Source organism: Nicotiana tabacum, chromosome 18 (genome assembly GCF_000715075.1).
Source record: "Nicotiana tabacum cultivar K326 chromosome 18, ASM71507v2, whole genome shotgun sequence".
In the NCBI taxonomy this organism is placed as follows: Eukaryota; Viridiplantae; Streptophyta; class Magnoliopsida; order Solanales; family Solanaceae; genus Nicotiana; species Nicotiana tabacum.
The window spans coordinates 93,049,260-93,121,348 of record NC_134097.1 but is presented as its reverse complement, the minus strand read 5'-3'; the positions used below and the strand labels follow the sequence as shown (position 1 = coordinate 93,121,348).

The following is a 72,089-nucleotide window of genomic DNA, read 5'->3' as shown; positions in this document are numbered from 1 at the left end:
TAAAGAGCAGACTTTAGAAGTCAAACTTGGGTCTGGATGGTGATTAGGACACCACCAGACCTAAGTTAAGGCTCAGCACATAAGGGGTAAAGGGAATGGGGAACTGACTTGAGTAGAGGTTCAAGAGAACCTGATTCTAAGTCATGAGTGGCAATAATAGAATACCAACATGACTCAAAATTACTCACACATAAGGGGGGCTAGAGGTAAAGGGACTTACATAGAAAAGCATATACAGAACCATCAGGGAATGACAAGAGAGCATAACAGACTGAAGATGCAAGGACATAAAAGAAAGAGTAGAACATGCTATGATACAGTTACAGAACATAAACACATAGTGAAGGATGTGTAGAAGAGGAGAATTAAACACATAGTTGGAGGGTATTATTTAAACCAGAAGGACATACCAGTTGCAACCTCAGTACAGCAAAACAAACAACAACAAGTAAACATCCAGAAAGTTAACAGGAGCAGTTCAAAACTTCAGCAAGCACTTGAGAATTCAAAGGAACTCAAGAATGTTTTCGCAGTAATGAGAAGAGGAGCAGGGTGCTCAGTAGAGAAAGCAGTAGTAGAGAAAGTAGTATTTTTTTTAAGACAGAGGTGTTTGTGTGTGTTGAGTGAGAAAGGAAGAGCAGTACTTATAGCTTTTGAAAATATTAGAGAACAAGGTATAATTATAGAAACAGTACCAAATTGAATCAATCATAGGTCCTGATTCAATTAAATCAGGGACTCATGATTTGAATAGGAGTACAGACTATCCGGTAAGGAAAGAATCAGTCAGATGACTGATTATACCATAACAAGAGCAGTAAGCATGTTGTACGCAATAAAGGCTAGGAACATGATGCTTAAAATAAGGAAAATATATTCTGAATACTTAAAAAATATGTTAAAGTGCACAAATATGGTAAAAATATAAGCTAACTCTGAAAAATCAATCAAAGAATCACGGACAAGACCAAAATTAGAGGGAATCAGTATCAAATATAGAAAGCGACTCACAAGTAAGGAAATATTTTGAAAAATTAGTGTAAGAACCTTTAAGGCAAACACATGCAAATCAGGGATTCAAAGAGATGCTCGGAATTAACAGCATATTCAGTAAAAAGGAATATTCAAACGTATTTATACACAATAATCTCAGAATTAAGAACCCTAGGTAAGAAATCACATAAAACAGTAGGAAATCGGAACCTTAGAAAAGATCTAAGACATGGAACTCAGAAACAAGAGGTTTCAAACAAATAACATAGGAGTAATCACATAATACCCAAAAGAAACTAAAGCATAGTGATTTAAAAAGGGGTCGGAAACCCTAGTTTTGAAAAAGGAACAAGAACATTTTAAAACTTGAGCTAATCGAAGATATCGAGTGACAAGTAGTGTAGAACACCAAGATTAAACCAAAAAATTGTTTAAAAATACATAGATTAAGAGATTTAGGCAAAAAATTAGGGTTTGCAATAAAATTAGTGAGATGAGAAACCTGGCCGTGAAACTCGCTAACAACGATATTTAAAGCATCATCAGACAAAAACCCACCGGAGAAAGGCCGAAAACGGACCCAGGCGAGGCTTCAATGACCATCTTGCGTGATGGAGACTCCTGGAGTTCCAAAGATGAAGGGAACCGGTGAGATAAGGTTTCACGGCGGCTGGTGGTCGAAAGAGGCGAGGTTGGAGTTGGCCGGAGAGGCGATGAAAGCCATCGGAGAAGGTGAACTAGAAGGTTCTAGAGAGAAGGGGGAGGTGAAGAGTTTTAGAGAGAGACCGGTCTCTTTGCAAATGAGGGTAAAGGGAATGGGGTCGTTTGATTTATTTTAGGCAAATTAATTTGGGTCGTTGATCTCGTTTGATCAACGGCTCAGATCAAAACAAAGTTGGATCGGGTATTCAAATGGGGTGTGGGTCGGGTCTCAATTGAAATTGGATTGGGTTAAAAATGTGGTCAAAATCGGGTGCAATTGGGGCTATATTTGTGATGAAATCTGGCTAGCATTTGAATAGCCAATTTCTCTATTTTATTTTATAAAAATAGCTAAAATGATCTGAAAAGCAAATTGAAAACATAGTACTAATTAATAACACATAAATAATAATCTAAAAATATCATAAATAATTTTATAGTTATAAAACATAGCTAATTGCAAAATAGGCTATAATTGCAATTTCGTGCAATTAGCTTTAAAATGCCAAATAAATTCTTAAAAATATGGAAAAATTATATTAATTAAATTTTAATGTAAATGTGAGGATACAATAAGTTATTCACCAAAATATAATTTTTTGGGAATAATTTTGATAATTTGTGATATAAAAATAGGCGATAATTTGGTTTAAAAATCATTAAAATACCAAAACTCATGAGTGTGCTCATATATGCACATACACATTATTTGGGAAGTATTTTTGGTATATATAAAATATATATAGGGAAAAATTGGATATCAACACAATACAGAACTTGTTAAATCAATGAAGTTTTGATATCTTCAAACTGAATACCAAACCAAACACGTAACAATGGTGAAGTTTTTATATACTTCAAACCCGTACATTTATTATTCCGGCAAAATTTTTATGTACTTTAAACCGGACAGAAACAATTATAGGAGTAGAAAGCAACAAGGCTTTAGTCTCCAACAAAGTATATAGAAAACAGTTTAATAATCAACACAGAAACGTTAGTAATTTAAAATTCCTTAAGCTTGTAAGCGTTACTGTGTTAAAATAAAAATCAGAAAACAAAACTGTTAGAAGAATAAAGAAATCTAGAAAACAATAAAGAATCAGAAATATTCCGAGTCCACAATTTTCTTGTGCGTCCTTAAGGAATTTTAATCCCCTCACAAGTTGCCAAGGTAATGGATTAAATCCTCTTAGGATAAAACGGAATAAACCTTCCTGCAACAGTGGCAATACAAACTGCAGGATACCAACGAACTCAAAGAACGGAGCAAAATCACACTTACGAATCTGAGAGAGAGAGACTGGGAATTAGGATGCAGTGTATTCAGAAAGAAAGAAGTTCTGGAGTGTTTTTTTCGTGTCTAGTAAATGGAGCCTTACATCAGAATTTATAGGCAATTATCAGAAGAGGTGTCTGGAAATGTGCTTTTTCAGAAGAATACGCTGCCTGCCGCGGTTCTACCGTGACCGCGGCATAACCGCAGTCAGATAGACTCTCTGAATTTGCCTGTCGCGGTTCCACCGCGACCGCGGCAGAATCGCGGCCAGATAGGCTCTCTGAATCTTCAGCAAGATTCTGGCATATTTTCAGCAGTGACTTGGCATATAATTAATTATTAAATAATTAAATAAATTTTGTCCAAAAAATAATCTTATCAATCATTTGACAAATCCAAATCCAAAGCCGAGCGAGCGAGCGACGACGATGGCGCGAGGGTTCATTCTCTTCAACTCCTTTTAAGAGCTTTAAGAAGTGATTATATATATAAGCACACAAATGTGGTTGTCCCTCACCAATGAGGGAGAAAGTGCAAGACAAAAGTTCACTTCTTCAAATTTTTCATTTTCCCTTCATTTTATTTACCTCCATTTCCAATTCACACTTCTTCTACTTTAAATCCCAATGGCTTAAAGTCCAACAGTCAATTGATAAAGGCTGTAATTTTTGGTATCCAAACTTACTGGGCACATATATTCTTACTTCCAAAGAAGGTCATGAAGTTGATTAAGGCAATATGTAGGACTTTTTTTGTGGACTGGTGCTGCTACTATCTCAATGAAAGCACTAGTGGCCTGAGAGATGGTATGCAGCCCAGCAACAGCTGCAGGTTTAAATATTTTGGACATAAAACTATGGGACAAAGTAGCAATTATAAAGCATTTATGGGATATAGCAAGAAAAAATGATTGTTTATGGATACTGTAGGTGCATAGCTTTTAAATAAGAAAAAATAGGGACTTGGAAATAATTCCAACCCCTAAGAATGCTTCTTGGGTGGTGAGGAAGATATTGGATAACAAGAGCCTGATTATGGAGCACCAACAACTTTAAGGAGGCATTCACAACAGACTGCAAGCAATGAGTACTGGTACAAAGTTGCAGATAAAATAGATGTATCTGAAGCTAATACTAACATATCTTAGAGCTAAATGGAAAAGTTTATTGTTGCACTCAAACATCCATCCTAGATATAAATTTACTTTATGGCTTCTAGCACAGAATAGACTAGCCACAGTACTGGAAAGATTGTTGAAAATTGGCATCCAAGTTCCTTCAGCATGTGCATTTCGTGGACACAGTCCTGAATCCTTTAGCCATTTATTCTTTGACTGTATCATTACAATACAACTATGGTGCAGACTATGTTTATGGATGGGGTATAACCGGAATGTTGGTGATTGGAATGCAGAATTACAATGGGCGTGCAAGAAAGCTAAGAGCAAATCAGGAACAAATGTCATTGCTAACTGTGTTTTTGCCATGGCTGTTGCATTGATTTGGAGGGAAAGAAACAAAGTCAAATTCGAGCACACTAATTTTGATGCTTCTAGTATATGCATGGAGATAGTACTGCACTGATAAGAGGCGAAATCTAGGTGATTTAGCTATTGTTTATGCTTCCGCTTGATTATATTCCGATGTCATAATTGATGAAAAATAGGCTCTAATTGTGATATGTATACATTGTAGGATGAGGAGCCTAAATGATGCTTTCAAGAGGAGATTGGAATGAGTTATGAGCAAGAACAACCCCTAAGAGTCGAGTGTGCGCAAGGACGAGACGGAAAAATGGACAAAATCGAGCTACTGAAGCGCGTGAACTACTGCGCGAAGTTCCAAACTTCTCACAATAGTTCGCGAGTGTTTCTGCCTGGAAGCCAAGAGAAGCGCGCGAACTATCGCGCGAACTCCATACTTCGCGCGATAGTTCGCGCGTGTCCTATCCGGAGAGACTTTATTTAGGGGTAAAATTGGAATTCCTTATTAATCCCACTCAATTTACATAAAGCAAAAACTCCATTATTGGATAGATCAGATTTTTAGAAGAAGAAATAATTTTAGAGAGAGAAAGTGAAGAGAAGACTCAATCTTGAAGTGAAGAAAAGAAGAGGATTACAATCTTGAAGCAAGAACTAAAAGAGTTTTTCTAAACTTTCTTCTTGTATTTACTTATATTATGTTTAAGACTTTTATTGTTGATATTTGTATAATTATGAGTAGCTAAAAACCCAAGTATTCTGGGGTTATGGGTGTTAGATGATTATGTTGTTTGAAGCTTAAATTGATGATCTTGAATTTATCATTATGGGTTGTTTATTTGATTCTGCTGTTAATTATTTTACTGCGTAGCTAACAGTAAAATACTATTTACGAATCTTGAGTTAAACTTGAAAAAGAAAATTCTTGATTGCATATAGAATCAAATAGAGCAAGATCCGGATCCTGGGCATCGGGTGAAAGATTCGCAATTAAGATAGAACTATACTTAATTGCCTTGCTTGGTTGAGAAATAAGATTTGTAAATGCATTTGAGTTAATATTAATACCATAGAAGTATGTGTATTAATTTAACTTGAATAGGCGCATAAGAAATTGACAGATTCTTATGGGTATTATTAACCCTATAATCAATAACCTAGATAATTCAATAAATTATCGTTAAGCTAAAAGCGTAGAATGATCTCTAGCAAGCCCATGACCCCGAAATATCTCTCTTATTTATTGTTAAAAGAAAAAGTGTATAAGTGGTGTAGTAATTTTGTGTAGTATTATTGTTAAATTACCAGTCAAGTTTTAAGTTGGTTATTTATGTATTTTGTAATGAATTAGCTTAAATTGATAATTGTTTGAGTTTGCATCAGTTGATAAGTTAATCACAAGTCCTCGTGGGAACGATACTTTACTTGTTACTATATTACTTGTCGATCGCGTACACTTGCATGAGTGTTTAGGTCGCAACAAGTTTTTGGCGCTGTTGCCGGGGATCGAAGCTGCAAGGCCAAATCTTGCTAATATGACTCAGGCAATTGTGAAACCTGATATCACTGGTCACTTTGAGCTTAAAGAGTACATGGTACAGCTGATTCAGTCCATCGGGCAATATGTAGGTCTATCTCATGAAGACCCGCAAAGGCACATTCAGAATTTTTTGGAAATCACTGATACTTACAACTATCCAAATGTTTCCAAGGACTATGTCAGGCTGACCTTGTTTACGTTTTCATTGCTGGGGGAAGCTAAAGAATGGTAGCAGAAGGAGCCTGCTAATTCAATCCATACTTGGGATGATTTAGCAAAGAAATTCTTAATCAAGTTTTTCCCCACTAAAAAGACAAAGTCTTTGCGGAGTCAGATTCTTGGGTTCCAACAACGGGATGGTAAAACTCTTCGCCAAGCTTGGGAAAGATACAAGAAATTACTTCGAGACTGCCCACATCATTGTCAAACTGATGAGGTATTGGGCCATACTTTTGTTGATGGATTAGATGAGACTTCAAAAATGAATCTTGATTCAGCTTGTGGAGGTAGTTGCATGGCGAGGCCATATAGTGAAATACAACTTCTGCTAAACAACTTCACTGCTAATGATCATAATTGGCAAGGTAAGGGAGAACCAAGAAGAGCAATGAAACAAAAAACAGCATGGGTACTTGAACTTGATGACTTTTCCGCCATGAGAGCAGATATAGCAAAATTGGCGAATCAAATGAATAGAATGACAATGAACCAAACACAAAAAATGCAACATGTTCAACAAATGTCGATTTGTTGTGAAATGTGTGGCGATAATCACACAAGTGACATGTGCCCAACGAATCCTGAATCTATTTATTATGTGGGGCAACAAAGCAGAGGGTCGATGAACCAACAGGCACAATATGGGAACACTTACAATGCAAATTGGAGGAATCATCCTAATTTCTCTTGGGATGGAAATCAATCAAATCAGAATCCATATAGACCCCAAGGAAATTTTAATCAACCACAAAGGCCACCCCAGCAGGTAGAAGAAAATACAAATGATTTGTTGAAGAAATTGTTGCAAGACAACCAATAACTCAGAACTGATTTTAGAAATCTTGAAAGACAATTGGGACAACTAGCTGCAAATCAAAATACTAGGCCTGCAGGTGCTCTTCCAAGTGATACAGAGAAAAATCCGCAAGTTAGTGCAATTACACTTAGAACTGGAAGGGAATTAGAAGAAGTTCCAAAGAAGAGAAAAGACAAGCTTGTACCTGAGGGTGAATTGATTCCCAAAGCAACACAGGAAGTAAGGAAAGATGATACAATTTCAGCACCTGTGAATGTTCCAAGGCCACCACCACCTTTTCCACAAAGATTGCAGAAAAAGAATGACGATCGCATGTTCAACAAATTTCTCTCTATGTTGAGTCAGATTCAATTGAATATTCCGTTGGTAGATGCGATTCGTGATATTCCAAAATATGGCAAATACATAAAAGACATTGTGGCTAACAAGAGGAGACTGACTGAATTTGAAACAGTTACACTTACTGAGGAGTGCACTTCAAGGGTCCAAAATAAGCTTCCTTAAAAGCTTAAGGACCCTGGTAGCTTTATTATCCCTGTGAGAATAGGCAATGTTGATGTAGGCCATGCACTTTGTGATTTGGGAACAAGCATAAATTTGATGTCATTGTCTTTATACAAACAATTGGGTTTGGGGGCTCCAAAACCCACCACGGTGATGTTGCAACAAGCAGACAGGTCCATAGCTTACCCGGAGGGGGTGATTGAAGATGTGCTACTGAAAATTGGGAAATTTATTTTCCCGGCTGATTTCATTATCTTGGATTTTCAGGCCGATGAAAAAGTTCCTATTATATTGGGAAGACCTCTCTTGGCTACAGGTGATGCTATAATTAAAGTAAGAAAAGGAAAAATGATCATGAGAGTTGACAACGAGGAAGCTGTTTTTAATGTATATAAAGCAATTCAACTTCCTCGACATTACGAAGAATTGTCTATGATATCTGTCATGGAGATTGATGAACAACTTATTACCCCAAGTGTATATTTGCAGGATTCTTTAGAAAAAGCAATTGTGTTGTTTGAGAGTTTGGAGATTAATGATGAGGTTGAGGAGATGAAACATACTTTGAATACAACATGTGAATATATAAAAGGTTTAAATCCCTTTGAACCTTTGAACATGCCAGATGGTCCTCCTCTGAAGCCCTCAGTTGAAGAAGCTCCCAAATTGGAATTAAAGCCTTTACCTTCTCACCTTCATTATGCTTATTTGAGTAGTTCTGAAACGTTACCTGTTATTATTTCTGCTGACTTGTCTGAATTGCAGGAGGAGAAATTGTTAAGAGTACTACGTGAGCATAAAAGAGCAATTGGGTGGACAATGTCTGATATAAGAGGTATTAGTCCAGCTTTTTGCATGCATAAAATTCTCATGGAGGAAGGGCACAAGCCAAGCATAGAATAACAACGCCGCCTAAATCCGAACATGAAAGAGATGGTAAGAAAAGAAGTGATTAAATGGCTTGATGCAGGTATTGTATTTCCAATATCTGATAGCAAATGGGTAAGTCCAGTCCAATGTGTTCCAAAGAAAGGAGGAATGACCGTAGTGACAAATGAAAATAATGATTTGATTCCCATTAGAACTGTTACTGGGTGGAGGATTTGCATAGATTATAGAAAATTGAATAATGCCACCCGAAAAGACCATTTTCCCTTCCCTTTATTGACCAAATGCTTGATAGATTAGCCGGGCAAGAATATTACTATTTTTTAGATGGCTACTCGGGATATAATCAAATTGTTATAGCCCCAGAAGACCAAGAGAAGACCACATTTACATGTCCGTATGGGACATATGCATTTAAAAGAATGTCATTTGGTCTTTGCAATGCACCTACGACTTTTCAAAGGTGTATGATGGCTATTTTCACTGATATGGTTGAAAGATTTATGGAAGTATTTATGGATGATTTTTCTGTATTTGGATGTTCTTTTGGTGAATGTTTAATGAATCTTGATAAGGTTCTTGCTAGGTGTGAAGAAACAAATTTGGTACTCAATTGGGAAAAATGCCATTTCATGGTACGAGAAGGCATAGTCCTAGGGCATAAAGTGTCCAAGAATGGATTGCAGGTGGATAAAACAAAGGTGGAAGTAATTGAAAAATTACCTCCACCAACACCAGTTAGAGGCATTCGCAGTTTCTTAGGCCATGCGGGTTTTTACCGTCATTTCATTAAGGATTTTTCAAAAATCTCATCTCCTTTGTGCAGGCTTCTTGAGAAAGATACATCTTTCAAGTTTGATGATGCTTGTCTGAAAGCATTTGATGAGCTGAAACAAAGATTAGTTACTGCACCGATTATCATTTCTCCAGATTGGAAACTTCCATTTGAATTGATGTGTGATGCAAGTGATATAGCCATTGGAGCTGTTTTGGGGCGGCGAAAAGAGAAAATATTTTATTCCATTCACTATGCGAGTAGAACTCTTAATCCAGCTCAAATGAATTACACTGTTACTGAAAAAGAGTTGCTCGCAGTAGTATGGGCATTTGATAAGTTTAGGTCCTATCTAGTGGGGACCAAAGTCATAGTTTACACAGATCACTCAGCTATAAGGTATTTATTTGCCAAGAAAGATGCCAAGCCAAGGTTAATTCGATGGGTTCTTCTTTTGCAGGAATTTGATGTGGAGATTCGAGATCGAAAGGGAACAGAGAATCAGGTTGCAGATCATTTATCCAGGCTGGAAAATAGAGGCCATGTCACTTAAGGAGAATCAATCAAAGAAACATTCCCTGACGAACATTTGCTAGCCATCACTTCGGATGAAACCCCGTGGTATGCTGATTATGGGAATTTCATTGCAAGTGGGGTGACTCCACCAGAATTCACAGCTGACCATAGAAGAAGGTTCTTACATGATATGAGATTTTACATGTGGGACGAGCCTTTTCTATACAAGCAATGCGCAGATCAATTGGTAAGAAGGTGTGTCCCTGAGGAGAAGATGAATGCAATATTGCATGACTGTCATTCTTCTCTTTATGGAGGTCATCATGGTGGAGACAGAACTGCACAAAAGGTTTAGCAATCAGGTTTTTACTGGCCAAAATTATTTAAAGATGCACATGTTTTTGTTAAAAATTGTGACAGGTGCCAAAGAACCGGAACGATCACGAAGAAGCACGAGATGCCTTTACAAAATATTTTGGCAGTAGAGCTCTTTGATGTCTGGGAAATAGATTTCATGGGACCATTTCCGTATTCTAATGGGCACATATATATTTTGGTTGCAGTGGATTATGTCTCTAAGTGGGTTGAGGCCATTGCTCTTCCTACTAATGATGCGAAGGTAGTGGTAAGTTTTGTGAAGAAGCACATTTTCACACGCTTTGGAACTCCAAGGGTGTTGATAAGTGATGGAGGAACACACTTTTACAACAAATTGTTGAAAAATATTCTAGCAAAATATGGTGTAAGACACAAGGTTGCTACTGCATATCACCCTCAAACGAGTGGTCAAGTTGAAGTGTCAAACAGGGAGGTAAAACAGATTTTGGAGAAAATTGTGAGCGCAAATAGGAAAGATTGGTCCGGTAAGTTAGAAGATGCATTGTGGGCTTACCGAACTGCATACAAGACTCCAATAGGTACTTCTCCATACAAGTTGGTTTATGGAAAAGCATGTCATTTGCCTGTTGAGATAGAACATAAAGCTTATTGGGCAATCAAAAAGCTAAATATGAATATGGACTTAGCTGGAGAAAAAAGACTGCTACAACTCAATGAACTTGATGAGTTTCGGTTGCATGCTTATGAAAATGCCAAGTTATCTAAAGAAAAGACCAAGAAGTGGCACGACAAACACATCCAACATCGTGAGTTTGAGCCGGGTCAAGAAGTTCTCTTGTACAACTCAAGGCTAAAGCTTTTTCCTGGAAAGCTTAAGTCCCGTTGGGCAGGCCCTTTTGTTGTAGTAAGTGTAACTCCTCATGGAACAGTTGAATTGCGAAACATTAGTTCAACAAGCACGTTCTTGGTAAATGGTCAACGAATTAAACACTATTGGGGTGGGGACATTCAACGTCACAAAGCCTTAGTAGATTTAATTGATGTATAATGCAATATGGCGTCGTGCCGCGACGTAAAATAAGGCGCTGGTTGGGAGGCAACCCAACGATTGTGGTATTTGTGAATATACAATTTTTTTTTGTTATTTTTATGTACTAATAAATGCAGGTGAACAAGGGTGGATGCTAAGGTAAGAATAAAAAATAATAATAAAAAAAATTCTTCGCGAACTATCGCGCGAACTATATAATTCACGCGAAAGTTCGCGCACCATTCTGCCTGGGGTCACCATACGCGCGAAGTATCGCGGGAACTACATACATCGAGCACTTGTTCGCGCGCCTGGACGAGCCTCTCAGCCTGGAACTTTTCAGACGTGTTATTTTCTTTTTGTTTTTTGTTTTTCTTTTTGTTTCTTTTATTTTTGTAATTTAAATAGGCTATTGGTTCATACCCCTTCCCCTTTTATTAAACCAAACCCAATACCCCCAAAACACAATCATCTCTTCCAAACCAACAAAACCCCCTAACTTTCATAACTTCCAGCACTCATCTCATATCTCACGGGCTCCTTCCCTAAAATCATTAGCAGTTTCACCCCACCTCACGAATTCTAACAAGGTATGGGCCCTAGTTTTAGTTTTCTTTAGTTTTATATTCTTTTTCTCTTGCTATTTTCAGATTTTAAGTTTCTTGTTGAATTTTAAGCCATTAATATAGTTGTATTTAGTGATTTGGGTTTCAAACTTGGTAAAATATATTGTGGGGTTAGTTTGTTGTAAGTGTGGGGTGCGTAGTACTTGAATTGGGTTATGGATGAACTTTTGTGGGAAGCCATTGTTGCAAGACCCTTAGAAAAAAGCTGTGAGCGCCTACTGCCCACAAGGTGTTTGTGGAAAGGCCTCAATGAGCATGATTATTTAGTTATGACCAATTTTACGTGTGAAGTCTGAGTAACCGCAACAAGTCACACTACTTTTGTTGGGCTGAGCTAATGTGTCCACATTTTGCAGGTATTATGGCACCAACGAAAAAGCGCCAAGCCACAGGTCCATCATCAAGCCGCCAAAGGGCAGCTCCAGCGCGCTCCTATGACAACACCAAATTTGTCTCCCTTGAGGCTCATAACCGTTTTACAGAGAAGGCGGCTAAGAAGGCAATTGCGGAAAGGGGCATCAACATCAAAAAAGTCAAGGAACGATGCCCCCACATGTTCAATGAATTGATAGAGCGGAGGTTGCAAGCTTTCATTGACGAGCCAGGGGAGGCTAATGAAATGGTGGTACGAGAATTCTATGCCAATCTACCCGAGCATGTCAACCATGTGGTCACAGTGCGCTGTAAGGCGGTAGATACCTCCATTGAGGCGATACGCACAGCTTATCAACTGCCCGGCCCTCTGCCTGAGAACGCGGACTTTTATTAATATAGGCGCATCCAACCGATGCAAAGTGGGAGCACTTATTTGATGAAATTTGCGAACCAGAAAAAATGGTAGAGTGGCTAGATCACGGAGAGAAGTTCTATTCATCCGTCTTAATTCAAGAAGCGAAGAGCTGGCTGTATGTAATCAACAGTCGCCTTATCCCCTCCACAAATACTACGGAGGTGAATGGACCCCGGACGACGTTGATTTGGTGTTTCATCAAAGGTCTTCCCTTTGACATGGCCAAAGTGATCCACGACGAAATGTTTATCCGATGCCCCCAACGCCAGTGTAGTTTTTAAAAACTACGATGCGACCTAAACACTCACGCAAGTGTACGCGATCGACAAGTAATATAGTAACAAGTAAAGTATCGTTCCTACGAGGACTTGTGATTAACTTATCAACTGATGCAAACTCAAATAATTATCGATTTAAGCTAATTCATTACAAAATACATAAATAACCAACTTAAAACTTGATTGGTAATTTAACAATAATACTACACAAAATTACTACACCACTTATACACTTTTTCTTTTAACAATAAATAAGAGAGATATTTCGGGGTCATGAGCGTGCTAGAGATCATGCTACGCTTTTAGCTTAACGATAATTTATTGAATTATCTAGGTTATTGATTATATGGTTAATAATACCCATAAGAATCTGTCAATTTCTTATGCGCCTATTCAAGTTAAATTAATACCTATATTTCTATGGTATTAATATTAACTCAAATGCATTTACAAACCCTATTTCTCAACCAAACAAGGCAATTAAGTATAGTTCTATCTTAATTGCGAATCTTTCACCCGATGCCCAGGTTCGGATCTTGCTCTATTTGATTCTATATGCAATCAAGAATTTCCCTTTTCAAGTTTAACTCAAGATTCGTAAATAATATTTTACTGTTAGCTACGCAGTAAAATAATTAACAGCAGAATCAAATAAACAACCCATAATGATAAATTCAAGATCATCAATTTAAGCTTCAAACAACATAATCATCTAACACCCATAACCCCAGAATACTTGGGTTTTTAGCTACTCATAATTATACAAATATCAACAATAAAAGTCTTAAACATAATATAAGTAAATACAAGAAGAAAGTTTAGAAAAACCCTTTTAGTTCTTGCTTCAAGATTGTAATCCTCTTCTTTTCTTCACTTCAAGATTGAGTCTTCTCTTCACTTTCTCTCTCTAAAATTATTTCTTCCTCTAAAATCTGATCTCTCCAATAATGGAGTTTTTGCTTTATGTAAATTGAGTGAGATTAAGAAGGAATTCCAATTTTACCCCTAAATAAAGTCTCTCCGGATAGGACACGCGCGAACTAATTTTGATGCTTCTAGTATATGCATGGAGATAGTACTGCACTGACATTAGAGGAAGGGACATAGCCAAGTGGAATAGAGCACTGCAGCAGTTGAGTTATTTTCCATAATAGGTGATCCTTGATGTAATGATCGAATAATACTGTGTCTGGCAATAATGAATAGAGGCTAGATAGACATAGGAGATTGTAATAGTGTCTGATTGTATATGTAGAGTAGCTAGTAAAATCTACTCCTCGAACTTCATTGTACGTACTTTTTTTGGTATCAATAGAATATAATGTTTAACAAAAAAAGAATAGCAAAAGAACAACCATGCCATTTATCGGACACGTAATTTGCATGTAATTCAATCTATTTATATAAATGATTAATCTTGTCAGGTTAGATTGTATATTCACTTCAAAAGAAAAAAAATTATATATTTCTTTACCTTATATAATAGCCTTCATTTTTAAAACTATTTCAGTGTTTTCTCAAACTTATTGTGGGAGGATATTTCTAACACCAACGAGCTACAAAATATGAGTAAATTTCATGGGTGGTTATTCGGCTTTGTGTTCATTACCCAAAAGTTACTTTTTTTTATTTCGTAAAAATCATTCAACTTTGTGTTCATTACCCAAAAGAAACTTTTTTCTTTTATTATACAAAAACTATTTTACTTTGCTCTAGTTATCATAATAGTCACATTAGCCAGATTTTATAATACTTTTGCTTGAAAGGACTATTATGCCCTTGACATTATAGTTATTACGTTTATGCAATACCTTCTATATTATATACTATATAATATCTTTTTACCTAGGTATTTTACTTATAATTAAAACAACTTTATATTATTTTTATAAATATTTGTACATTTAATTTTCCCACGACACTTAATTTTTTTAATCATATTCAAACATGAACATATATTGAAATATACAAACGACAAAAAATATTTATTTTTTAATATTTATTTGAAATAATAAAAATAGATTTGTTTAACAAATAAGCTTTTGTAGTCGGTAAAACTTAAAAAAGTTCAAAAATATTTGTGTTGAATATTAAGTATTTAAAGCTTTGTCTCTTAATATTATTTATTTGAAGTATTAATCTGATTTGTCAGTGTTCTAAATGTGAGTATTTTATTTATTAGATTAATGAATGTGGCTTGGCTGATAAATTTGAGAGCTTTGATTTTATAATTTTCGTTAACAATATTTCATTAGGTATGTTTAGGATCGTTAACTTGAGATTTGTTCATAGTGCTGTTACTGACAAATTTAATAACGCTACCTATATATTTTGAAAATTAATATTAAAAAAAATTAAATGTGCGGATATATTATAAAAATAATAAGTAAAATAATATAAAAAATTATTTTAATTATAAGCAAAATACTAGGTAAAAATATATTATGTATATAATATAGAAGGTATTATATAAATGGAAAAATTTATAATGTCAAGAGCATAATAGATTTTTCAAGTGAAAGTTTTATAAAATTTGGTCAAAGTAACAATTGTGATAACAAGAGCATAGTAAAATTATTTTTGTGTAATAAAATAAAGAAAAATGACTTTTGAGTAATGACCACAAAGTTGAATGGCTTTCACATAACCAAAAAAAAGAAAAGTAATTTTTGGATAATGAACATAAAATTAAATATACATCTATAAAATTTACTCTACACAACAGAGATACAAGACATAAATTCTATCGTCAAGCCTTATAATCCAGTGATATCGATAAAAAATTTCACAAAAGTATTTCACTATAGGTGCAAGTTCTATTCATACTTTTTTTCATTGACTACTCGTTCCCAAATCCCCTATGTAATGGAAAAAGTAAAAACTAAAAAGCAAAAACAAAAACCACAATAAAAGAGAGAAAAAAACCACATACGAAACCAAATACCAGAAAACACGACGTCGTGCGTCATAATATAAACCAGGGGTGTAAATGGTTCGGTTCGGGCATTTTATAAAATTTGTACCATACCATTGTTTTGGTTATTTTATTATATATAATCAAAATTAGACTTTTCAAAATCGTCCCAATCATGTCGGTTTCTCTTCGGTATCAGTACAGTTCGGTAAATATTCGATAATTTTTTTTAAATGTCATATAAAAATCACTAGTAGAAGTAAAATGCAATAACATACGTATAGATCCATCTTTATATGACTTAGCAAAACTCTCTAGACATCTTTATAGTTTAAAAAGTGATAAACTAAGAAAATATAAAAGATAACTAGAATATAGATCCATCAACTATTCTACATCAGCGTAAAAGAAACTAAGCAAATACAAAAACAAATATAAATCACACGAGTGGAAAGATATTAACAAAGCTAGGTCTCAAGAATAAAGTCTATAGAAGATTAAATATTCAAAAAGATAAATCTAAATCATATGAAAGGAAACATATTCAACACACTGTAGTTTGCTACTCATAATCGCTACAATACCTTGTGTTTTGCTAGTGAATATGCTGGAAATAATTTAGTTTCAATAGGAGTAGCATAATAGGTTTGGAAATTAGGATTTTAAGTTTAATTACTTGTAACTATTTCATAATTCCAAGGCCTCAGAAAAAATTTAATGCTATATTATTTTTAAATTTAATATATAAATATATTTTTTCGCATTGTAAATTTATTCGGTATGGTTCGGTATTTTTTCGGTTTATTTTTATAAAATAAAAAACCTACTTTAATTATCGGTTCGGTTATAGATTTATATAAAAATCTATAATTTTATTAGAAAAAACCTAAAAATTGATTCGGTACGATACCGTTCGGTTGGTTTAGTTGGTTTTTAAATATACATTGACACCCCCAATATAAACCGTGGAACAGTTGAAATTTATCGACAAAATAGAATAAAATAAAAAAGGTACAGTTAATTCGGAACGCCGTCGTCGCCTCAAAACTCCTCCCTCACGTGCAGCCTCCTTGTGCGAATTAGAATTTAATTTTTATTTTTCTTCACGCGGATTAAAATATCGTCAGAAAAATCTCCCAACTCAAACGAGGAAAGAAGATGAAGAAGTTCTTCCCAAGTCAATTCTTCGAAGCTTCTTCTTTAACTTCATTCAACTAAACCTTCAACTAAATACAACTAAAAACACAAAAATAAGCAAGAATAATTTATCTCCGTACGAGTAATTTCTCCGGTTCCGGCCGGTGAGAACGACAAGAAGTTTCAGAATGGCCGGAGGAGGATGGAGAGGATCTAGATCGGGACCGATACTTAATCGTATTTCATCTTCTCGAAGCATTCGTCTTGGTGGAGTACAACCTCAAGCACCCGGTCATCGTACTGTCTTCGTTAATGATCGTGAAGCTAATGCCCTTGCCAAATTCAAGGTACTGATATTTCCTACTTAAGTTACTGGATACGGACTAGTAGTGACTGTGCAGCGACTTAGTATTAATATTTATATTTTTAAATTTTTTATTTTTATGAGCTGTTTTTGTGAGCAAAATGTATAGTGAAGAATAACCCGATGGTCTAGGAGAATCTTAATTTTTGTCAATAAATGTAAGTTAAACTCTTTATATTTGGGTTTAATTTATGTAAACTGACAGAGTAGAAAGATTCCTTACACTATTAATGTAGTTTTACGGGCTAGTATAGTAACTATAATGTGCATGATTATAATGAAGTAAAGTAGTCCTTGCTTTTTTTTTTTTCAATTACTTCCGTGTTTGCTGAAGCTTTGATCATCGTAAGTTTGTTTTGGGTGTGTGCTTATTTCCACACACAAAGAATAAAAAAAGAAGAAATGATATTTCTGAATTTCATTTAATTTCCTTAAACCCCTAGTCCTGTGAAGGTGAAACAACAGATTCGGCGCAGCCCAGTGCCCAATATAGTCTTAAACTTTTGGTTATGTAAGTTACCTGTTTGGTCAACTGATTAAGGGAGAAGGAAAAATAGAAAAGAGAAAGTTCAGTTTCTTTTTCTGCCAACCTATTTAGATGGATTAGTAAAGTGTAATCAAATGTAAATATGCCTTGTGCTGAGAAGGTGCAGGTAAATGATTTATTAAGGAAAATGTCAAGTGGTAGCTACAGTCCCTCTTAGATAAATCGTGTACCTCACCAATTCTGTTCTATGCGTATTTTAGCTTTGATCTGATTAGTTGCATTGTTTTTGTTTTCAGGGAAATTCTGTTTCAACTACAAAGTACGATGTCATAACATTCCTGCCAAAGGGGTTGTTTGAACAGGTAAATTCGTTTTGCTCTTATCCTGTGCCCTGTTTAGGCTTATTATTTTGCTTAGTTAAGCTTTCTGTATTTATGCCAACTTAAACAATTAGTTTTTCTCTTTTCATAAAAAACAGTTAATTTTATTCTTCCATTGGAGAGCAACACAGTATTAGCATATAATTTAGAGGACACTCTCTTACCTTTTCATCAAAAAATAATTTAGAGGACACATACACAAGGTTTCTAGTTTCTTTAGTAACTAATGAGAGAGATAAGTTCCTTTAGGAACTAATGAGACTTTTGAGTGTGTTTTTTCGATATGCTATCGGGTGATAAGAAGTTCATCAAATATTTTTGTCCCCAATCTTTCTTCCGTTGGGCAGCAACTTAGTACTAGATGCGGGAAACGAGGTTGAGTTGGTTTGGCCATGTGAAGAGAAAAGCCCAGATGCCCCAGTGAGGAGGTGTGAGAGTGTGGTGGGTTTTTAGGAGAGCTAGAGGTGGATCAAAGAAGTATTGGGAAGAGGTGATTAGGCAGAACATGTCGTATCTTCAGCTTACCGAGGACATGACCCTGGATAGTAATGTGTGGAGGTCGAGGATTAGAGTATGAGGGTAGTGGATAGTCGAGCGTTCTTCTTTTCAAACTATTAGTATTAGCACGTAGTCTCATGTTTTCTTATTTGTAGATTTCGAGTACTTTGTGTTGCTTTATTCTCTTTGGTTATTTTATTATTTTGCTGTTGTTACTATATCTTTTCATGGCTTCTACATTACCATATTCCTTTCTCGTTATTGTTGTGTTTATGCTTTTCTTGAGCGGAAGATCTATTGGAAACAACCTCTCTACCCCACATGGGTAGGAGTGAGGTCCGCATATACATTGTCCTCCCTAAACCCCACTATGTGGGATTACACTGAGTATGTTGTTGGTGGGCAGCAACTTAGTGTCTTTTTTAGTGGCAAATTGTTGAGTCAATTCCCTTTCATTTTCATTCCCTTTTTTTAATCCTTGTGACTTGTGAAATGGATTTAGACAAAGTTTATATTTTCAATTGCTTCTGTTTGGTAGGAAGGGAGCCACAGGTGATAGCTTTTATATCCTTGTTTTTTTGAAAAGGTAAATAAGACTTATATTGCGGCAAAATATACCACCACTAGCAAGTCTGTACAGAAATAGTGATTCCATTTACAATTAAATTTCAAGCTGATATAGTGTTAATACATTCTACCATTTCGTCTACTTCATATGAATTTTGTAACCTATACCAGAGCGCTAACAAGTAAAGACATCTAGTATATGTATTGTTTAAGCTTTCCCTTGAAAGCACCTGCAGTTCCTTTCTATCCATATGATCCAACATATGCAGAAATTGTTTTTCACAACTTCTTCCGTTCTTTTCTGGCAGCATCCTGGCTTGGAGATTTAACAGACGTAGGTATCACCCATTTGAGCCCGAAATTATTCAGCAAAAGCTCCCAAAGTTGCCTTGTGGTTGAGCAATTTTTAAACAAGTGTTTATAGTCTTTTGCTTTCTGGTCAAGCTAACATTAAAAAAAGAGGAAAAACATCTACTACATATATGAAGTCACATTCTCTACCTAACAAAAGCATGGCAGTGTATAAGTGCTTTTAGTTCCCAGATGAACTTCTAAATAACTGGTACCTGCGCTCCTAGTCAAGTGACTACCTTAAGTATATCCAAATATAGTTTCCTCGAGAGTAGGACATTGGTCATTTCACTTGGAATTAATATTTTAGGTTCAATGTAACCCAAAAGAACCAGATTCCATAAAACAACGTAAGGAAGAATGAAAGGTATGTCTTATCAAAATGATCATATTTGTTTTATTAAATATGATCTTCAAGCGCTTGAACGTGCTTGGATGCTTCAAATAGATCTGGATGAATTGTAGGTATAAATAGAAAACATATACAAATGCATTAGCTTGCCCGGCTATGCGCTTAGTGGTTGGTACCCGTTGATGGTGGAAGGTCATGAACCTAAGTTTATAGTTTCCTAGGAAGAATCACAATAAAAGAAAAAATTTCCTAAGAAGATACTTGATGTGTTGATTTGATCATTTGGGAGGCTTATTTCTGGTTATGAGGTGGACAAATATTTTGGGATGTCGAAATTAGAGAAGAAGGGGAGATGATTGTCAATCTAGCTGGGTTGAATATTCATTAGGGTGCCATGATTTGCTGAAAAAACTGGACATTTATGTGGAGGTTTTGTGAAAGCATACTGCAGTATTATGGACATGACTATGGTGAGAACTGTAGTCAAGAAAGGAAGCAAAATTTTTTGGCAACAATTTTAGCAAACGAGGGTGACACGTACTTCAAGATCTGGTCAATGTTGGAGTTCACATTAGTGATGATGGGGGGGGGGGGGATGGTGGAGGGAGATGAGGGGGGAGAAAGGGAAGGTGGAAATCGAGGTGGAGTAGAGAAAGAGAAGAGAGGCCACAATTGCTTGAAATGACGATGCAACCATAACGAGTAGTTGCAGATCAAGTCACAAAAACAAGTTAAAAAAGGAGACGATGACACAAAGAGTTTGTTAGGCCAATTTGTCCATATGTTAGGGTGATTGATGGCCTCTAGTCAAGCAAAAAAAAGATAATCGTTGCTTAAAGAAAATTGGAAAAAGGGTGCAAACTCTCAACCTTAAATGGAGTTAAAAATAGGCTCAAACTCTCAGCCCTTAGGGGTGAAAGATCTTTATGTTTAACGCGGCTATATCGAGAAACTAGGTATGGAGATTTGGGATGGAGGAGCATGTTGTATGGAATATTGCGATAGCAGAACATTATAGAATTGTGAAGGGAGTTAGAAGATTGAAAACATTACTCTTTATTTTCGGTACGACATGGAGAGGAATTATCATGAAGGGATGTAATGGGTTCAATGGCTATATTGTATTCAGGGTTGGGGTTGGAAAAATGTTCAGTTTTTGGGGGCACAATTGGTGTTTGAGAGTATATTGAGACGTACATTTTTAAACATCTACAGAGTTTGTGCCAGGAAGAGATGACTGTATAACACAAAAGGATGATTTTTGGTTTTCAGGAGGGTGATTGATGGCCTCTAGTCAAGCAAAAAAAGGATAATCGTTGCTTAAAGAAAATTGGAAAAAGGGTGCAAACTCTCCGCCTTAAATGGAGTTAAAAATAGGCTCAAACTCTCAGGTGAAAGATCTTTCTGTTTTAACACGGCTATATTGAGAAACTAGGTATGGAGATTTGGGATGGAGGAGCATGTCGTATGAAAGATTGCGATAGCAGAAATTATAGAATTGTGAAGGAAGTTGGAAGATTGAAAAAATTACTCTTCATTTTCTGTGCGACATGGAGAGGAATGAAGGGATGTAATGAGTTCAATGACTATATTGTATTCAAGGTTGGGGTTGGAAAAATGTTCAGTTTTTGAGGGCACAATTGGTGTGTGACAGTATATTGAGACGTACATTTTTAAACATCTACAGAGTTTGTGCCAGGAAGATATGACCGTATAACACAAAAAGATGATTTTTGGGTTTTGGGAGGGTGATTGATGGCCTCTAGTCAAGCAAAAAAAAGAAGATAACATTGCTTAAAGAAAATTGGAAAAAGGGTGCAAACTCTCCGCCTTAAATGGAGTTAAAAATAGGCTCAAACTCTCAGCCCTCAGGGTGAAAGATCTTTCTGTTTTAACACGGCTATATCGAGAAACTAGGTATGGAGATTTGGGATGGAGGAGCATGTCGTATGGAAGATTGCGATAGCAGAAATTATAGAATTGTGAAGGGAGTTAGAAGATTGAAAACATTACTCTTTATTTTCGGTGCGACATGGAGAGGAATTATCATGAAGGGATGTAATGAGTTCAATGGCTATATTGTATTCAGGGTTGGGGTTGGAAAATTTTTTAGTTTTTGGGGGCACAATTGGTGTTTGAGAGTATATTGAGACGTACATTTTTAAACATCTACAGAGTTTGTGCCAGGAAGAGATGACTGTATAACACAAAAGGATGATTTTTGGTTTTCGGAAGGGTGATTGATGGCCTCTAGTCAAGCAAAAAAAGGATAATCGTTGCTTAAAGAAAATTGGAAAAAGGGTGCAAACTCTCCGCCTTAAATGGAGTTAAAAATAGGCTCAAACTCTCAGGGTGAAAGATCTTTCTGTTTTAACACGGCTATATCGAGAAACTAGGTATGGAGATTTGGGATGGAGGAGCATGTCGTATGAAAGATTGCGATAGCAGAAATTATAGAATTGTGAAGGAAGTTGGAAGATTGAAAACATTACTCTTCATTTTCTGTGCGACATGAAGAGGAATGAAGGGATGTAATGAGTTCAATCACTATATTGTATTCAAGGTTGGGGTTGGAAAAATGTTCAGTTTTTGAGGGCACAATTGGTGTGTGAGAGTATATTGAGACGTACATTTTTAAACATCTACAGAGTTTGTGCCAGGAAGAGATGACCGTATAACACAAAAGGATGATTTTTGGGTTTTGGGAGGGTGATTGATGGCCTCTAGTCGAGCAAAAAAAAAGAAGATAACATTGCTTAAAGAAAATTGGAAAAAGGGTGCAAACTCTCCGCCTTAAATGGAGTTAAAAATAGGCTCAAACTCTCAGCCCTCAGGGTGAAAGATCTTTCTGTTTTAACACGGCTATATCGAGAAACTAGGTATGGAGATTTGGGATGGAGGAGCATGTCGTATGGAAGATTGCGATAGCAGAAATTATAGAATTGTGAAGGGAGTTAGAAGATTGTAAACATTACTCTTCATTTTCGGTGCGACATGGAGAGGAATTATCATGAAGGGATGTAATGGGTTCAATGGCTATATTGTATTCAGGGTTGGGGTTGGAAAAATGTTCAATTTTTGGGGGCACAATTGGTGTGTGAGAGTACATTGAGACGTACATTTTTAAACATCTACAGAGTTTGTGCCAGGAAGAGATGACCGTATAACACAAAAGAATGATTTTTGGGTTTTTTTTGGGGGGGGGGGGTCATTGGGATGGATTTAGAGTTTAAGAGGGATCTCTAGGATGGGGAGATAACGAAATTTAAAATGATCTACAAACATAATATAGTGCTAGCCAATTAAGACTTTTGTAGATGACAATGTTGTCAAAAGCGAAAAACGATAAAAATGCTCTACGAAGAAAAGAATAAAAACATATATATGTAATGCAAAAAAAGAGTAACAACTTCATTTATAATGATTACAATTAACATTTCTTTTGGCCAATCATATTTATTGTTAAGTACCGGTCTATTCAAAGTAGAACTTGTGGGTAATGGCACGCGTTAGTGCCTTGCCTACACTGAAACGCAGCCTAAATGAGGCGAAGCATCTACCTTGAGCTTCTCTGAGCTCGGGGCTTAAGCGTGCCTCAAATGAGCCTTTGATAACACTAGTAGATGGGGGTTGGAATGCGATACAATGTTCTCTTTTAAGTCATATTACCATGAGCTTTTGGTCGTAGAAGGATCTGCCTTCTCAAACCTGTTTTTTGATAAGGAAAATAGTTTTATTAATGACCTGCACTTTCAAACCTATCGGTTTGGATTTCTGGGGGACAAATGTGTTTTTTTTGCTTGTACAGAGGCAAAGGGAGTGATCTTGACAACAAAAAATTGAGAAAGAGTTGGTGTTGTATGCGTAAAAATTCGGCGAAGACATAGATCATCTCCTTTTGCGCTGTTAGTAGTATCTCGATTGTAGCGAGATATTTTGAAATGGTTTGGTTTAAACTGGACGATGACAGACTTAGTGATTGGGGAACTATTTAGCTGGACCTTTAAAAGAAGAAGAAAAGATGAAGAGCTTAGGATGTTGCTCCACTAGCCTTGATGTGTATCTCTGGAAGGATAGAAATAAGCGTGTTTTTGAAAGGATAGAACACTAGAACATGATTTTATATATGTGAGGATTATATTTTTATCCCTAGTTTCTCTTTGTCCACCCTTGAGGTTTCAGTTTGTATAGAAAATAAGGTGTCTCTTGTAGACAGTCATCCCTTTTTTTTTTTTTGTGTGTGTAGATTCTCTACCTTTGGTATGCAATTCTTATACGGGAGGTTTTCTCATCAGTAATAAAGTTGTTTTACCTTATTGAACAACAACATGAATTGTAGTCTATTAGTGTGTCAGACTGTTAAATCATTTTACATATAGCGAGTGGATTCAATTTGAATTAGGCATGACTTCTTTTTTGGAAGAAGGTATTTGGCATGAAAATTTTTCTTGAGGCCATGCATCCGTATTGTTCAATCGTCTTTCTATAACCTTCATCTTATTTCTGTGACCTTCTTCCTGTACTTACAGTTCAGGCGGGTGGCTAATCTCTACTTCCTTATGATCTCAATTTTGTCATGCACTCCAATCAGGTATAAATTACTACTATCTAATGTTTTTATGTGGCTTACTCTTATTATCTCTCTCTCCGGTTATGCATTATTTGCGCTGAAAATGAGAGAAGAGTCTAGTTTAGAGAGAGTGAGGGTATTTTTTTTGTTAAGCATCTACACTAGATTAGAGGTCAATGATGCGTGTTGCTATTGGAGGTTGTTTGGCCGTTGACATTAAGTAATAAAATTTCCCTTTTTTTTGTGTCTTGGTCTATAAGTCATCTTGCAAACTACTACAACAACAACATACCTAGTAAAATCTCACTAGTGGGGTCTGGGGAGGGTAGGATGTATGCAGACCTTACCCCTACCCCGGAAGGGTAGAGAGGCTGTTTCTGGGAGACCCCGGCTCAACAGAATAGATAATAATATCAGAAAAGAAATGCAAGAAGAGATCTTGCAAACTATTTCAAGAAATTAATTTATATTTTAATGACATTTGCTATGTTTTTTCATGATTTGCACCTGAAAAAAGAATCTTCTTTGAATGCAGTCCCGTAAGTCCAATAACAAATGTGCTTCCTTTGAGCTTGGTGCTTCTTGTTTCTCTAATTAAGGAGGCTTGGGAGGACTGGGTGAGTACTATTTCCTTCATTGCCTTCTTTCTCCTTTGGTCCTTAAATTGACTGTTATATGTACGATATTCTTTAAATAGAGTAATTTTCTATTGACACCTTTATCCTTTTCCCCTTTTGATTCGGAACTATTTTCTTATGCATTCCTTTCTTGTTCCTTCCTTTATTATTTGTAACAGAAGCGTTTTCAGAATGACATGTCTATCAATAATTCGCCCATAGACATGTTGCAAGACCAGAAATGGGTAAATGTCCCATGGAAGAAGCTGCAGGCTGGAGATATCGTGAGAGTAAGTATAAGTGTGTAATGGGGTCTTTGAACTTTGGTTCTTCTTTTGCATCGTGTCTTGTAAAGTGGATGATGGATATGGTTTTGCCATTTCATATCTGTTGTTTTGGTGCTCATTATCAACATCCATTTACATGCTTTGTAACTTTCTCTAGGATCTTTATTTAGCTTGTTATGTCAACTGCTATATGTTATATGAGCAAGGGTGTGTGTATAATATACCAGAGTGGAAAATGCTTTTTGTATATTTTTTGGGAAATTCATTTGAAGTATGTCGCTGTCCTCCCCTACTGACACAGTTCCACTGGGCAGTCTTGGTAACTGAGGTAACTGGAACTATTGCATCAGAGCACAAGAAGCTTAACTCATGTTCAAATTGGTTATTGTGGAAAATTAGCAAAAATTAAAATACAGAAGTGGCTGTTCTGCGTTTGCTTCTTTGGTTAATTTATATAGAAGCCAAAATTTGCCATGGTGTTTTAGGAGCTGGATGTCTGGTCATGAAACCAGTTAGTGTGATTATATGTCCTTTTAAATACCTGGCTTTGAGCCCACAACAGTTGGTGTGGTTATATGTCCTTTTAAATGCTGGCTAGAGTATTTATTTTTACTTTTCCGTTAATTGCACATCTCTGGCAAATCACTACTTGGTGCAGTGCTGTGCTGCAGACCATCTGTTTATATGTCCTTTTAAATGCCTGGCTTTGAGTCCACAACAGTTGGTGTGTGTTAGATATGTACATAATGTAGTCTTGTCCCACATTGGAATAGGAGTAATATGTCCTTGTATAGTATAGCTATAAATAAGGACTTCTTGTATTGTATTGAACACACAATATCAATATATCATATTTTCTCCCATGCCTTCTCACATGGTATCGGAGCTATCGTGAAAGATTTATCGTTGTGCATAAATTCCAGCGATTTCGGGAAGTGAAATCAGTCACCGGAACCCTTTTTTTCTGCGATTTTTCAAAGTTGTTTTGCGTTTGCTTTGTCTCGGTCAGTGTTGTGCAAAATCAACACTACCACAAGGGTAGTCACTGTCCGGCGACCAAACCCCAGTGAAAATCTCCGGCGGTATTGTAGCCGTCGGAAGAAACTTTTCCGGCGAAGTTCCAACGTCGCGTGGGCCACTTTGCGGACATTTTTTGGTGACGACTCTTCAGGACAGATTGTCCCCCTTGCAATTCCGAACCTACCCATCTAGGTTACACCAAATTCCGACCACTTTTATATTTTTCCGACGTGAACAGTGATTTCAAAAGTGGACTGTCGGCCATTTTTTTGAAAAAGTTTCTTCAGAACAGTTGGGTCGTTTGGTAATTCCGATCCTACCCCGATTGTTTTTATTTCATTCCGACCACTTTGAATTTTTTCCGGCTGCTACAGTATTTCTGGCATTTTCCACGCAGAACAGTGTTAAGTTTCCGGCGCAGAAACAATGTTTTCTTAGCGATTTCTTCAGTTTTCCCAAAAGAGTTACTAATTTCCACTATTTCAAGTTAACCTTACTACTATTAATTGTAGCGACATGGGAATCGATACTTCGAATAGTCGGATGGTTTCTTTAGCGGATTATTTTGAGTTTCTTCAGTACAAAGCAGGTAAGCAGACATCTTCTGAGATAGCTTCCGTTGTTCAAACGGGTAATAGCGTGACTTGTGTCTCTCAATCTTCATCCTTTGAGTCTTGGGCCATTGATTCAGGTGCATCGGATCATATTTCTGGTAACAAATCTCTTTTCACTACTATTTCGTATTCTTAAGCTCTTCCAAGAGTCACAATGGCCAATGGTTCTCAAACCATTGGCAACTGCAATAGGTCAAGCAAGCCCAATTCCTTCCTTACCTTTAGATTCAGTTCTTTATGTCCCTAATAGTCCTTTTAATCTCATAGTTGTTAGTCGCCTAGCCAAATCGCTTAAATGTGCCGTTTTATTTCTTGATGATCATGTTTTTATACAGGAACGTAGTACAAGGAGGATCATTGGTACCGGGCGTGAATCAAATGGAGTTTATTACCTTATCCTTGCTAAATCACATGGACTCACATCTTATCTTCTATCACCAACTTGTCCAGTTACTGATTCACCAGCTTTATTACATAAACGGTTGGGACATCCCAGTTTGTCAAAACTTCAGAAAATGGTACCTGGTTTATCTCACTTGTTTGCTCTAGAGTGTGAGTCATGTCAGCTCGGTAAGCATACTCGCTCTCATTTCCCTCTACGTATTGATAATCGAGCAGTCACCTTTTACTTTAGTCCATTAAGATGTTTGGGGTCCTAGTCGGGTCAGTTCTACATTAGGATTCCGCTACTTTGTCAGTTTCATTGATGACTATTCTAGGTGCACCTGAATATTTTTGATAAAAAATCGATCTGAGTTGTTTTCTATTTTCCATACCTTTCATGCTGAAATTCAAAATCAATTTGGGGTTTCTATTCGCACATTTCGTAGTGATAATGCCCGAGAGTATTTGTCTTCCCCATTTCAGTAGTTTATGAAATCTCATGGGATTATTCATCAAACATCCTGTCCGTACACATCTCAACAAAATGGGGTAGCTGGAAGAAAGAATATATATCTTATTGAAATTGCTCGTACCCTACTCATACAATCTCATGCTCCGTTGCGTTTTTGGGGGATGCAGTTCTTACATCTTGCTATCTTATTAATCGTATGCCATCTTCAGCTATCCAGAACCAAGTTCCATTCTCTGTCATGTTTCCCCACTTACCTTTGTTCTCTCTTCCACCCGTATCTTTGGAAGCACTTGTTTTATCCATAACCTTACTCCAGGAATAGATAAGTTAGCTCCCCGTGCTCTTAAGTGCGTATTTCTTGGTTTCTCGAGAACGCAAAAGGGGTATCGATGCTATTCTCCTGACCTCCAGCGGTACCTTATGTCCGCTGATGTTACCTTTTTTGAAACCCAATCATACTTCACAGGTCCAGGTAATCACTTAGATATTTCTGAGGTACTACCAGTCTCTTCTTTAGGAGATTCAGTCACTATCTCCCATCCATCTTCCTCTACATCTCCAGCTCCACCATCTATAGCTCCCGTTTCACCATCTATAGCTCCAGTTCCATCACCTATAGGTCCAGTTCCTCCACATAATCCAGTTCCTCCACATAATCCAGTTCAACCTTTTGCAGCTTCGCCACTCTTGACTTATCATCGTCGTCCACATCCAGCATCAGGCCCAGGTGATTCACGTCCTGCATCAGGTTCTGCACCTACTGCGGACTTGTCTCCTCTTAGTCAACCAATTGCACTCCGCAAAGGTGTACGGTCCACACTTAATCCTAATCCCCACTATGTTGGTCTAAGTTATCATCGTCTGTCGTCACCTCATTATGCTTTTATATCTTCTTTGTCCACTGTTTCTATTCCTAAGTCTACAGGTGAGGCACTATCTCATCCTGGATGGCGACGAGCTATGATTGACGAGATGTTTGCTTTACATGCGAGTGGCACTTGGGAGCTTGTTCCTCTTCCTGCAGGTAAGTCTACTGTTGGTTGTCGTTGAGTTTATGCAGTCAAAGTCGGTCCGAATGGCCAGGTTGATCGGCTTAAGGCTCGTTTTGTAAAGGATATACTCAAATTTTTGGGCTTGATTATAGTGATACTTTCTCTCCCGTGGCTAAAGTAGCATCTGTTCGTCTTTTTTTGTCCATGGCTGTTGTACGTCATTGGCCTCTTTATCAGTTAGACATTAAGAATGCTTTTCTCCACGGTGATCTTGACGAGGAAATTTTATGGAGCAACCATCTTGTTTTATTGCTCAGGGGGAGTTTAGTGGTTGTGTATGCAGATTGCGCAAGTCACTATATGGTTTGAAACAGTCCCCTCGAGCTTGGTTTGATAAGTTCAGCACAATTATTCAGTAGTTCGGCATGACTCGTAGTGAGGCTGATCACTCTGTGTTTTATCGGCATTCTGCTCCGAATCTGTGTATTTATCTGGTGGTTTATGTTGATAATATTGTTCTTACTGACAACGATCAGGATGGTATTACTAATCTGAAGAAACATCTCTTTGAGCACTTCCAAACTAATGATTTGGGCAGTCTGAAGTATTTTCTAGGTATTGACATCGCTCAGTCTAGCTCAGGTATTGTTATTTCACAGCGGAAGTATGCCTTAGACATTCTTGAGGAGACTGGAATGATGGGTTGCAGACCTATTGACTCTCCTATGAATCCGAATGCTAAGCTTCTGCCTGGACAGGGGGAGCCTCTTAGAGACCCTACGAGATATAGGAGGTTGGTTGGAAAATTGAATTACCTCACAGTGACTAGACCTGACATTTCTTTTCCGGTGAGTGTTGTAAGTCAGTTTATGGATTTTCCCTGTGATAGTCACTGGTAGGCAGTTCTTCGTATTCTTCGGTATATAAAGTCAGCTCCAGGCAAAGGATTACTATTCGAAGATCTAGACAACGAGCAGATTGTTGGGTACACAGATGCTGATTGGGTAGGATCACCTTTTGATAGACGATCTACATCTGGATATTGTGTTCTAGTAGGAGGTAATTTGGTCTCGTGGAAGAGGCAGAAACAGAATGTAGTTGCTCGATCTAGCGACGAAGCCGAATATCGGGCCATGGCTATGGCAACGTGTGAGTTAGTTTGGGTCAAGCAGTTGCTCAAGGAGTTAAAGTTCGGAGAAATCAGCAGGATGGAACTAGCGTGTGATAACCAAACTGCTCTTCATATTGCGTCAAATCCGGTGTTCCATGAGAGGACTAAACACATTGAGATCGACTGTCATTTTGTCAGAGAAAAAATACTTTTAGGAGATATTATTACAAAGTTTGTAAAGTCGAATGATCAACTAGCAGATATTTTCACTAAGTCTCTTACTGGTTCTCGTATTAGTTACATGTGTAACAAGCTCGGTACATATGATGTGTATGCATCGGCTTGAGGGGGACTGTTAGATATGTACATAATGTAGTCTTGTCCCACATTGGAATAGGAGTAGTATGTCCTTGTATAGTATAGCTATAAATAAGGACCTCTTGTATTGTATTGAACACACAATATCAATATATCATATTTTCTCCCGTGCCTTCTCACAGTGTGGTTATATGTCCTTTTAAATGCTGGCTAGAGTATTTATTTTTACTTTTCTGTTAATTGCACATCTCTGGCAAATCACTACTTGGTGCAGTGCTGTGCTGCAGACCATCTGTTCATTTCATAGGAAAATTCCGAAACTGTGTTAAATAAATAAGAGTGAGACTAGCCAGTTAGGAGTTAAATATTAAGGTTGTAGGTTAGGGGAGAGTTGTGAATATTTCTACAGCACAATAGAGTGAGACTAGCCAGTTAGGAGTTAGACTAAGAATGTCATTGGTCGTCTATTGATGCAGGGCTTTACCTGCTAGTTTTACTATACCAGCCATCTTTTTCGTATTTCGTATTCTGTATTTCATATCTCTTGTATTGCTGTTATTTTATTATGCATTTTTATGGTACTAATATATCGGCTCCTGTTGCTTTTTGAGCCGAGGGTCTCCTGGAAACAGCCTCTCTACCCTTCGGGGTAGGGGTAAGGTCTGCGTACATATTACCCTCCCCAGACCCCACTTGTGGGATTATACTGGGTCGTTGTTGTTGTTGTTGTTGTTGTTGTTAAATAAATAAGAGAATACTTATTCAAGAAGTCCATCCCAGTAATAATTCAGTGGCGGTGGCTCCTCATGGTATTGAATTGGTAGCAACGACTCAATAAAGCTGTCTTTCTTTTTATAAAACAAGGGATAAGCCTGAGCTATATCATTCATTTGAACGATGGGTTAAGCTCTAGAATTTGAGGAGCGTGGACCACCAGTTATTTAGAATTTTATGTTTTAAATATTGTTGAATTTAGCCGAGGGTCTATCATAAACAGCCTCTCTACCTTCACAAGGTAGGGGTAAGGTCTATGTATACATGACCTTCCCAAGACCCCACTTGTGGGATTACACTAGGTTTGTTGTTGTTGTTGTTGCTGTTGAATTTGGAGAGTTGTAAGATCAATACAGTCTGCTTGTTCAGCTTGCATTGTCCTTTCAGCGCGGGGATAGGCCATCACTGATGTGGTTGACATTTTGGATGCACACTTCACAAATGGAAAATGCTTTCCACCCACTCCTCCCTAAATGTTGAGTTGGGAAGGATTTCAGTTCGGTTCCTCAAAAGTAGCTTTTGCAATTTGAAGGAATTTTATACAAGCTTCTGAAGAAAATTGTTCGAAGAATGTAAGGTTGTACAAGCTACCCTTTTTCTTGCAGGTTAAGCAGGATGAGTTCTTCCCGGCAGATCTTATCTTTCTTGCCAGCACAAACCCAGATGGAGTCTGCTACATTGAGGTTGTACTTGATCCTTATCTGATTTTTTTTTACTTGTGATAAAAGATTGGCTGCTCTAAATTATTTGGAAAAGAGGTACTTGGATAATGTCAGAAATAAATGTATTGGTTTTCATCTATTCCATCATGTTCTCTCCTAACTGGTACATGGATTTCCTCAGACGGCGAATTTGGACGGTGAAACTAATTTAAAGATCAGAAAAGCACTGGAGAAGACCTGGGATTATGTGTCTCCTGAGAAAGTATCTGAATTCAAAGGTTTGGTTCTCTACTGCTGTTGACCAATCAAATATTTATGCGAGATAATGCATGTAATATCGACATTTGGTTGTACAAGTGCTATGAAATTACTTCAAATCCATTGGAAGATCTAGTTGTAGCATATAGCCTGAAATAGACGTGCTGAATTCCTTCTTTCCAGATTTTCCAATGCTTTCTGCTTGATAGATATCCTTCGACGCGTAAGATTTGTGTTCAGTCCATGAAAAGTTAGGACTCAAATTATTAGCGGACAAATCCTATAGCTGGTTTTTTTTAAAAAGTAAAATGCACTTCATAACACCAGTAATTGCAGTTTAGTTACAACTACTTCACATCTAAGCTCATATATGGTTGATAAATCTTCAGATCTCAGCATGAAGTGCACAAGTCAAGCCATTGTTCAAGGACTATTACATTTGATGAAAATGTATATTCACTTATCTAAATATGTTAATGAAGGATGCTGTTTAAACACAATTAAGATGTGCAACCATGTGTATCGTGATCTCTCACAGATTCTTCCCAGAAGAGATGTTATTGCTTATTGTATATCAGAATTATGATGACAAATATCAAATGCTTTTTCTGTAGAGGCCTGACCAATCTGATTGCAACTTTAGGAAGATCTTGCTCTGATAATATTGCGTGCTTGATGTTCTCTTGCATTTCTCTTTAAACAGGCGAAGTACAATGTGAGCAACCTAATAACTCATTGTACACATTCACTGGCAATTTGATAATTCAAAAGCAAACCTTGCCACTCAGTCCAAATCAACTTCTTTTACGGGTATGCATTTCTTATGTTGTTTCCCCATTTGTTTATTTTATGGTTCTGGTTTTAAATATTGAATTGGTATATACTGATTAAGAGAAAAAATACTGCATATATTGTGTCTTAGTTATAGTTCACGATAAATGCATCTTTGAGCAAATATCCTAGCAGACCATGATCTGATCTTGGCCATTTATTCACCTGCTATCTTGTCCATTCCCTTTTATGACTTATATTTGAACTTTTGTCTGCTAAGTTGTGATATTTCTTCTCTAATTTATAGTACATTTGGTGAATTTTTACTTCATCTTTCTTGATATCGCTGTATTTCTTCCAGGGGTGCAGTCTGAGAAACACCGAGTACATTGTTGGGGCTGTCATTTTCACTGGGCATGAAACAAAGGTATTGAATCTGAATTTAACTTATAAGTTACCCTTTTCTCTTACCTTTCCTTCTTCCTGTTGTTTTCTCTTTGTGGGGGTGCAGCATACATTATTTATTTATTTATAGCATTCTTGTCAAGAATGTTTCAAAGAAGTAGGTTTAATGTCATCATCTATTCAGTAATGATGTTTTCTCGAACTATTTTGCTGCATTCTAGTGTTATAAAGTTACAGTATCAACCTTGTTTTTTTTTGATAAGGTAAATTGTATTAATCAAAAGGGAGAGAACTCCTGTATACAGGAAGTATACCAAAAAGTAGAGAATTTACATCAGAACATGATTCTCTACAAAAGATGCCCAATCTTCTATACAAGTAGGGGCTATATGAGTGCACCAAAAAGCGATCAAAGATAAAAGACTATTCTTAAGATGTGAAAAAGGAGACTCAATCCCCTCAAAAGCTCTCCTATTTCTCTCCCCCCAAACTATCCACATGAGAGCTAACGAGGCGAACTTCCACGCCTTTTGCTTTCTTCTTCTACGGAAACCGGCCCAGCTATATAACATCTCCTTTACAGTAGCAACCTTGTTTAATATGATATTTTATATTGCTGTTTCTACATAGCTTTGCTTTGTGGCCGTTGCTACTTGGCTTTTCACTTTGGTTCTTATTCTCAGTTGCTTCTGCCAACCATGGTTTAACCACAGGTTATGATGAATTCTATGAAAATTCCTTCCAAAAGAAGCACTTTGGAGAAGAAACTTGACAAACTTATTATCGCGCTTTTTAGTGCTCTCCTGTGCATGTGTTTCTTGGGAGCCATAGGCAGGTTCGATCAATTGCTATAACCATCCTGCTGTTTTAGAACTTCTGTTACGTTTTCCTCCATGCTGAAAATTTTGGATTTGCTTGGAATTTTGCAGTGGTATCTTCATAAATGAGAAGTACTATTATTTGCAGTTTGGAAGTAGCAAAAATTCAGACCCACAATCCAACCCTGACAATAGATTTGTGGTAATCGTTTAGATTCTTACATGTTCATCTTCTTACTTGTCTGTGCAGCACTTCTGCCTATTTGTGTCTCCAATTACTCTTTTGCTGTCTGCTCAGGTTGCAGTTTTGACCATGTTCACCTTAATCACTCTCTATTCACCGATTATTCCGATCTCTCTCTATGTCTCCGTTGAGGTAGATTAATGGCAATTTCTTTGTTCTTTTATTTTGGTGCTTTGCAGATTTTTATTTTAATGTTCCGTCTGCTTTCATCTTACTTTCTTTTGTCACTTTCAGATGATTAAATTTATACAGTCCAATAAGTTTATCAACAACGACTTGCACATGTACCATGCTGAGAGCAACACCCCTGCACAGGCTAGGACATCTAATTTGAACGAGGAACTTGGTCAGGTAATTGTTTATGCTATTACGAAGGGGTTGAAGTTAATTTGTTTAGACAATCTCTATGTGCACTAACATAAACAGTGGTTTTGCACAACAAGGGAACGACAATGTTTGCTTCAATTTTTACCCTCTGCTCTAGTGTATGCGGTATGTTCTTAACAAATGAGTTCTTGAGCCACTAGCTACTTATCTATGGACAGGTGGAATACATATTTTCTGACAAAACTGGAACTCTTACGAGGAATTTGATGGAGTTTTTTAAGTGTTCAATCGGTGGAGAGATATATGGCACTGGTGTTAGTGAAATTGAGATGGGAACTGCTCAGCGAATTGGGCTGAAAGTTGAGGTAAATATACTCTTGGGCAAGATCAAACAGATTCATGACTCTGTCTTCCATTGATCTAGAGAATTGTTACAGGTTAAGAAATCATCAACTGAAGCACGAGAGAAAGGTTTCAATTTTGATGATGCTCGACTGATGCGAGGTGCCTGGAGAAATGAGCCTAATCCTGATTCATGCAGGGTAAATATATGATTATTATGTTTGGAATAAAAGGCTAACATGAGTTTTTTTTTTATAATAATAATTGTCACGTTTGAACAATCAAATATCATAGGTTTTTTTTTTTGAAAAGAAAAAAAATTTTGCTGTTTTTGAACTATTTTTTTTTAATAAAATAATTCAATCATAAGTGTTTTCCCTTCATGCTTATGAAATTTGTGGTATCAAATTCTGCCAAATCTTTAAGTAACACTAGACTAGTAATGAAAATCTTTTATTTTCTTATTATCTTGCTTTCTTCTCTGTCGTTCTTCTTTTTGAGGTTAGTTATCTCTGTATAGACTTAAAACAGATGAATAAAATATCCCTCTCTGACCTTAAGCCTTAGAAGAGGCAGATCACAAAGTTCAACGAAATACCAGAGCAAACACAGGTTCTAGGTTGCTTCTTACCACTGTCCATTGACAAAATATTTGCCACATGCTTGGTACAAGAAAAAGCAATTAGGTCATAGCGTGAGGCGGTGTATACAAATCTAAAAGTTTCCCCTTGCTACTGTTAGATGAAGTGGTTCCCACAATTCTAACCTAAAGCCTTCAATTAATAGTTTAGCGCTTTGTGGTGTGAACTTCCATTTCTTTCCAAGTTCAGTGTCCATGTTGACTTTGTATGGTTATTAAGAGAAGTTGAAATATGTGTTATTTGGTTTAATTTGTGGGAAAATGTGGGGTCGTAGTTGCTTTTTTGATTGTTTAGTATCAGAATAGAGAAAATTACAATACAAGAGTTAAAGTGGGTCCAATATAACTTCTTCTATCATATAGCCTATCATAGAACTATCTTTCTTGGGAAAGTGAAATTTATTTGCAAAAGGAAAGGTGAATTTTATGTAGGGGATGAAGGGAGTTTAAACTCGCAGGGTATCTTTTTGTTTGTGAACTATCACCTTCATATTGAGTTGTCCTTGTGGGAAAACCGTCACACACTTGCTTATCTAGCACTTATAGATGGCTAGTTTAATGAGGCTAGGATTGTTTGTTCAGGAATTTTTCAGATGCCTTGCTATATGCCATACCGTGCTGCCTGAAGGAGAAGAGACCCCAGAAAAAATACGATATCAAGCAGCATCCCCAGATGAGTCTGCTTTGGTTGTAGCAGCAAAAAACTTTGGCTTCTTCTTTTACAAGTGTGTGTCTCTTTGGAGTTTCTGTTACATTTACATTGTCTTCTGCCATAAGGTTCCCTTTATTGAAACTTCGTATTTGAAATAAATGTTGTACTAACATACACCACTAGGTTGGAAGATTTAGGAATACAGTTATTTTTTGATAAGGAATACGGTTATCTACATGTTTTAGTAGTGAAAGTAGTCATAATCTGATGGGAGAGCACTCGTCATAGGGACACTGTTGTAATCTGGTTCCTCTTTTTATTTTATTCAGGCATGTGAAAGAGAATAAGCGCCGATATAGAGTCATTATCTGATAGGAGAAAAGTTTTCATCAGAAAGCTACTGTAGTATCCGGTTCCCGTTGTTATTTACTTATTTTATTCAGCAGGATCCATCCTGGTGCCAGCTCCATGGGAGGTATAAATGGATGGAAGTAATATATTGGGTTGATAATTATTGCTGATATTTAAGATATATATAGTCATTTTGAGCTACCTCTAAGTTGCATGCTTTATTTTCTCAACGACGGTTGAACTTAGTAGGCTTTTTGGTGAGTGATTGATCAACTTAAAACAACAAAAGAAAAATTAGTTTGTGCAATGGTTAGCAAGAAGGCATTTTCTATCAAAAGGGGCCATTGTGTAATTAGGGCTAGAACTATTCAATAAATATCTGCGAGGTATAAGATTCTGGAAAGAGTTAATCATACTGCTTTTTGGCACTATTTCTGCTATATTTTCTATTTTAGCTGGGTTACTGGTAATCATGAATATAAATTTTCTGCAGACGTACACCAACTATGATTTATGTGCGCGAGTCACATGTTGAGAAGATGGGGAAGATTCAAGATGTTCCCTATGAGATTCTAAATGTTCTCGAATTCAACAGGTGTCAGCACATTCTAACTTGTATATTAGTTTGGATTACATGCATGATGCTAACGAGGTTGACTATTATCCTTCCGTTTTGTGTTTAGTACGAGAAAGCGCCAGTCTGTTGTATGTCGTTATCCTGAAGGCAGATTGGTTCTCTACTGTAAGGTAGGCACTTAATGTGGAACGATGCATTTGAGGAGATTCCTTTAGTAAGAAATTATCATAAAGCCTACTTATTTCAGGGTGCAGATAATGTAATTTATGAGAGGTTGCAAGATGGAGACAATGATTTGAGGAAAAGAACTAGGGAACACTTGGAGCAATTTGGGGCTGCTGGACTTCGGACACTTTGCTTGGCTTATAGAGATTTAACCCCTGATATGTATGAAAAATGGAATGAGAAATTCATTCAAGCAAAATCTTCTCTCCGAGACCGTGAGAAGAAATTGGATGAGGTGAGCATAGTGTCAACTATTGCCCTTGCCCTTCAAGTTTATATCTTCTTTCCAGATTTGCAGCTTTTCAATTGTTCTGATTTTGCTTTCTTTCTGCATTGACTTTTGTCTTGACTTTTTCATCCCTTTTGTTGTGATGTCATTTTAGTTTGAATGGCAGAGTGCAATTATTTCCATACGCATTTAAGTTCTTATTTACATTGGATTTGCTCGTTCTATCCTTATTATGCTCATCAGTTAACCATTTTTTTTAAGGAGGGGTGGTTTTCTTTTGTCACTTTGTGATCCCAAACACACTGCTTCTGTGTTGAACTGTCTAGTCCATATTATCCAAAGCTTCTAGGATTCCTGTTCTGGGCCCTGGTTCCTGACTTGAATAACACATCTAAAATTGATTTGCCAACTGTGATCATTCTAGAGACTGGATGATATAGCTATCACTTGCATAAAACCTGACTATTAAATGGTTTACTATAAATGGTTTATCCATGTCTTGGATTACAATATTCTTGAATACACCGAATATAAATGGATCAAAGTAGTATATTGGATGATTATTGTTGATATTTCCATAGTTGTGCTTACTCTCGCAATTATGTGCTTTAACTTGGAAGTCTTCTCTTGTCATTGTTGATGCCGAGGTTTTATTGGTGATGAAAAGAGTCTAAGCATTAGCATCTTACAGGTGGCAGAACTGATAGAAAAGGATCTTGTCTTGATTGGATGCACTGCTATAGAAGATAAGCTTCAAGAAGGTGTACCTGAGTGCATAGAGACACTTTCAAGGGCTGGAATTAAGATTTGGGTGCTCACTGGTGACAAATTGGAAACAGCAATAAATATAGCTTATGGTTAGCACTTAGCATTGATGATATGCAGTTTATTATTTGTTAACCTTGATTCAACTTGCACCATCTTATCATAGTCTCGTTTGCATTTGTTGCAGCGTGCAAGTTGATAAATAACAGCATGAAACAATTTATCATTAGTTCAGAAACTGATGCAATCAGAGAAGTGGAAGATAGAGTGAGCAGTACTTCTCTATCTTCCTGGTTGTCAGTTACAAAATACGCATTGTTTAACAATTTTTTCTGTTCATTCACAGGGTGATCAGGTGGCGCTTGCTCGTTTTATGCAAGAAACAGTGCAGAACGAACTAAAAAGATGTTACGAGGAAGCGCAAGAGCATCTTCGTTCTGTATCTGGACCAAAATTAGCACTAATAATTGATGGGAAGTGTTTGATGTATGCATTAGACCCGAGTCTTCGTGTAATGCTGTTGAATTTAAGTTTGAATTGCAGTTCAGTGGTTTGCTGCCGTGTTTCTCCTTTGCAGAAAGCACAGGTGAGGTCATGTAGGTGGTCTTCCTTGAATTGTTACTAACGCAGTAACTTTAAACTTAGGCCTTTTTGTGATTCTATAACTGAACATTTCTGTCTGTTGAATATGGGTGACTTAATATGGATGATCACTTCATTTATTCCTGTTGCAGTATCATTAGACTTGGAATTGTCAAGCTGACTTGTGGTTTCTTCAAATTATCATGCTTGGTTACTGGACATATAGGGTGGAGTCATCCATCTTTTTACCTGTTATTCCATCATTGAACTCTAGGCAGAAAACAGAAGTTTTTTGAATCTATGCACCTTTTGGTTTTAGACTTCATCAAATTGTTTCTTTTTCAAGAGTTGATATAAAATTACCCTATATGTTACCTTTCTCAAAATATTGTTGCTATATGACTTCATAGTAAAAGCTCATTATTCTCAGATAATTTATCCAAAAAGTAAGATGAGAAGAGGTAGTTAATCTCCTATATTTAATGTTTTGAAATTTCTTTTTTGAGTTTCTGGTCTCATTATGAAAAAATTAGGTTTCTTCAGGTGTCACTGTGATTTTTTTAAAAATTCAACAGTGTAATTCTTCAAGTTAAAATTCTGTAATTTCTCTTGAAGTTAGGATGAGCTTTTTGATTGTAAATCGTCTAGGTGATACAGTTTGTAGCAACTTCTTCCACTGCTTTTCAGGTGACAAGCTTGGTTAGGAAGGGGGCAAACAGAATAACTCTCAGCATTGGTGATGGAGCTAATGATGTGAGTATGATTCAAGCTGCTCATGTTGGTGTTGGAATAAGTGGACAGGAGGGAATGCAAGCAGTTATGGCTAGCGATTTTGCAGTAGCTCAGTTCCGTTTTCTCGCTGACTTACTGCTTGTCCATGGACGCTGGTCATATCTGAGAATATGCAAGGTTTAAAAGTTTATATGATCTTTGTGCACAAAACTGTATGATCTCTGTTAGGGTAATTAAGTGATCTAGAACTTTTACATGCAGGTCGTCACATATTTCTACTACAAGAATCTGACATTTACCCTGACTCAGTTTTGGTTTACCTTCCGGACTGGATTCTCCGGTCAAAGGTTCTATGATGATTGGTTCCAGTCTCTTTATAATGTGATGTTCACAGCTCTCCCTGTTATTGTTCTTGGGCTTTTTGAGAAGGTATGTGATGTGTTATAGTTTGTTAGTTCTCAGCAACATATGATGGCAATTAAGTCGGCATTTTTTCTGATTGTTATGTTATTCCTTTTTTGGCTATTGCTACATCTCTTTTTCGTATTTAGGATGTCAGTGCTTCCCTCTCCAAAAAATATCCTGAGTTATACAAGGAAGGAATAAGAAATACTTTCTTCAAATGGAGAGTTGTGGTTATCTGGGCTTTCTTTGCAATATATCAATCATTGGTGCTGTATTATTTTGTAATTGCTTCGAGTACGAAGGGCATGAATTCATCTGGCAAGATGTTTGGCCTGTGGGATGTTAGTACGATGGCTTTCACTTGTGTTGTTGTAACTGTCAATTTGCGTCTGCTTATGATGTGCAACACAATTACAAGATGGCATCACATTACCGTTGGAGGGAGCATATTATTGTGGTTCATCTTTGTCTTTATTTATTCGGGTATTTCCTTGCCAAAAGAGCAGGTGAGTTTGTGTCAATAATTTACTACATTCTTGTGAGTATACATATACTAATATGTCCAATATTCCTATCTCACCGCAGAAGAATATCTATTTGGTTATCTATGTCTTGATGAGCACATTTTATTTCTACCTCGTTCTGCTTCTCGTACCTGTTGCTGCTCTTTTTGGCGATTTCATTTATCAGGGGTAAGTTTCTTTAGTTAATTTTCAAGTCCTCGTACCTAATATTATGATAGGTATTTTATTTGTCCAAAAAAGATTATTGTAGGCATTTCAGTATTGTGGATTTGTCTGGACTGTGTTTCAGTTTTGTCAAGTCAAGCTAAATATGTTTTGTCTGAAGGAAATATTATTGTCTAGTGGTAATGAAATCCTTTTTTTTTGTAACTAGTGGTAATGAAATCTGTTTGTGCATAAAAACAATAGATCCCATTTGTGGGACCTTCCTGCCAATTTGATTAAGCATGAATATACATGCAATTGAACCATTTGCAAGTGGCTTGGGCCAACGCTAACTTTTTATTGATTACTACAAAATTTGTTTTTCACTTGGATTCATCCTGCTGTGTAAACTTCTCATTGCTAATTCCTTGGATCCAGTGTTATCAAAGGTGAAAAATTAAAAGAGAAGTGCTGAGCTCTGTTGGGGTTTTAAGTGCTAATAAAGCACAGACTTTAATGAGAAGTAGGCCCAAATGAATGGGAAAAAACATCAGATTTACTGCGTATACACTACTTTTGGCCACATTTATTTTGAAGCCAGAGATAGCTTCAAAAGCCAACAAAATGACCCTTAAGTGTAGAAATTGATCTCTATCAGCTTCACACAACACCAATGTGTCATCTGCATATAATGTATGTGAAACAACCAACCTGTTCTCCCCATTTCCTTCCATGGTGAAGCCTTTCATACCCCCATTCGTTTCTGCCCTTTTAAGCATCAAACCAAAGGCTTCCATTACCATGGCAAATAGGTAGAGTGATAATGGATCTCCTCGCTTAGTCCTCTACTGGATTTGAAAAACCTTCAGAATCTCCATTAATCAACACAGAAAATCTAGCTTTAGAGATGCAAGTGGAAATCCATTGTATCCATTTCTCCCTAAACTTCATTTGTTTCATAATCACCAATAGGAAAGTTGAACTTACATGATCGTCTAGTTTGCAAATAACTCCAGCTCTCTCTCTCTCTCTCTCTCTCTCTTAAAATTTGAGAACTCCTGCTTTCTTTCTCTTCAAGTGATAATCAATGCATTCATTAGCTACAAGTGCTGCATCGAAAATTTGTCTCCCACTTATAAATACATTTTGATTACTGCATATCAACTTGTTAATCACCTTTTTCTATATTTCAGCCAAAGTCTTTGAAATATTTTATAAAAACTCCCAAGCAAACTTATGGGTCTGAGCTCTTTAATTTAAGTGGCACTTTTTTTTCTTGGAATGAGAGCAATGAAGTTAGCATGGAAGCTCCTTTTCAATGTACCTTCATGGTAGAAATGCTCAGTAGCCTTCATAATATCTTTCTTCAGAATATGCCAACACTTCTGATGGAAAAACATATTGAAACCATCAGGCCCAGGGGCCTTATTACCATTAAATTGTTTGACAGAAGCTTCAGCTTCTTCTTAAGAAGGTCTTTGCAGCCTGTCTTGTGTCAGTGTAGCCACATTTTCATCATGCCACAAGCGTCTTCATTTCTCCTTTTCCGTAAAAAAGTCTTCATAAAAGCTCAAAATATGATCTCTGATCACCTTTTTGCTCTTGCTTCTAATATTATTTATTTGGATTTATTTGTTTATATTGATTGAAAATCGATACTCTACTCTTGCTTAACACTACTAGCTGCTTTTTTCAGGATTCAAAGATGGTTCTTCCCTTATGATTATCAGATTGTTCAGGAAATCCACAGGCATGAGATCGACAGTAGGATGGGGTTACTGGAGATTGGAAATGAGCTTACACCAGAAGAAGAAAGGAGCTATGCAATAAGGCAACTGCCGGGACAGAAATCAAAACACACTGGTTTTGCCTTTGATTCACCCGGCTACGAGTCATTTTTTGCATCTCAGGCTGGCGTCTCAATCCCCCAAAAGGCATGGGATGTAGCTCGGAGAGCAAGTATGAAACCACGGTCAAAGATGCCTCGGGATAACTGACGTCCAGATTGTACAATTTTTCTTCCCTTTACACTGGACTTCTCTTTTGACTTCGTCAATTTAGCTAATACGTAGAATTAGCTGTGTAATATATCTCGTTATGTAGTCTTATTCTTTTGCCACCTTCCTCGCCCCCTTATGATTGTTTGTGTTATAGTTATAATTAGGTTTAGCGAGCATTGTAGCTAATTTAGTTCAGAAGAAAACGATACGGATGTAACACTATCTGGAAGTGGGAGCAACTAACAGTTAAGCTTGTATCTGTTTATTGATAGTTGGATATTCCCAAGGAACATGATTAATAGATCAGTCTTTTTGCAGTGGTAATTCAAATGAGTTGTATTTTGTTATTTCAGCTGATTACAGCAATGTGGCTCAGGGGAGAGCTCTTTTAACCTAGCAAATCTTTTTTCCACACCTGTTCTTTCGTTGTGCTACTGTCAAGGTGATTCTGCTGTAAAATGATAACCACTAGATGCTCATCTTCTACTGTGGTAGATTCATCGACTGGTAGTGTTTCAATTTCAGTTCCTTGACTCTTGCTCGTCCTGTCAGCTAAGAATATTCATATGGAAGATGGCTAATCGGACTCCCTGCTCCAATTTTGGTAGTTTAACAATTGTTGGAACCTTTTTATGCTGCAATAGGATTCGGTTCCGGGTCATGTTTTTAAACGTATTGGCCTGAAATATTTTTAGATAAAACTACCATATGATTTGGTTTATATTTGGGAATATTGTTTGGGTTTTCGGACTAGTTTTAAGCTTAGGATTTATTAACTGCTTATATGGAAGTATTGTTTATATGATGCCTCCGAAATGAAACATAAGAAATTTCAACCTTTGAAACTCCGAAGTGTATTTCAGAGGCGTAGTGTTATAGAAGTAGCAGTAAAAGATACTACGACAGACTTGATTCTTTTTCTTTTCTTGTTTGATTTTTTTCAAGTGAGTTCAAATAAAAAAATAAGAAACTAAGAAGCTTGTAATACAAGCAAAAGAGAATGGAGAAGGGACCATTAACTATTATGCTTCTTTAGTAAGAGCCGAAGAGAGTGACTAGACATAAAAATTCCTACATTTTATTCTTCACTAATTGAAATTACTAGTTGGTTCAAAAGGCACAGAATCGTGGGTCTAAGACCACCTTTTTCTCACATGTTCTCTTAATATTCTTGCCTTTTAAGCCCTCTACATTTAGTTGTGCTAAAAGTTGTCATGTACGAATCACCAAAAGAAGATAAGATTTCTTAGTATCATGTGATGATTTTCAAGCAACAGAATGGATTCCCCCTACACTCCTGTTCATAGACTGTGCATGTGGATGCTTAGGCAGTTAACGTCGTAAAAATAATACTCCAACAAACATAATTTCATTAGTTAAAATTAATTAAGTTAGCTGCCGGGACGACACCGTTGCTCAATTTTAGTGTATCTTTACTTAAATTATGTGACACAGTTTGACTCGATAAGGAGCTTAAGAAAAAAAGAGAATTTTTTAAGCAGGTTATTGTGCCTTCAAAATTGAAACTGAAGCCATTGAGAAGCTAGAAGAATTCGATTCTCCGACACAAGTTAATTTTTTTTTAAGTATTTGTGTTGGATACGCTATGGCAAAGGACTAAATAAAAATGGGCGTTATGGTCATTTCAAATGGAATTAATACAAGTATGCGATATTCCATAATCCATATAGAAGCCTATGTTCCAAGGATCCAGCCATTCCTATTTAAGACAACTCTACTTTATATATATTTGATGGATTTGCTCACCTTTATGTTTGTATGTATGTATATATTTTTAATCTTAAAGAGAGCATATCTCCATTTAAAGATTATTAGAACTGCCAACAAGGAGTGGTTCAAGTGATTTGAGGCATATACGTCAACCACCAGCAGCCGTAATCACAATAGAAAGTGGTATTGACACCAAAACATACGAAGCATAATTAAAATATGTTAGAAATTGGCATATATGTCTGCTTTAATTTAATGCAATTTTCAGCTTAAATAAAGACAAAGGCAGATTCATGTTTTCAAGTCAGTGTGTTTACCATGTACTCTAATATTTACTCGTAAGATGATACAATTGAATTTATAATGTAATTTATAGACACGTAAATTAATTTGATCCGAAAATATTAAATAACGAAGAACAAAGATAAATTAATTAAAGAAACTTGAAGAAAATACAAGCCTCAAATGAGTTTCTCCGAAAGCAAGAATAAGAACAGTATATATAGCAGAAAGAGAGAATATTGTTAATAGAGTAAATTTAGCCTTTTGTGCGTACAGATAGCTCAGTTAAGCGAGACAAAATCCCCAAATCAAGCTATTTTTTAAATATGAATAATGACCTCTCTTGATGGCTGCATAACGGTTGAGCATAAATGCAAAGATTATTTGTAATGACTGCTCATTGAATGCTGCTTTTTCCAACCAGTATCATATTTGTCTTCACTGTTACGTGTTAACTCGGCGAGCATCCACCTGTCATTCATAAATTTTACCCCATACAGATAGTCCCCCTACTTTTCAGTGACTAAAATTTATGTTATCGGGAAGTAAATAAGACTTTTTTTCTTGGCAGAAAAGTTCCTGTATGTTTCTGACATTTGAAAGGACGCACATCTCGTTGTATTTAATGAGCCGAACACGTGTTATTCTGCGATTCGGCAAATACTTTCGCCAATTACCTAGGTAATGATAGCCTTGTATTCTGCTGTCTATAAACTTCTCCACTTCTCATCATCATTTTTACCTTTCACTTTTACCTATTCCTCTTCTTCGAATTTCCTTAGAGCTTTTTTGCATACCTCTCTTTCTCAATAAAACTTTCATATTCACATTCTCAATCACCATGTCTTCAATTATCTCTTCCATTGGTTACTCAAGATCATTCAATGGTAGCGGCCCCTCGAAGAAGAAAAATCAAAGGTAGCCGATGCTAGACCTCTACTACTAGCACAATCATTCCCTCTTAACTAAATTATGACACAGATCTCCAGATTCAACAGGAACCCCCTAACCCTAAAAATGATTGGAACATGCCCGCCAATAAATATCCTCCTTTTATTCGTCCTACTAATATCCTTGTTATGAAAGAAGATTGTGGCTGGAACAATATTAAAGTTTTAGCCCCTAATGAAGTGAAAAGGGTCATCTTCAGCAAACTAGGGTACATGTACATTTACACGTACCCTTTCACTTTAAGAATTGGCCGAGAAATCGATTCTATCATTTTAGAGTTTTACCATTACTACCTAGTTTGCTTGGCTTAGGTAGATCCGTCAATATGGCGAACGGTAGCTTGTCTTTGGTTTCTGTGTTCCCGGGTCGGTGAAACCCTCACTCTTGCTCATTTGATCAACCTTTACTCCCCAAAGATTTTTTGTGGAGGCATAATCAAACTTAGCAAACACGGTCACTATGCCATTGTCACCAGTGCTGGAGAGGTTCGTTATTGCTACCAAACTCCCGTAAGTTGAAAGAAATTTCACCTAAATTCAAAAGGAAGGCCAAGAACCTTGGTAAGTAAAACCTCATCTTTTTCTTTCTAATCTTCAACGTGATCCAACATAAATTTGTTGACTTCCTTTCAATATATGTTAGCCTTCCAAAGGGGTCTTCTATCTACCCTGCCATCGAGGTTTCCCATGACCCAAGGGTAGCTCGTCAACAAATTCAAGAAGCCATTGACCGGAAGAGGGCTCGTGATGCTGCTCTTACTTCCGGTGAAGGCCCCTTTTCCCTAAGTCCCCGGCCTAAGGAGAAAACACCAAAAAGATGTACCTCCAAGGATGAGAATTAGGAGAAGACTCCAATAAAAGAAACCAGTAGGACCGACCACAGTGGTCCTTGATGAAAATGAAACCGAAGACGATGATGAAGCTGTTTCTCTTCAAAGAAGGAGAAGAAAAGGAACTTCTCTAGCTCAACCGGATACACAACTAGATGGCATCCAAGGAATCTTTTTGGAGTTAGAAATGGTTGAAAATGCTGAGTCCCATTTTCGGTTCCCATATGTCGCTTCCTGAGGAGTTCCACCCCTGATATTCATCCACATGCAACTTCAACACTAGCTGCTACACCACCAGCTTTTACCTCACCACCGACCCCAATTGAACAATAGAAGATGTTCATTCCCCTCGGTCACCTAATCATGGGAACATTGAGAGCACTTTTTCGGCACCCATCCGAAACCCTGATGGTAAACATAATGTCACTCTTTCGGTTTCAAATGAGTGTGACTTGCTTTCCATGCCGGTGGGAGTTGCCAATTAATTAAAGCCTCTGGCTTCAAACAAGGACGGACAGAAGATGGGGGCTCTTTCAGTATAATGTCTAATCAATAACAACATGCACTTTGCTGCTCAGATATGATCTTACTCCTCTCATTCCCATTTTCTTACTAACCATTATCTCCATCAACTTTAATTTTTGACATTTTAGGCCAAACTCCTTACCTCCAAGGGCTTACAGAAGATGATCCAAGCAAAAGGAGAACTTGCTGCCGAGCGGGATCAAATTGTTGCTGAACGAGATCAACTCGCTGAGCGCCTCCCGACTTTAGAGGAAGGACTTGCTCAGATGGACGAGTTTGAAGCCTGGTTGGAGAAATCCGACCAGGAAAGAATAGTTCATGGCCAAGAGGCCACTCAGCTGCATACAAAAGTTGAGGAGTTGAAGGTCAAGTAGTTGAGCTGCAAGATGTTGTGACTGTAGTGGTGGAATGTGAGTCTACTTCCGTGGGATAAATCAACAACCTGGAAGCAAACTTGCATTCTAAAATTGAGAAAGTTGTTGCGGCCTAGGAAAAGAGAGCAAAAATAGAGGAAAGGCTCAAAAGGGTGCAGTCTAAATGAAAAAGCTCAAAGCCAAACTCTAGGATCAAGATGATTCTTTCCTTCTTGAGAAAACTTATGCAATTTATCACACGAGGAGGGAGACTTTGGAGGATTCCAAAAAAGGCATTCCTAACATAGACGACTGCATTGCTATAGCTCTCAATTTGGAGAAAATCACCTACGATAACATTCCTTCCCGACCCACTATTTCAAGATATTCGGGCATAGAGAAAGCTAAAAGAAGAAAATAAGGACAAGGATGAAGGTGTTGGACCAGATACGGAATAACCTTCCTCTTCAAAAGATATAGTAGAGACTTCTGTCCTTCAGAGTTTGCTGATAGAACAAATTAATATAATTTGATTTTGTAATTATGGCGAAACCTCTATCGAGTTCAGCATTTTGAGCAGTAAAAAACATCTTTTATATAACTTCTGTGCAAAGATATCTTTCTAATGATAAAGTTCGGTAATTTTTTGCATTTGATAACTTTAATATCGGGTATTCATACTTCCGATTTTTACTCTATAACTATGAGAATTTCATAAGAGAGGGCTCTTATATTTACAGTGCTCTTGAAGAGGACGTTCCTGTTCATTCCGGCACTAGCGTTTGAAGTTTAACTAACTTTTAAATGAAAAAGACCATATTGTATCATTTGGATAATAAATAAGATAAAAACAAAAGGATATTAATTTATTCCTTCCATTTCCAAAAGTATATTTAAATGAGCAAAAATTCGCTTAAGTAAATAAAGCCGCCAATACATGTGGCTAACTTGTACTACTTATTCCTACTGAGCTAATCATACTGTCCCCTGTCCTAATAAGATACAACTTCCTATTCTAACAGACCCCAATTTTAATGACACTTTTAGTGCTCTAATGTACAATAGTTTTGTCACGATCCAAAATCCCACTAAGTCGTGATGGTACCTAACCCAATCTGCTAGGTAAATCAAAGAATATAAGTTACAACTAAACTGAAAAATTAATAATATAAATAATAAAAACTACAACCGAATTCAATACAACTACCCTAATGACTGGTAGTACAAGTCATGAGCAACTATAATTAAATTTACAAAATTGATGTGAGGATTAAATACAATATCCGTTTGAAGTTTACATAAACATAACTTAAATTCTAATCTACCATGAACAAGAGGTAGCTTGAATCTGGAACATGGGTACACTTTTAATGCAAGGCTTCGTCTTCCACAGCTACACAACTCCTAGATCTGCACACAACGTGCATAAGTGTATATGAGTAATACCGACCCCATGTACTCAGTAAGTATCTCGATTAACCTCGGTGAAGAAGTGACACAATTTTAAGTTAAAGATACTCACTTACTATGTACCTATGCTGATAATAATCAAGAAAAATAAGGCAAGAGATATGTCGAATAATGGTAAGAACATCAACTGGGGAGCTATGGAGCAAGTTAACAAACATGACAAACAAGACATACCCTCATAACCATGTTTATAAGGGAAACAACAATCATGAAGTACACGCAAGGATCATAACCAAATATCACTAAGAAATATCGCTGCGGCGTGCAACCCGATCCCAATCTCAATAAATACTATTGCGGGGTGCAACCCATCCCAATATTAATAAATACTATTGCGACATGCAACCCGATTCCAATATCAATAAATACTGCTGCGACCAAGTTCACAATGTAACACCAAAAAAAAGAACACGCAAAATTCAACTCGGGAATAAAAACTCAGACCAAGTATAATGAGCAACACAACATCACAGAGCTAGTCTCCCACATATAAAGGCTAAGCTTCTACAAATCATAACACACAACCAATCTAAAAGTCAGAACACACAACCAATCTAAAAGTCACCCAATCCAGGTAAGCAAAGAAATGCAAAACATGAAACGAGGAAAAATGTACGTCAGGTTAAAACATGTATCAAGTAGAGGTGTGTAATAAGTGAAATCATGTAACAAGTGGAGGCATGAAATAAGTAAAGGCATATAGCAAGTAAAGGCAGGTAGTAAGTGGAGGTATGTAATAAGTCAAGACATCTAATAAGAAAATTACATAACAAATAGAGTCATATAACATGTACGAGCTACATACAAGTAAAGGAAAAAATTAGAAGAGAACATGTAGGAGAAGTAAATTAAGTAAAGCATAGGAGTAACAGTAACAAACAAGGTAAAAGCATAGCTATGACAATAACATGCCAAATGGAAAACACAGAAATAACCACATAAGGAACACAAACAGGAAAGTAACATACAAAACATCAAACATTAATAGAAATCAAGGAAAAAGCATATAAGTGTTTAACGAAAGAGTAGTTATAGCAAGAATCCAACTCCCATTGTTCTCACACGGTAACAACCAACCGGCCAGATCTTATTTTATCTCGTACGGCAATACCCATCATGCCAACATCATATCAACCACATGGATTATCCATCGTGCCAAAAATAGCCCTAAGGACCCAATCATCGTCTCTTATTATGGATAAATAAGCTCAAGTAACATGACAATACCATGTATATATATAGGTTCATGATACTACGATCAAATTAAGTATGTAAACGAATCTCAAAACAACACATTAAATCCTTTTTAAGATTTCATATATTCTAGCATGATTTCTAATAAATTTAATTGAGTTTATTAGTCATTGAATAAATGAACCATAAGTTAAGGGATCTCCAAGTTTAACAAAGGCACAAAGAAGCATATAATTCCCTTTTTTGAGCATGGAAACCCGGGCACATGCATATACGCTCGTCACCTCGTATATGCATCACCCCTCATGTGGCAAACAACATCATTTAGTAGGAAAAATTTCTCCAACAAGCTAGGAAAGACACTTACCTCATTCTGGAAGTAAGTCGACTATCAACCACGAATATCCCTTTAGAACAAGCCTCCAAACCAATCAAATCTATCCAAATATCGTTCAAATAATTCAATAAAACTTCCACGAATAAAAAATGTTCGCTTTTGATCATGATTGAAAAAGTCAACAAAAAAATCAACATGGGCCCACGTGGTCGAAATCCGAGATTTAGGACAAATTCCGATTACCCATTCACCGTCAGAGTTCGAATATGTGATTTATTTTGAAATTCGACCTTAATTTTAGGTCTAAATCTCAATTTTAAAAATTCCTAAATTCTACCCATAACCCTCATTTTCTACTTTGAAATTCATAGATTTGATGCTATGATTCATGAAAAAGTAGTTGAAATTGATTGAAAACTAGTTAAAGAAGATTACCAATGAATTTGAAAAGAAAATTGTAATGATCCAACCGATCGTTTTAAGAATTAACGCCCCGATCCCCTATTAATTGCTTTTCCCGAATTTGTTTCTGCTATTGTGAGTTGACGGGAGGATTTATTTGGAGTTTTGGAGAGTTTTGGGACACTTAGTCCCCAAATGAGAGTTTTATTTTTATAATTTGGACTATAGTCGGAGCAGTATAAAAACGGCCTCGGAATGGAATTCCGTTGGTTCCATTAGTTCTGTTTGGTGATTTCGGGCTTAGGGGCGTGTTCGGATTGTGTTTTGGAGGTCCGTAGCTTATTTAGGCTTGAAATGCTGAAAGTTGAATTTTTGAAGTTTCTGGTTCAATAGTGAGATTTTGATCTAAGGGTCGGAATGGAATTCCGAAAGTTAGAGTAGCTCCGTAGTGTTGAATGTGACGTGTGTGCAAAATTTCAGATCATTCGGACGAGGTTTGATAGACTTTTTGATCGAAAGCGTAATTTGAGAGCTTTTGGAGTTCTTAGGCTTGAATCCATGATTAATTCGATGTTTCGATGTTGCTGTAGGTATTTTGAGGATTGGTATAAGTTTGAATAGTGGTATATGACTTGTTCGTGCTTTTGGTTGAGGTCCCGGGGGCCTCAAGACGATTTTGGATGGTTAACGGGAAGTTTGGAGTTGGAAATTTGCAGCTAAAGCTGCTGAGTTTCTGTCATAACCACACATGCGGCTTGGGGACCGCATGTGCGAGCCCACAGAAGCGAGATCACTGCCACAGATGCAGCCAATGATGAAGACAGCTGAAACCGCAGAAGCGAAAGGTATGCCGCACCTGCGCGACTGCAGATGCGGAATCTGGGTCGCAGGTGCGGAGAAGGGGGCTTAAGTGAAAACCGCAGAAGCGGAAATGGACCGCATGTGCGAAAAACCTGGGTCAGAAAGTATAAAAAGTTTCCTTTGCGAATTTGGGTTATATTTCATAAGTTTTCAAACGGGAAGAAGCTTTGGGGAGCAATTTCAAGGGAGATTTTCAGAGGGATTCATTGAGGTAAGGTCTTTGGTCCTTAAGCTCATTATTGTGGTGATTTTTATCATTGTAAGCATGAAATTTGAAGGAAAATCAGTGGTAAATTGAGGGTTATGGCTTGGTTAATTGGAGAGCTTTGAGTGGTGATTTGAGAGACCATTTGAGATCCGATTTTGGTACTTTTGCTATGACTGAACTCGTGGGAGTATGAGGATTCTGAAAATATAAAGTCTACCCAATTCTGAGACGTGGGCCCGAGGGCGTTTTGGTCAGTTTTCTTAATTTTGCGTATTAGCTTAGAATTAATTAGTGGAATCAGTTACTTGAAGTTATATTTACATTATGCAATTGATTTAAATAGATTTAGACCATTTGGAGTCGAGTACTCGTGGCGAGAGCGTGGTTTCAGGTTGATTTTGAACCAGTTCGAGGTAAGTGGTTGCCTAACCTTGTGTGGGAGAACTCCCCTTAGGATTTGGTATTGTTGATAATTGAAATGCCTTGTACGTGAGGTGATGAGTGCGTACTTGTGCTAATTGTTGAAAATTCCGTTTTCATTAATTAACTATAATTGTGTCTCTTTTCCTGTTTATACTACTTGCAATTTAAGCCCTCTGTTAGCTTAGAGAAGCATGTCTAATTGACTTAATTGATTTACTTTCTCAAAGTAACTTATTTGGATTTTGTGCAGCATGCTAAGTTAGAATAACTGTTTTACCTGGGTATGAAATTTGAATTGAATTGAGTGTTTTTCGTGTTGCTGCTGTGTGTTTACTTTCGGACTACGAGATGGTATCCTAGGAGATCCCCCTGCATGTTTACTTTGGGACTACGAATTTTTATTCCGGGAGATCCCCCTACACCTTTATATTGAAACTACGAGATTGCACTCTGTAGATTCCCCAGTACTAGATATTTACATTTGGGACTACAGATCGATATTCCGGGAGATCCCTGAACATTATGAGTTGGACTACGAGACGACACTCGGGATATCCACTGGATATATATATTTGGGACTACAGGACGGTATCCTGAGAGATCCCCGGTTGTTATCTCTGTGTTGAGCTGTATTCTTATTTGTGATTATTTTGCATCAGTTGTAGTTGTTATTGTTCTATCTATCCTGTGTTACTTCTTACTGTTGCACTTAATTATACTGTCTTATTCTATACTGTTATACCTTGTTTTTTTTATTTATTTAAACTCAGTAGGGCCCTGACCTTCCTCGTCACTACTCGACCGAGGTTAGGCTTGGTACTTACTGAGTACCGCTATGGTGTACTCATGCCCTTTCTGCGCATGTTTTTCATGTGCAGATCTAGGTACTTTGACTCAGCCCTACTACCCTTGAGGCGAGGCAATTCTCCAGAGACTTCGAGGTATATCTGTTGCGTCCGCAGACCGAGGAGTCCCTTTCCATTCTCCCTTATAATATCAGCCCTTCTGTATTTACTTTTGTTTAGACATTCTGGAGTTAGACACTTGTAGTTATTCAATAACGTGTGATTTCATGAGATTCCGAGTTTTGGGAAATGTAGTTTCAGTTTGAGAGTTGTATTGTATATGCCGAGCGGCATCTTAAACATTTCATTTGATATTTTTCTATAGTTTTGGCTAGTTTTATTCAGTTGTTTTCTTTTTCGTAATTTGCTAGGCTTACCTAGTTGTAGAGACAAGGTGCCGTCATGACAGTTCACGGAGGGGAACTTAGGTCGTGACAAGTTGGTATTAAAGCTCTAGGTTCATACGAGTCATGAATCACAAGCCGATTTATTAGAGTCTCGCAGATCGGTATGGAGACGTCTATACTTATCTACGAGAGGCTATGTAACTATTAGGAAAATTTTACTTCATTTGACTTCCTTGTCGTGCAAGATTTTTGATATCACAATTCTAAACTTCTGTCTTCTATTCTCTCACATATGGTAAGGACACGTGCTACCATAGATGATCAAGCACCCGTGCCCCCTACTGGAGCAGTCAAAGGTTGAGGCCGGGTTTAAGGCCGAGGACGTGCACGTGGTGCAACCAGAGCACCTGCGCGAGTTGCCATCGAGGTGCCACCAGCAGTTCCAGCCAGAGTCCAGGCACTTAATACACCTACTGCTACTACTACTCCAGCGCTCCAGGAGACCCTTGCGTAGTTCATGAGCATGTACACCACTCTGGCTCAGGCAAGGTTGCTTCCCCTTGCTGTAGCCACATCTCAAGCCGGGGGAGGAGCACAGACTCCTGCTGTCCGCACTCCTAAGAAGTGAGTGCATGTTGATCAGGTCCCAAAGATTATTCCTGTACAACCTGTAGTCCCAGATCAGCCCGAGGACAGGGTAGCAACTTTCGAGGATGAGCAGCTGAGGCTTGATAGGTTCAAGAAGTATAAGCCTCCTGTATTCAATAGTCTAGCATCCGATGATGCTCTGGGATTTCTAGATGAGTGCCACCGTAGTCTCCGTACCATGGGTATATCAGGATCGAGGGGGGTTTCCTTCACTACCTTCTAGCTTTGAGGAGCTACCTATGAGTGGTGGCGTACCTATGAGTTAGACAGTCCGGATAAGGTAGCTTCCCTGACTTGGACTCAGTTTTTAGATATGTTCCTGAGAGAGTATTTCCTCAGAGCCTCAGGGATACATGGCGCACAGAGTTTGAGCATTTACGCTAGGGTATTATGACTGTTTCGGAGTATGCTGTCTGTTACACTAGCTTGTCTAGACATGCCCCAGCCTTGGTTTCTACTGTTTGCGAGAGAGTTTGCCGGTTTATTGAGGGGTTTATTCCCAGCATCAGGTCTAGCATGGCTCGTGAGTTGGAGATGAATATTTCTTATTAGCAGGTGGTAAGCATTGCTAGAAGGATAGAGGGTATGCATGCTAGGGACAGAGAGGAGAGGGAGACCAAGAGGTCTCGAGAGTTGGGCCATTATTCTAGTGCCCGTGCTCCAGCTACAGTTCGTCATGGTAAGGGTTATATGAGTCGCCCCCTTCATTCAGCTCTTCCAGTAGCCAGTGGTATTCCAACTCCTCCTAGGCCTCATGAGCCTTATTATGCACCTCTAGTATCTAGTGCGCCTCCTGCGCGGGGTGCTTTCAGTGGTCAGTCCAGCAGACCTGGCCCGAGCCAGTCACAGCCGCCACGTCCTCCCAAAGCTTGTTTTGAGTGTGGTGACACATGCCATATGGTGAGAGATTTCCCCAGACTTAGGAGGGGTGAACCTCCACAGACTTCTCAGCCACAGCGTGCACCGCAGAGTTCTCAGGCTATGGTTACAACTCCAGTTGCTACCCCATCTGCTCATCCATCTAGAGGTGGAGGAGGTAGAGGTTGCCCTAGAAGGGGAGGCCAAGCCAGATATTATGCCCTTCTTGCCCGTACTGAGGCTGTTTCCTCGGATTCTGTCATCACAGGTATTGTCCTGGTTTGTCATAAAGATGCATTGGTTTTATTCGATCTAGGCTCCACCTATTCTTATGTGTCTTCTTATTTTGCCCCACATCTAGGTGCTTTTGGTTGAGGTCCCGGGGGCCTCAAGACGATTTTGGATGGTTAACGGGAAGTTTGGAGTTGGAAATTTGCAGCTAAAGCTGCTGAGTTTCTGTCATAACCACACATGCGGCTTGGGGACCGTATGTGCGAGCCCACAGAAGCGAGATCACTGCCACAGATGCAGCCAATGATGAAGACAGCTGAAACCGCAGAAGCGAAAGGTATGCCGCACCTGCGCGACTGCAGATGCGGAATCTGGGTCGCAGGTGCGGAGAAGGGGGCTTAAGTGAAAACCGCAGAAGCGGAAATGGACCGCATGTGCGAAAAACCTGGGTCAGAAAGTATAAAAAGTTTCCTTTGCGAATTTGGGTTATATTTCATAAGTTTTCAAACGGGAAGAAGCTTTGGGGAGCAATTTCAAGGGAGATTTTCAGAGGGATTCATTGAGGTAAGGTCTTTGGTCCTTAAGCTCATTATTGTGGTGATTTTTATCATTGTAAGCATGAAATTTGAAGGAAAATCAGTGGTAAATTGAGGGTTATGGCTTGGTTAATTGGAGAGCTTTGAGTGGTGATTTGAGAGACCATTTGAGATCCGATTTTGGTACTTTTTCTATGACTGAACTCGTGGGAGTATGAGGATTCTGAAAATATAAAGTTTACCCAATTCTGAGACGTGGGCCCGAGGGCTTTTTGGTCAGTTTTCTTAATTTTGCGTATTAGCTTAGAATTAATTAGTGGAATCAGTTACTTGAAGTTATATTTACATTATGCAATTGATTTAAATAGATTTAGACCATTTGGAGTCGAGTACTCGTGGCGAGAGCGTGGTTTCAGGTTGATTTTGAACCAGTTCGAGGTAAGTGGTTGCCTAACCTTGTGTGGGAGAACTCCCCTTAGGATTTGGTATTGTTGATAATTGAAATGCCTTGTACGTGAGGTGATGAGTGCGTACTTGTGCTAATTGTTGAAAATTCCGTTTTCATTAATTAACTATAATTGTGTCTCTTTTCCTGTTTATACTACTTGCAATTTAAGCCCTCTGTTAGCTTAGGGAAGCATGTCTAATTGACTTAATTGATTTACTTTCTCAAAGTAACTTATTTGGATTTTGTGCAGCATGCTAAGTTAGAATAACTGTTTTACCTGGGTATGAAATTTGAATTGAATTGAGTGTTTTTCGTGTTGCTGCTGTGTGTTTACTTTCGGACTACGAGATGGTATCCTAGGAGATCCCCCTGCATGTTTACTTTGGGACTACGAATGTTTATTCCGGGAGATCCCCCTACACCTTTATATTGAAACTACGAGATTGCACTCTGTAGATTCCCCAGTACTAGATATTTACATTTGGGACTACAGATCGATATTCCGGGAGATCCCTGAACATTATGAGTTGGACTACGAGACGACACTCGGGATATCCACTGGATATATATATTTGGGACTACAGGACGGTATCCTGAGAGATCCCCGGTTGTTATCTCTGTGTTGAGCTGTATTCCTATTTGTGATTATTTTGCATCAGTTGTAGTTGTTATTGTTCTATCTATCCTGTGTTACTTCTTACTGTTGCACTTAATTATACTGTCTTATTCTATACTGTTATACCTTGTTTTTTTTATTTATTTAAACTCAGTAGGGCCCTGACCTTCCTCGTCACTACTCGACCGAGGTTAGGCTTGGTACTTACTGAGTACCGCTATGGTGTACTCATGCCCTTTCTGCGCATGTTTTTCATGTGCAGATCTAGGTACTTTGACTCAGCCCTACTACCCTTGAGGCGAGGCAATTCTCCAGAGACTTCGAGGTATATCTGTTGCGTCCACAGACCGAGGAGTCCCTTTCCATTCTCCCTTATAATATCAGCCCTTCTGTATTTACTTTTGTTTAGACATTCTGGAGTTAGACACTTGTAGTTATTCAATAACGTGTGATTTCATGAGATTCCGAGTTTTGGGAAATGTAGTTTCAGTTTGAGAGTTGTATTGTATATGCCAAGCGGCATCTTAAACATTTCATTTGATATTTTTCTATAGTTTTTGCTAGTTTTATTCAGTTGTTTTCTTTTTCGTAATTTGCTAGGCTTACCTAGTTGTAGAGACAAGGTGCCGTCATGACAGTTCACGGAGGGGAACTTAGGTCGTGACAAGTTGGTATTAAAGCTCTAAGTTCATACGAGTCATGAATCACAAGCCGATTTATTAGAGTCTCGCAGATCGGTATGGAGACGTCTATACTTATCTACGAGAGGCTATGTAACTATTAGGAAAATTTTACTTCATTTGACTTCCTTGTCGTGCAAGATTTTTGATATCACAATTCTAAACTTCTGTCTTCTATTCTCTCACATATGGTAAGGACACGTGCTACCATAGATGATCAAGCACCCGTGCCCCCTACTGGAGCAGTCAAAGGTTGAGGCCGGGTTTAAGGCCGAGGACGTGCACGTGGTGCAACCAGAGCACCTGCGCGAGTTGCCATCGAGGTGCCACCAGCAGTTCCAGCCAGAGTCCAGGCACTTAATACACCTACTGCTACTACTACTCCAGCGCTCCAGGAGACCCTTGCGTAGTTCATGAGCATGTACACCACTCTGGCTCAGGAAAGGTTGCTTCCCCTTGCTGTAGCCACATCTCAAGCCGGGGGAGGAGCACAGACTCCTGCTGTCCGCACTCCTAAGAAGTGAGTGCATGTTGATCAGGTCCCAAAGATTATTCCTGTACAACCTGTAGTCCCAGATCAGCCCGAGGACAGGGTAGCAACTTTCGAGGATGAGCAGCTGAGGCTTGATAGGTTCAAGAAGTATAAGCCTCCTGTATTCAATAGTCTAGCATCCGATGATGCTCTGGGATTTCTAGATGAGTGCCACCGTAGTCTCCGTACCATGGGTATATCAGGATCGAGGGGGGTTTCCTTCACTACCTTCTAGCTTTGAGGAGCTACCTATGAGTGGTGGCGTACCTATGAGTTAGACAGTCCGGATAAGGTAGCTTCCCTGACTTGGACTCAGTTTTTAGATATGTTCCTGAGAGAGTATTTCCTCAGAGCCTCAGGGACACATGGCGCACAGAGTTTGAGCATTTACGCTAGGGTATTATGACTGTTTCGGAGTATGCTGTCTGTTACACTAGCTTGTCTAGACATGCCCCAGCCTTGGTTTCTACTGTTTGCGAGAGAGTTTGCCGGTTTATTGAGGGGTTTATTCCCAGCATCAGGTCTAGCATGGCTCGTGAGTTGGAGATGAATATTTCTTATTAGCAGGTGGTAAGCATTGCTAGAAGGATAGAGGGTATGCATGCTAGGGACAGAGAGGAGAGGGAGACCAAGAGGTCTCGAGAGTTGGGCCATTATTCTAGTGCCCGTGCTCCAGCTACAGTTCGTCATGGTAAGGGTTATATGAGTCGCCCCCTTCATTCAGCTCTTCCAGTAGCCAGTGGTATTCCAACTCCCCCTAGGCCTCATGAGCCTTATTATGCACCTCTAGTATCTAGTGCGCCTCCTGCGCGGGGTGCTTTCAGTGGTCAGTCCAGCAGACCTGGCCCGAGCCAGTCACAGCCGCCACGTCCTCCCAAAGCTTGTTTTGAGTGTGGTGACACATGCCATATGGTGAGAGATTTCCCCAGACTTAGGAGGGGTGAACCTCCACAGACTTCTCAGCCACAGCGTGCACCGCAGAGTTCTCAGGCTATGGTTACAACTCCAGTTGCTACCCCATCTGCTCATCCATCTAGAGGTGGAGGAGGTAGAGGTTGCCCTAGAGGGGGAGGCCAAGCCAGATATTATGCCCTTCTTGCCCGTACTGAGGCTGTTTCCTCGGATTCTGTCATCACAGGTATTGTCCTGGTTTGTCATAAAGATGCATTGGTTTTATTCGATCTAGGCTCCACCTATTCTTATGTGTCTTCTTATTTTGCCCCACATCTAGGTGTATCTCGAGATTCTTTGAGTACCCCTGTTTATATTTCTACTCCTGTGGGAGATTCTCTTATTGTGGACCACGTTTATTGGTCGTGTGCGGTTGCTCTTAGTGGTTTTGAGACTAGAGCTGATTTATTATTGCTCAGCATGGTAGATTTTGATGTTTTCTTGGGCATGGACTAGTTATCTCCCCATTATGCTATCTTTAATTGTCACGCAAAAACTATGATGCTGGCTATGCCAGGTGTACCGCGTGTAGAGTGGAGGGGTACCTTAGATCATACTTCCAGTAGAGTTATTTCATTCCTTAAGGCTTAATGTATGGTTGAGAAGGGGTGTGACACGTATCTAGCTTATGTTAGAAATGTCAGTATTGATACCCCTACAGTTGATTCAGTCCCAGTAGTACGAGATTTTCTTGATGTGTTTCCAGCTGATCTTCCGGGCATGCCGCTCGATAGAGATATTGATTTTTGCATTGACCTGTTGCCAGGCACTCAGCCCATTTCTATTCCTCTGTATCGTATGGCTCCTCTCGAGTTGAAGGAGTTGAAAAGTCAGTTATAGGAATTGCTTGATAAGGGTTTTATTCGGCCTTGTGTATCACCTTGGGGTGCTCCTGTCTTGTTTGTGAAGAAAAGGGATGGTTCTATGCGTATGTGCATTGATTATCAACAGTTAAACAAAGTTACGGTGAAGAACTGGTATCCTTTGCCTCGTATTGATGATTTGTGTGACCAGCTTTAGGGTGCACGAGTGTTTTCTAAGATTGACTTGCATTCAGGTTACTATCAGTTGAAGATTCGGGAGCCAAATATCCCGAAGACTACTTTTAGGACTCGATATGGTCATTACGAGTTCCTTGTTATGTCATTTGGGCTGACCATTTCCCCAACATCCTTCATATATTTGATGCACACTATGTTCCGGCCATATATTGACTCATTTGTCATTGTCTTTATTGATGATATTCTGGTGTATTCCCGGAGTCGGGAAGATCATGAGCAACACCTGAGGATAGTGCTTCAGACTTTGAGGGAAAAGAAGTTATATGCAAAGTTCTCGAAATGTGAGTTTTGGTTGGATTCCGTGGCATTCTTGGTCCACGTGGTTTCGAGTGAGGGTATTCAGGTGGATTTGAAGAAAGTGGAGGCAGTGCAGAGTTGGCCCAGACCATCCTCAGCTATAGAGATCCATAGTTTTCTTAGCTTGGCGGGTTATTACCGTCGATTTGTTAAGGGGTTTTCATCTATTGCAGCCCCTATGACCAGGCTAACCCAGAAGGGTGCTCCGTTCCAATGTACGGAAGAGTGTGAGGCAAGCTTTCAAAAGCTCAAGATAGCTTTGACTACAACCCCAGTTTTGATATTGCCTACAGGTTCGGGGTCTTATACTGTCTATTGTGATGCCTCGAGGATTGGCTTTGGAGCGGTATTGATGCAAGATGGTAGGGTGATTGCCTATGCATCCAGACAGTTAAAAGTACATGAGAAGAATTATCCTGTCCATGATCTCGAGTTAGCTGCTATTGTTCACACCTTGAAGATCTGGAATTATTATTTGTACAGTGTGCCTTGTGAGATTTATACTGATCACCAGAGTTTGCAACATCTCTTCAAGCAGAAGGATCTTAATTTGTGTCAGAAGAGTTTGTTAGAGCTGCTGAAAGACTATGATGTCACTAAGGCCAATGTAGTGGCTGATACTTTGAGTCGGTGGGCGGAGAGTTTAGGGAGTTTGGCCTATTTACCAACAGCGGAGAGGCCCATGGCAATGGATGTTCAGGTCTTAGCTAGCTAGTTTATGAGATTGGATCTTTTAGAGCCTAGTCGGGTTCTAGCTTACATGGTTTCTCGGTCTTCCTTATTTGATCGTATTAGGGAATGTCAGTTTGATGACCCTCATTTACTTGTCCTCAAGGACAAGGTTCTGTATGGCCATACTAGAGATGTGACTATTGGTGATGATGGGGTATTGAGGATGCAGGGTCAGATATGTGTACCCAATGTTGCTGGGCTTCGGGAATTGATTCTAGAGGAGGCCCATAATTCACGGTATTCCATTCATCCGGGTACAACAAAGATGTACCAGGATTTGAGGCAGCACTATTGGTGGAGGCGGATGAAGAAGATATAGTTGGGTTTGTAGCTCGGTGCCTCAATTGTCAGCAGGTGAAGTATGAGCACCAAAGACCGGGTAGGTTGGTTCAGCAGATAGAGATTTCGGAGTGGAAGTGGGAGCTGATCACCATGGACTTCGTAGTTGGACTCCCACGGACTTTGAGAAAGTTTGATGCCATTTGGGTGATTGCGGATCGGCTTACCAAGTCCGCACACTTCATTCTTGTGTGTACTACCTATTCTTTAGAGCAGTTGGCAGAGATTTATATCCGGGAGATTATTCGTCTGCATGGTATTCCAGCTTCCATCATTTTAGATAGGTACTCAGTTCACATCACAGTTCTTGAGGGCCGTACAACATGAGTTGGGTACTCGGGTAGAGTTGAGTACAACATTCCACCCCCAGACGGACGGACAGTCCGAGCGCACTATTCAGATCCTTGAGGATATGCTCCGTGCATGTGTGATTGAGTTTGAAGGGTTTTGGGATTAGTTCTTTCCATTGACGGAGTTTGCCTACAACAACATCTATCAGTCCAGCATTCAGATGACACCGTATGAGGCTTTTATATAGTAGGCGGTATAGATCCCCGGTGGGTTGGTTTGAGCTAGGTGAGGCTAGATTATTGGGCACATACTTGGTTCAGGATGTTTTAGAGAAGGTTAAGGTGATTCAGGATAGACTCCGTACAACCCAATCCAGATAGAAGAGTTACACGGACCAGAAGGTTCGTGATGTTTCCTATATTGTTGGAGAGCGAGTTCTGCTTCGAGTTTCGCCTATGAAGGGCGTTCGTTATGAGATTTGGGAAGAAAGGGAAGTTGAGTTCGAGGTTTATTGGTCCTTTTGAGATATTGCGGCGTGTTGGAGAGGTTGCTTATGAGCTTGCCTTACTTCCCAGCTTGGTAGGAGCTCATCCGGTATTTCATGTTTCGATGCTCCAGAGGTATCACGGTGATCCGTCGCACGTGTTGGATTTTAGTTCAGTCTAGTTGGACAATGATCTATCATATATTGAGGAGCCGGTGGCGATATTGGACAGGCAGGTTCGGAAGCTAAGGTCAAAGAACATTGCATCGCTAAAGGTTCCGTGGCGTGGTCAGCCAGTCGAAGAGGCGACCTGGGAGACCGAGCAGGATATGCACAACTGTTACCCTCATCTTTTTACTACTTTAGGTATGTCTCTATGTTCGTTCGAAAACGAACGAATATTTAAGTGTAGGAGGATGTAATGACCCGACCGGTCGCTTTAAGAATTAACGCCCCGATCCCCTATTAACTGCTTTCCCCATGTTTGTTTCTGCTATTGTAAGTTGACGGGAGGATTTATTTAGAGTTTCGGAGAGTTTTGGGACACTTAGTCCCTAAATGAGAGTTTACGTTTTAGAATTTGGAACGTAGTCGGAGCAGTGTGAAGACAACCTTGGAATGGAATTCCGTTGGTTTCGTTAGCTCCAATGGGTGATTTCGGGCTTAGGGGCGTGTTCGGATTGTGTTTTAGAGGTCCGTAGCTTATTTATGCTTGAAATGCTGAAAGTTAAATTTTTGAAGTTTCCGGTTCGATAGTGAGATTTTGATATAAGGGTCGGAATGGAATTCCGAAAGTTGGAGTAGCTCCATAGTGTTGAATGTGACGTGTGTGCAAAATTTCAGGTCATTTGGACGAGGTTTGATAGACTTTTTGATCGAAAGCGTAATTTGAGAGTTTTTGGAGTTCTTAGGCTTGAATCTATGGTTAATTCGATGTTTTGATGTTGTTGTAGGTGTTTTGAGGATTGGTATAAGTTTGGATAGTGGTATATGACTTGTTCGTGCTTTTAGTTGAGGTCCCGGGGGCCTCGGGATGATTTCGTATGGTTAACGGGAAGTTTGGATTTGGGAATATGCAGCTGAAGCTGCTGAGTTTGCTATCATAACTGCACCTGCGGCTTGGGGACCGTAGGTGCGAGCCCGCAGAAGCGAGATCACTGCCGCAGATGCGACCAAAGGTGAAGACAGCTGAAACCGCTGAAGCGTGAGGTGTGCCGCACCTGCGCGACCGCAGATGCGGATTCTGGTTCGCAGGTGGAGAGAAGGGGACTTAAGTGAAAACCACAGAAATGGTTCACTTGACCGTAGAAGCAGTAGCACAGAAGCGGAAATGGACCGCAGGTGCGAAAAACCTTGGTGAGAAAGTATAAAAAGATTTCCTTCACGAATTTGGGTTATTTTTCATAAGTTTTCAAACGGCAAGAAGCTTTGGAGAGCATTTTCAAGGGAGATTTTCAGAGGGATTCATTGAGGTAAGGTCTTTGGTCCTTAAGCTCATTATTGTGGTGATTTTTATCATTGTAAGCATGAAATTTGAAGGAAAATCAGTGGTAAATTGAGGGTTAGGGCTTGGTTAATTGGAGAGCCTTGAGTGGTAATTTGAGGGACCATTTGAGGTCCGATTTTGGTACTTTTGCTATGACTGAACTCGTGGGAGTATGAGAATTCTGAAAATATAAATTTTACCCAATTCTGAGATGTGGGACCGAGGGCGTTTTGGTCATTTTTCTTAATTTCACGTATTAGCTTAGAATTAATTAGTGAAATCAGTTACTTGAAGTTATATTTACATTTTGCAATTGATTTGAATAGATTTGGACCATTTGGAGTCGAGTACTCGTGCCAAGAGCGTGGTTTCAGGTTGATTTTGAGCTGGTTCGAGGTAAGTGGTTGCCTAACCTTGTGTGGGGGAAGTCCCCTTAGGATTTGGTATTGTTGATAATTGAAATGCCTTGTACGTGAGGTGATGAGTGCGTACTTGTGCTAATTATTGAAAATTCCGTTTTCATTAATTAACTATAATTGTGTCTCTTTTCCTATTTATACTACTTGCAATTTAAGCCTACTGTTATCTTAGGAAAGCATGTCAATTAACTTAATTGCTTTACTTGCTCAAACTGCCTTATTTAGATTCTGTGCAGCATGCTAGGTTAGAATACTTGTTTAACCTTGGTATGAAATTTGAATTGAATTGAGTGTTCTTCGTGTTGCTGATGTATGTTTACTTTGGGACTATGGGATGGTATCTCGGGAGATCCCCCTGCATGTTTACTTTGGAACTATGGATTTGTATTTCGGGAGATCCCCCTGCACTTTTATGTTGGAACTACAGGACTACACCCGGTAGACTCCCCCATTACTGGTTATTTATATTTGGGACTACGGATCGGTATTCTGAGAGATCCCGCGTATTATGAGTTGGACTACGGGACGACACACGGGAGATCCACTGGATATTTTTATTTGGGACTACGGGACGGTATCCTGGGAGATCCCCGGTTGTTATCTCTGTGTTGAGTTGTATTCCTTTTTGTGATTATTTTGTCTCAGTCGACCAAGATTAGGCTTGGCACTTACTGAATACCGTTGTGGTGTACTCATGCCCTTTCTGCGCATATTTTTCATGTGCAGATCCAAGTACTTCGACTCAGCCCTACTATCGTTGAGGCAAGGCGATTCTCTAGAGACTTTGAGGTGTATCTGTCGCGTCCGCAGACTGATGAGTCCCTTTCCATTCTCCCTTATAATATCAGCCCTTCTGTATTTACTTTTGTTTAGACATTCTGGAGTTAGACACTTGTAGTTATTCAATAGCTTGTGATTTCATGAGATTTGGGTTTTGGGAAGTGTAGTTTTAGTTTGAGAGTTGTATTGTATATGCCGAGCGGCATCTTAAACGCTTCATTTGATATTTTCCTACAGTTTTGGCTAGTTTTATTCCGTTGTTTACTTTTCTGCAATTTATTAGGCTTACCTAGTCGTAGAGTCTAGGTGTCATCACGACAGTTCACGGAGGACAAACTTGGGTTGTGACAAAAATCCTCTTCAAAAATTGCCTCTATAGAGTCTAGGGTTGAAAAATGGTATAATATGAACTAAGTCCCGAAATTCTTCATTTTTACCCAACTGCAGGTATCATAATTGCGAAGCCTTGTTGGCAATTCCGGCATCCGAAAATGAGGACAGCTAATCGCAAATGCGATTAGTGCCTCAGCTCTTTTGTTGTTGCAAATACGACATCATGATCGCAAATGTGAACTGAGGGACCATCACAAATGCAGAATTGGCTACGAAAAGCGAAGTTGTCCCAAGTTTTCTAGGGCCGCAAATACGATCAAATCTCTGCAATTGCAAAATGCACCCACATCGCAAAATCGAACTTGGCTTTGCAAATGCGAGCAATATCTCTCAAATGAGAGTCTCGCATTTGCGATTAGAATCATGAAAATGCGAGATCTGCAGATCAACAACACAAACAACCTATTAAGTTAAAAATCAGTCTGCTATCCCAAAACTCACCGAACCATTTGGGCTCCAATCTGAGCATTCACATAATTATAATAACATCATATGAACTCGCTCGCTACCTAAAATCATTAAAATAACAACGAATATCAAGAATCGATCATCAATACATAATGTGCCAAAATGGCCTTGGATCACCCAGGACCCTAACCAAATATACATACAAGTCCAAAATCATCATACTAACCTACCAGAATTGTCAAAATACCGATCCGAGGTCGTTTACCAAGAACATTGACCGTGGTCAGCTCAAGCCTGATTTTAAGCCAAAATCCCATTTAAATTTTCGAAAATTGACACGGACCATGCAAGCAAGTTATAAATCATCAAATAGAGAAGTCTCGAAGCATAGAAAGGAAAGTTAGTGCTCAACACGAGCGGTCGTATCGTTACAAGTTTCCTAGTATTCGAATGCAAAGTATAACAATTCGAACTAGATTTCTTGTTGTTGTCGACGATACTTCTTCGTTGTATGCTTTAAGTTGCTGCCTCATCAAAAAACTTGCCAGAAAAATTCAGCTGGGACAAAAACTAGATGAAGAAAACAAAGAGTACGACACATATCAGTATCATCAAAGATCTTCATCAATAGTACTTTTTGAGGTGAGTCACATTCTAATTGCTTGGTAATTTTACTACATCTTGATTTTCCAACTGATATGAATCTTTATTGGTTATAGCTAAAATCTGGTAAGGTCTCTCCCATGTTGGTCCTAATTTTCCAACATTGACTTCTTAGGCACTTTGGGTCACTTTCTGCAAAACCAGATTTCCGACTTTAAAATATCAAAGATTTGCTGCGATGATATTATCTTTTCATCATTTACTTCTGTTCCACCATCATCACATATTCTAAATTACGATGCTCCTCAAGTAAATCCAACTTAATCAACATTGCTTTATTATTCTCCTCCTTGTTTTCCAGGAGTACATTATGGCCGGTTCCCCAATCTTTACCAGAATCAAAGCCTCTGCACCGAACACAAGGAAAAAAAGGTGTTTCACCTGTGCTTGACTTTGCCATTGTTCGATATGCCATAACACTCCCGACAACTCTTCTGGACAAACTACCTTAGCATTCTCTTATTTCTTTTTGAGGTTTTTAATTATCATCTTGTTAGTTGACTATACTTGACCGTTAGCACTTGGATGATGTGGGAAAGATATGATCCTTTTGATATTCAATCCTTTCAAAAATTTTGTGACTTTGGAACCTATAAATTATGTCCCATTGTCACAAGTAATCTTTTTGATACTCCAAACCAGCAAATGATATGATCCCAAATGAAATCAATCACTTCTCGCTCTCTAATATTTTTAAAAGCACCTGCTTCAACCCACTTAGTAAAATAATCAGTTAAAACTAAAAGAAACTTTACCTGCCCAGACCCTTGAGGCATTACCAACTATATCCATCCTCAATTTTATGAATGGCCATGGTGACACCACCGAATGTTAAAATTATGCCGGCTGATGCACTAATTGCGCATGATGCTGACACTTACTATATTTTTGTACAAATGCCTTTGCATCTTGTTCCATGCAAGGCTAATAATAACCAGCTCTTATCAATTTAAGAACCAATGAGTCCGCACCGGAGTGATTTTTGCAAACCCTATCGTGAACTTCTCTCATCACATAATCAAACTCTAATGTCCATAAACATCGAGCCATCGGTCCTTGAAAAGATCTTCGCTTTAATTGACCATCTACAAGGGCATAATGAGCAACGTTAATCCATAGTGCCCGGGAGGCTTTAGAATCTTCAGGAAATTTTTCATGCTTTAAATATTCTATAAATTAGTTTCTCCAATCCTAGATTAGGTTGGTCGAATTAACTTTGAAATACCCATCCATGTCCAAGACTGAATACAACAATTGAACAACTGCACCAGAATCAACTCCTTTTATTTTCATGGATGATCCTAAATTGGCCAACGCGTCCGCCTCCATGTTCTCTCCCTCGGGATGTGAATTACTGACCACTCTTTGAACTGAAAAAGTAAAACTTGAACTTTATTCAAGTACCGTTGCATATGCTCTTCTTCGGTGTCAAAGACTCCATATATCTGATTTACTACTAGATAGAAATCACATTTTATTTCAATCACCTTAGAGCCTAGTTCCCGGGCTAATTTAAGTCCTGCAACCAAAGCCTTATACTCAACTTTATTTTTAGTCAAAGGAACTGTTCTAACGACTTGTCTCAGGGTTTCTCCCGAAGAAATAATTTGTAATATCCCAAGATCGGACCCTTTTACATTGGAAGCTCCATACTTAAGATAAGTCCATATACCAAAGATGGTTCCCAATACTAGAACTGCTTCTTTAGCAGCTAAATGCATCATTCTCGCAATTAATTCAGCCATAAAGTTAGCCAAACCTTATAACTTAAAAGCAGTACAAGGTTTATATTCTATATCGAATTTATTAATTTCAACTGCCCATTTATGTAATCGACCCGATATTTAAGGTTTATGAAGGATATTCCTTTAGAGAAATGTAATCACAACGACTATAGGGTGAAATTGAACGTAGGGTATATGCTTTGAAAGTCAACTACGAGAGCTGGAGAAAATTTTTCCAGGTGCGGATAATGTGTCTCCGCTCCCGATAGTATTTTACTAACATAATAAATAGGAAATTGCGCACCTTCTTCCTCCCGGACTAGGACTTTACTCACCACAACTTCCAAGATCGCTAAATAAATTAATAATTATTCTCCCTCATTTGGTTTAGACATTAGCGGAGGACTGGACAAGTACCTTTTCATGTCTCTCAACGCTTGTTGGCGTTTCGGAGTCCAGAAAAAGTCATTCTTCTTTTTCAAAAAAGTGAAAAGAAATAATGGCATTTTTCCAATGACCATGATATGAATCTTCTAAGGGCCACCAACCTACTAGTCAAGCTTTGTACTTCCTTCACACTTATCAGTTGGTTAGGGATATCTTCTATGGCCTTAATCTTGTTGAGATTTCACTTCAATTCCACTTCGAGAAACCAAGAAGCCAAGAAACTTCCCGGACCTAACTCCAAAAGAATATTTTTCAGGTTTGACCTTCATGTTATATTTTTTTAAAATATTAAATGTCTCTCGTAGATGAGAAATGATTTCCTGCACTAAGAAACGTAACCAACATGTCATCAATATAAACTTCCATAATTTTACCAATTTAATATTCAAACATCTTATTAACGACCCTCTGATAAGTGGCTCCGATATTCTTAAGCCCAAAAGGATCATATTATAGTAATAAGTGCCAAAGTTTGTGATAAGTGAGGTTTATTTTTGATCCTCCCGGGGCATCCAAATTTGATTATACATAGAATACGGATCAAGAAAACTCATCAATTCATGCCCAGCCATAGCATTGATCAATGTTTGGTAGCGGGAAAGAATCTTTAGGGCATGTATTATTTACATTTTTATAGTCTATGCACATTCTAAACTTATTATTCTTTTTAGGCACAACCACAACATTAGCTAACCAATCAAGGTAATTCACTTCATGAATTGAACCTACATTTAGTAACCTGGTTACCTTCTCTTTAACAAAACTATTCCTGACCTCAACTATCAACCGTTTCTTTTGCTTCACCAACGAGAAATTAGGGTCCAAACTTAACTTGTGAGCAGTCACATCTAGTAGAATACCTGTCATATCAGAATGAGACCATGCAAAACAATCAAAGTTAGCTTTTAAAAATTCAATACATTTAAGCCTGAGTTGGGGACTCAACCTCGTTCCCAAGTAAACTTTTTTATCTAGGAACTTTGTGAACAAAGCGATTTGTTCAAGTTCCTCTACAGTAGAATTTGTTGCATTGGCTTCTTCCAATACTCGGAAGGATCTAGGCACTTGATAGTAATTCAATGTCTCCTCCTCTTTACCAACTTCAACCGAGTCTAGAAGGGCAGTAGACATCAGTTCATATAGTTACTATTTTCCTGTTCCTTCTTCCTTTTTACTAGATAAGGTGATTGCATTCATTTCTCTCGCAATAGATTGATCACCTCTAATTTTATTGATCCCATCCGGTGTAGGGAATTTCAGCAATTGGTCGTAAATTGACAGCACAATCTTCATTTCATAGATCCATGGTCTGCCAAGGATTAAATTGTAGGCTATATCACTATCCAAAACTTATAACAAGGTAGATTTCAACACTCCTTCGGCATGGGTAGGTAACACGATCTCTCCTCGGGTTGTTATGCTTATTAGGTTAAATCGGGCAGAAGATTTATTGTCGGAACTATTGTAACGATCCGACCAGTTATTTTGATTTTTAGAATCTAGTCCCCCTAAATAAGACTTTACTTACATGATTTTAATATTTTATAACTTGTGGGGATGGTTAGTTCGGGATTTGGAAGGGTTAGGGTTGAAATCGGAACACTTGGTTCCTTAAGGTTGGCTAAAAAGGCTAAGTTTGACTTCGGCCAACATTTTGAGCAGACGACCTCGGAATCAAGATTTGATGGTTCCAATAGATTTTTATGATGATTTCGGACTTAGGCATATGTTCCAATCGAGTTTTATGAATCGGGAGCGTTTTGGCGCCTAATAGTGAAAGTTGGTTCTTTGAAGGTTTTTGAAGTTCTTTAAATTTGGTCTGGAGTATGTTTTAAGGATATCGAGGTTTGAATGGAATTCCAAGACCATGAATAGTTACTTAATATCATTTATTACTTGCACGCAAAATTTGGTGCTATTCTGAGTAGTCTATGTATGATTCAGCGTGTTCAGAGCGATTTGGAAACTTGAAGTTCATATTTTGATTCAATTTGTTTTTGGGGAGTGATTCTTGGTTTTGTTATTGTTTTATGTGTTTTAAGAGTTTGAGCAGGTCCGTATTATGATTAAAGACTTGTTGGTATAGTTGGACGGGGTCCCTAGGGGCTCGAGTGTGTTTCGGACTGCCCGGAGATAAATCTGGGAAACTAGATATTCCAGTTCTGGTTTCCTTCTTCGCGAACGCGGGAGGGCCATCGCGTTCGCGAAGAAGGATTTGGGGTATTAGGCAATTACCCTTCGCATTGTGATCAGGCTCTCGCATTCGTGAAGCCAGGTGATCCTAGGCCAACGCATTCGCGAAGACCCTCCCGCGTCCGCATTGGGGAAAAAAGGTCGAAGAGGGCCAGTTGACTTTTCTCTTTGCGTTCGCAATTCCCATGAAGCTTAGGCCTTTTCAAATGTGAGGCTTCATTCCCATTCGCGAAGAAGGGTGTTTCAGCTAGGCAGAACCTTGTTTTAAATACGGGACTTATACCTTTTTCTCTCATTTTTCACACACTTGGGCGATTTTAGAGCTTCAAAAAGGTGGATTTCAATCTAGATATTGAGAGTAAGTAATTTCTACCTAATGTGAGTTTAATACATTGATTATGGATAGATTTTAACACTTAAATTTGTGAAATTTATAGGTTAGATGAAAAACCTAGATTTTTAATAAAAGTGGGATTTAACTACGAAATTTGCTATGAAATTTATTAAAAATCATATATTTGAGTTAATAGGATTAAGGGTAACAACTTTCTTCAAATATTTCCGGAATCCGGGCACATGGGCCCAGGGGTAAGTTTTAGGAATCTTAAATTTGGGGTTGGATAATCATTTAATAGTTAGAATATGAACTTTTGAATATGTATTGATTTATTTATAAATCATTTGACTAGTTTTGGATTGTTCGTCACCGAGTTGAGGCTTCAGAGTGAATTTGGGGCCGAAGAGTAAGCTTTGAGATGAGGTAAGTCTCTTTTCTAACCTTGTAAGAGGTAATTAACCCTATAGGTGAATTAATTAATATGTGCTCCTATTTATGGGGGCTACAGACGCACGAGGTAACGAGAGTCCGTACATAGCTACTAATTATGCTATTGTCCGGGTAGTGTAGGACCCATATTATGCTATACTTGGAATGTTTGCATCCAACTTGTTAGCTTAATAGCCTAAGTCATATTGAAAATTGATAAAACAAATTATAAAAGGTTAAATTTCACTTACTTGAAGTTGTGAATAGGATACTTGACTGATATTGAGAATTTGTGTTTGATTAAAGTATTTTCTATTTGTGGAGCGGGCTGAATGCCTCTATGGTTTGTGCCATTCGACCTTCGACAGTGCATAGTTTAAATATTATTATGTTGGATTGGGCCGTGCGACCTCGGCATAATTTACGCATGATAAATCTTTGGAACTAATTATAATTGATATTGTTCATTGACTTGAGACATAAATTGTTAAACGATGGAAAATAAACTTGGGATATCTCTTAGCAGAAAAAGTGTTTATTATTCTCGTTATTGCATTTTCTGCTATATTTATTTAATCCATGCTTAGTTGTTATTTTGACATCTTATTGTTAGCCCATAGTAAGTGTCAAAGTCGACCCCTCGTCACTACTTCTTCGAGGTTAGACTGGATACTTACTGGGTACATGTTGTTTATGTACTCACGCTA

The 72,089-nt window shown here is 38.2% G+C and overlaps 1 protein-coding gene across 1 annotated transcript; it reads left to right on the top strand.

The window, feature by feature from the left end:
* The first annotated feature begins 16,721 nt into the window (after window positions 1-16,721).
* Window positions 16,722-42,965, top strand: LOC107760085 (phospholipid-transporting ATPase 3). Its single transcript, XM_075237065.1, has 27 exons — window positions 16,722-17,177; window positions 17,978-18,043; window positions 24,359-24,420; window positions 24,935-25,016; window positions 25,196-25,306; window positions 31,594-31,671; window positions 31,832-31,928; window positions 32,612-32,718; window positions 33,041-33,106; window positions 33,798-33,919; window positions 34,014-34,104; window positions 34,201-34,278; window positions 34,381-34,497; window positions 34,692-34,838; window positions 34,911-35,015; window positions 36,038-36,180; window positions 36,952-37,053; window positions 37,142-37,205; window positions 37,283-37,495; window positions 38,181-38,346; window positions 38,442-38,521; window positions 38,601-38,840; window positions 39,524-39,745; window positions 39,830-39,997; window positions 40,120-40,479; window positions 40,559-40,665; window positions 42,338-42,965. Exons 1-27 carry the CDS (start codon window positions 17,019-17,021, stop codon window positions 42,636-42,638), a joined length of 3,654 nt encoding a protein of 1,217 aa, XP_075093166.1. The 5' UTR covers window positions 16,722-17,018; the 3' UTR covers window positions 42,639-42,965.
* Window positions 42,966-72,089: the final 29,124 nt, after the last annotated feature.

What these genes read in the sequence shown, in the direction of transcription:
- LOC107760085 (XM_075237065.1), top strand. Translation starts at nt 17,019, where the DNA reads ATGGCCGGAGGAGGATGGAGAGGATCTAGATCGGGACCGATACTTAAT. An exon ending in AGGCTGGAGATATCGTGAGA is followed by an intron (nt 25,307 to 31,593) that starts GTAAGTATAAGT and finishes TTTTTCTTGCAG; the next exon opens with GTTAAGCAGGATGAGTTCTT. An exon ending in GAAAGTATCTGAATTCAAAG is followed by an intron (nt 31,929 to 32,611) that starts GTTTGGTTCTCT and finishes CTCTTTAAACAG; the next exon opens with GCGAAGTACAATGTGAGCAA.